The sequence below is a fragment of the Acipenser ruthenus genome, chromosome 4 (genome assembly GCF_902713425.1).
Source record: "Acipenser ruthenus chromosome 4, fAciRut3.2 maternal haplotype, whole genome shotgun sequence".
Taxonomy (NCBI): domain Eukaryota; kingdom Metazoa; phylum Chordata; class Actinopteri; order Acipenseriformes; family Acipenseridae; genus Acipenser; species Acipenser ruthenus.
This window is the reverse complement of record NC_081192.1, coordinates 107,223,123-107,284,735: the sequence shown is the minus strand read 5'-3', so window position 1 is coordinate 107,284,735 and position 61,613 is coordinate 107,223,123. Positions and strand designations below refer to the sequence as shown.

Below are 61,613 nucleotides of genomic sequence, written 5' to 3'. Positions count from 1 at the left end.
GACTGTGCTAACCCACCCGCAGGACATTCACACCACAGGTGCAACACGACCAAATCCATGGGAGGAGTTTATTATAGAGCAGGCTATCTGGTGTGTTGTGTTTGTCTGAATATCTCTCAAGGCTGATTATTGGCTGTTCTTTATTTTTGACAGTCGTTTCCCACATGGCTCTTACTCTTCTGTCATGTGTTCATATGTAAATTCACAAACACACAGATACCATGCATGTCTTTGATAATAATATCACATTCATCAGTACAAAAAGACAAGGCCATCTCGTCAGTCAGTGAGTTGGCTTCTTTCCTCCAACCGAAGGTTCAAATTCCTTCACAGTGTGAATATGTGTTGAGGTCAAAGTTCATTTAAGTAATGTCTGACAAAATGCTGAGTACGTGTTTTCAAAAGTTAAAGAGACATACTGTATATTAATGAAGTCATGCAGTATTTAAACATATTATCCATAATTTATCAAGAATATTGCTAGCATCTTTGCTGTTTCAGGTATGATTGCAAGAATAAAACTAGATTTATTATTAAAAACATAAAGCATATCCTCCTTACTATTCATCCAGTTTAATGTTTGCAATGTACAGTATGTGAAGTATTGGTGTAGTTATGTCAGTGCTGTGCACTCTTCATATTGTATCTGAAGTATTGGTGTAGTTACGAGAGGAGGCCATTCAGCCCATCTTGCTCGTTTGGTTGTTAGTAGCTTATTGATCCCAGAATCTCATCAAGCAGCTTCTTGAAGGATCCCAGGGTGTCAGCATCAACAACATTACTGGGGAGTTGGTTCCAGACCCTCATAATTCTCTGTGTAAAAAAGTGCCTCCTATTTTCTGTTCTGAATGCCCCTTTATCTAATCTCCATTTGTGACCCCTGGTCCTTGCTTCTTTTTTCAGGTCGAAAAAGTCCCCTGGGTCGACATTGTCTAGAATTTTGAATGCTTGAATCAGATCACTGCGTAGTCTTCTTTGTTCAAGACTGAATAGATTCAATTATTTAAGCCTGTCTGCATACGACATTCCTTTTAAACCCGGGATAATTCTGGTCGCTCTTCTTTGCACTCTTTCTAGAGCAGCAATATCCTTTTTGTAACGAGGTGACCAGAACTGACACAATATTCTAGATGGTGTCTTACTAATGCATTGTAAAGTTTTAACATTACTTCCCTTGATTTAAATTCAACACTTCTCACAATATATCCAAGCATCTTATTAGCCTTTTTTTATAGCTTCCCCACATTGTCTAGATGAAGACATTTCTGAGTCAACATAAACTCCTAGGTCTTTTTCATAGATTCCTTCTTCAATTTCAGTATCATCCATATGATATTTATAATGCACATTTGTATTGCCTGCGTGCAGTAACTTACACTTTTCTCTATTAAATGTCATTTGCCATGTGTCTGCCAGTTCTGAATGCTGTCTAGATCATTTTGAATGACCTTTGTTGCTGCAACAATGTTTGCCACTCCTCCTATTTTTGTGTCCTCTGCAAATTTAACAAATTTGCTTACTATACCAGAATCTAAATCATTAATGTAGATTAGGAATAGCAGAGGACCTTATACTGATCCCTGTGGTACACCACTGGTTACCTCGCTCCATTTTGAGGTTTCTCCTCTAATCAGTACTTTCTGTTTTCTACATGTTAACCACTCTCTAATCCATGTGCATGCTGAAGTATTGGTGTAGTTATGTCAGTGCTGTGCAGTCTTCATATTGTATGTGATGTATTGGTGTAGTTATGTCAGTGCTGTGCACTCTTCATATTGTATGTGATGTATTGGTGTAGTTATGTCAGTGCTGTGCACTCTTCCTATTGTATGTGATGTATTGGTGTAGTTATGTCAGTGCTGTGCAGTCTTCATATTGTATGTGATGTATTGGTGTAGTTATGTCAGTGCTGTGCAGTCTTCATATTGTATGTGATGTATTGGTGTAGTTATGTCAGTGCTTTGCAGTCTTCATATTGTATGTGATGTATTGGTGTAGTTATGTCAGTGCTGTGCACTCTTCATATTGTATGTGATGTATTGGTGTAGTTATGTCAGTGCTGTGCACTCTTCATATTGTATGTGATGTATTGGTGTAGTTATGTCAGTGCTGTGCACTCTTCATATTGTATGTGATGTATTGGTGTAGTTATGTCAGTGCTGTGCACTCTTCATATTGTATGTGATGTATTGGTGTAGTTATGTCAGTGCTGTGCACTCTTCATATTGTTGCATCAGTACCTTCATTCTATTCTTGTTACACTGAATTAAATAGCACATCTCTTTGGATAATGTGTCTATATGGCATTAAAATAAATCATACGGTATCAGTGATGGTTGTATTTATATCAATTGTGATTGTTAGATCAGATCAAGGTATTTACTAACATATTGTAATGTTTCGCAGGTGGCAGAAAACAGAAAGACGCTGGTTGCTTGTTCAAATCCTTTGACTTTATTTATTTCTCTGGACGCTCTCCCAGCACCCAGACCAGAGACCACAGCTCATGATGGCATACAGGAACACAGAGAGGTGCTGGTTGCTTGTTCAAATCCTTTGTCTTTATTTATTTCTCTGGACGCTCTCCCAGCACCCAGACCAGAGACCACAGCTCATGATGGCATACATGAACACAGAGAGGTGCTGGTTGCTTGTTCAAATCCTTTGTCTTTACAACCGATATATATTCTTTTAATGCCTTTATGTCACCACTAGAGGGCAGGCTAAATCTAATGCTGTAGAAGACACTGCAAACTAAATAAAGTGACAAACTATTTAACAGAAAAGTGACATTGGACGCCATAGGTTTCCAAACTATACTGCTCTAAAACACTTGTCTTTATTTCAGTAAAGTACATTGAAAAACATGTCAAGCACAAAGAGCTCTTTATGTTATATCTGATATGAATGAACATTCATCTGATCCAGTATGAATAAGTGTCTGCAGAAACGACTGACGTAATGGCTCTGTTAGAATGGCACGAATAGCAGTATATTCACAAAGCTTGCTCTTGTGAGTTCCTTAAAAACCCTTTAAAGTCTTTTAGAAAAGTGAAAGGCAGCTATTCCTGAAACAGTTCTTGAAGGACTCACCCAACAACAGTCCAGAGTTAAACAAACAGCAGACTTTATTTACTTTATGAGATACAAAAATAAATTTAAAAGCAACTATGTATTCATTCATCATCATAATTGAAAGTTTAGTGATAGGGCCCAAAAGCCATCTAATCACACCTGCTGTGCCGCATTTGAATGGAGCCGTGGTCCTGCCTTCCAGTCACCCAGAGCAATCTCTCCACCACATCCATAGAGGCATTGAAATGTGTGCTGTTCTTTCACTGTGTAAATATACTACTACTACTACTACTACTACTACTACTGATAATAATAATAATAATAATAATAATAATATATTTATTTATTTATTTTGTATAACATCGTTCGTTAAAAATACCAAAGTGCTTTACATTAAAAAAATATATCAAAATACAGAAATACAGAAATACATCTAAAATAATACAATACAAACAATGCAGTGCAGTAAGCTAGGATCCACCCATGGCACCCCGTCTTAAAAAACTTCTGAAAGGTCTCCTGCATTTTACCATGTGTGGTTTCGTGTTCCTTTTCTCTTACTGCTTTAAATGAATTGCACGTGTGGCCTATTAAAGTCATCAATTCAATTAGGCAATCACAAATTTGCTTGTTTAATACATGTTCACACTGCTGAACTACAGAAGCAATGGGGTGTTCTAATACATGCGCACACTGCTGAACTACAGAAGCAATGGGGTGTTCTAATACATGCGCACACTGCTGAACTACAGAAGCAATGGGGTGTTCTAATACATGCGCACACTGCTGAACTACAGAAGCAATGGGGTGTTCTAATACATGTGCACACTGCTGAACTACAGAAACAATGGGGTGTTCTAATACATGTGCACACTGCTGAACTACAGAAGCAATGGGGTGTTCTAATACATGCGCACACTGCTGAACTACAGAAGCAATGGGGTGTTCTAATACATGCGCACACTGCTGAACTACAGAAGCAATGGGGTGTTCTAATACATGTGCACACTGCTGAACTACAGAAGCAATGCCTATAAGTAGCTCCACTGTTTGTTAATCATAGTGAAACATTGGGAAGGTGGCACTTTTCTAACATGTTATTATTGTCATTTAAAACAGGGTGGCTCTTTAATGCCTCTTCTTCCTCATGTTTTTGCTGCGTGTTTGTTCGAGGTTGCAGCGATGTGTCTGAGTACAGCAGACATGACATTCAAGTATAATGACAGGCTGGATTGTAGGCCTCAGTCTAAACATATCATTATTATACCATCATTTAAAGAAGACCATAAGAAGAATCTTCAAATGACGTTTAACCTGTGGCTTTCTGCATATTCCAGTGGAACTGCAGTTACAATGACTGTAGATATTCCATTGAATTGAATGGTGCTTTCATTTGCAATACATGCTTTATACAGCCACATTCACAAAGATTTAATTCATGGCTCACTTAGACATTTCATTTTGTCTGTTTTGATAGGCTACATTTGTTAGATTATTATTCATGTAATTTACATCATATACAGTACTTAATAAAGAACTGAACTGTTTATAAACCAGGGATTTCTTTCAATTCCCTTTTACCCAAGAAAATGTCAATAATAAATCACTAAGACCCTGCATTTATTTATTTCCCTCAGTACTGGGGTAAGTCATCTTTCATATACAGCAGGTTCAAAATACATTCTAACTACATAACCTCATGTACTCGTTACACACTCATGAACTAACACGTTAGAGATTGTGTCAGTCTGCTGTTCTCCAAGAACACCCACCACGCTGAAACTATAAAAAATAAAAACTTCAGACGGAAGCTGAAACTATAAAATTAAAACTTCACACGGAAGTTCCAAAGGGTGTGTGTTTAGAGCTTCCTTCACCACGGCTGCTTTTCTTAGACCAAACTACAGCATTTTGAACCGACTCAATTAACATTTGTGACCATGCCCTTTAAGACGATTCCTCCAGTTTCCCGGCAGACAACGGGAGGGGAGGAAGGGAGTTCTGTGAGGCTCCGCTTAGATTGGAAACAGTTGCAGCCACAGCTACGGGAAGGGCAGGTAAGAGAAAGAGCGATGTTTGTTAAAGACGATTAGCAGTGTTTACTGGAGTCGTTATATAAGTAAATGTTCATTGTTCAAGGAGTGTTGCGGATGTGGTCTGTTGTGCTGAGACAGTATGTGGTCTGTGTTGAGGCAGTATGTAGTCTGTTGTGTTGAGGCAGTATGTAGCCTGTTGTGTTGAGGCAGTATGTAGTCTGTGTTGAGGCAGTATGTAGTCTGTTGTGTTGAGGCAATATGTAGCCTGTTGTGTTGAGGCAGTATGTAGTCTGTGTTGAGGCAGTATGTAGTCTGTTGTGTTGAGGCAATATGTAGCCTGTTGTGTTGAGGCAGTATGTAGTCTGTGTTGAGGCAGTATGTAGTCTGTGTTGAGGCAGTATGTAGCCTGTTGTGTTGAGGCAGTATGTAGCCTGTTGTGTTGAGGCAGTATGTAGCCTGTTGTGTTGAGGCAGTATGTAGTCTGTGTTGAGGCAGTATGTAGTCTGTGTTGAGGCAGTATGTAGCCTGTTGTGTTGAGGCAGTATGTAGTCTGTGTTGAGGCAGTATGTAGCCTGTTGTGTTGAGGCAGTATGTAGTCTGTGTTGAGGCAGTATGTAGTCTGTGTTGAGGCAGTATGTAGCCTGTTGTGTTGAGGAAGTATGTAGTCTGTGTTGAGGCAGTATGTAGCCTGTTGTGTTGAGGCAATATGTAGCCTGTTGTGTTGAGGCAGTATGTAGTCTGTGTTGAGGCAGTATGTAGCCTGTTGTGTTGAGGCAATATGTAGCCTGTTGTGTTGAGGCAGTATGTAGTCTGTGTTGAGGCAGTATGTAGTCTGTGTTGAGGCAGTATGTAGCCTGTTGTGTTGAGGCAGTATGTAGTCTGTGTTGAGGCAGTATGTGGTCTGTTGTGTTGAGGCAGTATGTAGTCTGTGTTGAGGCAGTATGTAGTCTGTGTTGAGGCAGTATGTGGTCTGTTGTGTTGAGGCAGTATGTAGTCTGTGTTGAGGCAGTATGTAGCCTGTTGTGTTGAGGCAGTATGTAGTCTGTTGTGTTCAGGCAGTATATAGTCTGTGTTGAGGCAGTATGTGGTCTGTTGTGTTGAGGCAGTATGTAGTCTGTGTTGAGGCAGTATGTAGTCTGTGTTGAGGCAGTATGTGGTCTGTTGTGTTGAGGCAGTATGTAGTCTGTGTTGAGGCAGTATGTAGTCTGTGTTGAGGCAGTATGTGGTCTGTTGTGTTGAGGCAGTATGTAGTCTGTGTTGAGGCAGTATGTAGCCTGTTGTGTTGAGGCAGTATGTAGTCTGTTGTGTTCAGGCAGTATATAGTCTGTGTTGAGGCAGTATGTAGTCTGTTGTGTTGAGGCAATATGTAGCCTGTGTTGAGGCAGTATGTAGCCTGTTGTGTTGAGGCAGTATGTAGCCTGTTGTGTTGAGGCAGCATGTAGTCTGTTGTGTTGAGGCAGCATGTAGTCTGTTGTGTTGAGGCAGCATGTAGCCTGTTGTGTTGAGGCAGTTTGTAGTCTGTTGTGTTGAGGCAGCATGTGGTCTGTTGTGTTGAGGCAGTATGTATTGGCTTCCCAGAGAACGCGATTTGATTAATAAAGTCTCCCGAGAGAGCGTGTTTTTTGTAGTCAGTCGTTCATGCGAAAGTTCATAGACGCATTTATAACGTCACTAATTTGTGTTTGTATCTAAAAAGATTTTAACAGATTAATATATTTTTATTATACATAGTTTTACGGTCAGGTGTTTTTTTTATTTTTTTCTTTCACGATGAAACTGCGTGCTACCTGACGGTGCTGCGTCTCTGAGTAAATAAATACGATTGTTTTGCTAGTTGTATATAATCTGGTAGCCAGTTCGCCATTGTTATACATACTGTACTCTGTGACTTATCATTGTCGAGGTACTTTTAAACTCCCTGTTCATCTTTGTACAATGTTTGTGCTTGTTTTAGTTGTTTCATAGTTGTGGGCAATTGGTACTACAAGGGGTTTACAGTAAGACGTAACGGAAGTGAAGATGTTAGACTTTAACTGTGACAAGATTTACTGTTAAATGCGCATTGATTTATTTTATTTATGTATTTATTTATTTATTTTGTGTATGTGTTTACCACTTCTAAAATATTAATAGCTGGCTGGAAATAAGACTAGTCTATTACATTCAACTCGCAGCAAAACCAGGAATTAATCATACTGCTATGCAATGGGGGTCTTGCACTGAGTGTACAAAACATTAGGAACAGCTGCTCTTTTCATGAAATAGACTGACAAGGTGAATCCAGGTGAAAGCTATGATCCATTATTGATGTAACCTGTTAAATCCACTTCAATCAGTGTAGATTAAGGGGAGACAAGTTAAAGAAGGATTTTTAAGCCTTGACACAATTGAGACATGGATTGTGTACTGTATGTGTGCCATTTCAGAGGGTAAATGGGCAAGACAAAAGATTTAAGTGCCTTTGAACGGGGTATAGTAGTCATGTGTTACATTGAGGGACAGAAAGGATGCCTTCTGAAAGTGGTGTGCTGAAGAAAGGGATCAGTCTTTGCTGCCAGGCTGTCACTCAGTCCTGCCTGCTTTCATTCTTCAGGTTAAGAAGGAACATCTTTGGAAATGGGTGTTCAAGACCGGCCCCAGTGCTACTATGACGTTGAAATCAATCGAGAGCCAGGTAAGAGACAGAGCTGGTATTTCTCTTATTATGAAGAATTCATTGATTGATCATTTTTATTATTGGTGTCCCCTTCTTCATGTTCATACTGTCCCACCCTGTGTAATGCTCCTAATTCTCTACTGCTGTTGCTGCGTTGTTCATTATTTACCAGCCTCACTAACTGCATGTCCTTCAGCCACCAGGGCTGCTTCTGAAAGGGGGATTTTCTGGATTGAGGTGTGCTTTTAGAAATTACCACTAGGGGTGTGTGTGACTGGACTCCTGTACAATATCTACCCTCCTCTGCAACTGTGAGCTGGTAGTGAATAGTAAATACACACATGTAAATGTACATGCCCCTGCTGTTACTATACTCTGCGTGTCCCCCCTGCTGTTACTATACTCTGCTTGTCCCCCCTGCTGTTACTATACTCTGCGTGTCCCTCCTGCTGTTACTATACTCTGCGTGTCCCTCCTGCTGTTACTATACTCTGCGTGTCCCCCCTGCTGTTACTATACTCTGCGTGTCCCCCCTGCTGTTACTATACTCTGTGTGTCCCTCCTGCTGTTACTATACTCTGCGTGTCCCCCCTGCTGTTACTATACTCTGCATGTCCCCCCTGCTGTTACTATACTCTGCGTGTCCCCCCTGCTGTTACTATACTCTGCGTGTCCCCCCTGCTGTTACTATACTCTGCGTGTCCCCCCTGCTGTTACTATATATCTGCGTGTCCCCCCTGCTGTTACTATACTCTGCGTGTCCCCCCTGCTGCTACTATACTCTGCGTGTCCCCCCTGCTGTTACTATACTCTGCGTGTCCCCCCTGCTGCTACTATACTCTGCGTGTCCCCCCTGCTGTTACTATACTCTGCGTGTCCCTCCTGCTGTTACTATACTCTGCGTGTCCCCCCTGCTGTTACTATACTCTGCGTGTCCCCCCTGCTGCTACTATACTCTGCGTGTCCCCCCTGCTGCTACTATACTCTGCGTGTCCCCCCTGCTGTTACTATACTCTGCGTGTCCCCCCTGCTGTTACTATACTCTGCGTGTCCCTCCTGCTGTTACTATACTCGGCGTGTCCCCCCTGCTGTTACTATACTCTGCGTGTCCCTCCTGCTGTTACTATACTCGGCGTGTCCCTGCTGCTATTTACTGTGCCCAATATGTGTATAAAGCATTGTTAAATATGTAATAGCATTATGGTAGGCTGTGTGGTCCAGTGGTTAAAGAAAAGTGCCTGTAACCAGAAGGTCCCCGATTCAAATCCCCCCTCAGCCACTGACTCATTGTGTGACCCTGAGCAAGTCACTTAACCTCCTTGTGCTCCGTCTTTCGGGTGAGACGTAATTGTAAGTGACTCTGCAGCTGGTCCTTAGTTCACACACCCTAGTCTCTGTAAGTCGCCTTGGATAAAGGCGTCTGCTAAATGAACAAATCATAATGGTAACAGTGTTTCTCACAGGCGGAATGGCGTGGTGGTAACAGTGTTTCTCACAGGAGGAATGGTGTGGTGGTAACAGTGTTTCTCTCAGGAGGAATGGCGTGGTGGTAACAGTGTTGCTCACAGGAGGAATGGCGTGGTGGTAACAGTGTTTCTCTCAGGAGGAATGGCGTGGTGGTAACAGTATTTCTCACAGGAGGAATGGTGTGGTGGTAACAGTGTTGCTCACAGGAGGAATGGCGTGGTGGTAACAGTGTTTCTCTCAGGAGGAATGGCGTGGTGGTAACAGTGTTTCTCTCAGGAGGAATGGCGTGGTGGTAACAGTGTTTCTCACAGGAGGAATGGCGTGGTGGTAACAGTGTTTCTCTCTTCAGGAGGAATGGCGTGGTGGTAACAGTGTTTCTCACAGGAGGAATGGCGTGGTGGTAACAGTGTTTCTCACAGGAGGAATGGCGTGGTGGTAACAGTGTTTCTCTCAGGAGGAATGGCGTGGTGGTAACAGTGTTTCTCACAGGAGGAATGGTGTGGTGGTAACAGTGTTGCTCACAGGAGGAATGGCGTGGTGGTAACAGTGTTTCTCTCAGGAGGAATGGCGTGGTGGTAACAGTGTTTCTCACAGGAGGAATGGCGTGGTGGTAACAGTGTTTCTCTCTTCAGGAGGAATGGCGTGGTGGTAACAGTGTTTCTCACAGGAGGAATGGCGTGGTGGTAACAGTGTTGCTCACAGGAGGAATGGCGTGGTGGTAACAGTGTTGCTCACAGGAGGAATGGCGTGGTGGTAACAGTGTTTCTCACAGGAGGAATGGCGTGGTGGTAACAGTGTTGCTCACAGGAGGAATGGCGTGGTGGTAACAGTGTTTCTCACAGGAGGAATGGCGTGGTGGTAACAGTGTTTCTCACAGGAGGAATGGCGTGGTGGTAACAGTGTTTCTCACAGGAGGAATGGCGTGGTGGTAACAGTGTTGCTCACAGGAGGAATGGCGTGGTGGTAACAGTGTTGCTCACAGGAGGAATGGCGTGGTGGTAACAGTGTTTCTCACAGGAGGAATGGCGTGGTGGTAACAGTGTTTCTCACAGGAGGAATGGCGTGGTGGTAACAGTGTTTCTCTCTTCAGGAGGAATGGCGTGGTGGTAACAGTGTTTCTCTCAGGAGGAATGGCGTGGTGGTAACAGTGTTTCTCACAGGAGGAATGGCGTGGTGGTAACAGTGTTTCTCACAGGAGGAATGGCGTGGTGGTAACAGTGTTTCTCACAGGAGGAATGGAGTGGTGGTAACAGTGTTTCTCACAGGAGGAATGGCGTGGTGGTAACAGTGTTTCTCACAGGAGGAATGGCGTGGTGGTAACAGTGTTTCTCACAGGAGGAATGGAATTTGCTTTAGAGTTGTTATTCCCCCCCTCTGTGTCTCCATATTTCAACACAACTGTGTTAGAATTCATCTTTCCTCAGAACTCAGATGGAAATATATTCTGAGCTAATTTGCATGAGAGTAGTTAGGAAGGTTCTTTATGCCAGGGCTGTTTAAGGACAGACTCACTTTTGAAGTATCTCGTTCAGGGATCTTAATAAGCTTGTCAAAATACAAATAAAGTGCTGTGATTGGTGGAGTCTAGGTAAACCATGTCTATTTTTGATCTCTGTCTTTTTTTTAAATGCCATTGGTACTATTCAAAGGTTTTAGTAAACAAGTGTAAAAGTGACATGGTTTTAAAAATGGCTCACGAGGGGTGTGCAACAGTAATTTCTGTTTATTATTAATGGAAAATCGTGATGCAAAACCTGTTTCAGCAGCACAGCCCTAGTGGTCAAATCACCTCACATCAGTAATTTAGCCCTTTAAGTGCTTGAAAAGGTACATTAGTTAGCTTGGTAAAAAAAAACAACAAATCTCTTGATCTCTGATGAAAGTTGCTAGACCTTCTTTAGGTCATTACTGAGAGTACAGAATCTGGGGGTAAATGAGGCAGTGGTCTGTCTGGACTGAATGCCCCACACATTTCACATGTGCATGTAGTGGATGCAAGTCATGGGCATACAAGAGTTTCACTTTGCCCATGGAAGCCAAACAATGAAATATATACTAATAGAAAAGATTATAGTGCCCTATTTAATATAGTAAATAAGCTGGATAGATCTACTCGCAACAGTTGTATCTAATTAATAGTAGTAATTGCATGTAGAGCTAATTGATCTATATAGTACAGTATAATACATTTAATTTACACTTGTGTCATTTTTGCTCTTGAACCTAAAATAATGGACGTACAATCGGGCTGTTCATTTGGGATATCAGCAATCTGCTGCTTTTCCTTTTTAATAGTTTGTGTTTTATTAATGTTTCATTGAAGATAAGATTGTTCCCTGAACTTATTTTCATAGCAAAGTGACTGCTGATGTTATCAGGTTTCCACAGAACATAGAGCGGTTAACATGGTAATGCAATATCACTGGACTGATAATGTAGCTGAAGAATGAGTATGTTCTTTTCTATTATGAAGTATGCAAGACCTAAAATGTTAACATTCTCCCTTTGCTGTTTTCAGAGATGTGTTAACCTGCTGAAACATGAGAACTGATAAATAACAGCTGCATTTTTCTCCCTCTGCCACATCAGTCAAGTGTTTCTGTTCAGTAAAGCGGATGATGAAAAGGTCTTCCCAAACACCCTTCCTTTACTCTGTAGTCCACTCGTTTCTCAATGGGAAGAGAGCATGCTGCGCTGGAATTCAGTGTTTCATATGTGCTTTTGGAGTTCTATGATTTCATTTGCACTCTTCAAATTATTTTAATCCCACAGAAACTAATTTAAGAAACCTATTGTCAACCCATCGTCTTTTTTTATTATTTTTTTATTCAGATGCATAATGCAGACAGAACCTTTTACATGTCAGCAGTGTGGAGTAGTGGTTAGGGCTCTGGACTCTTGACCGGAGGGTTGTGGGTTCAATCCCTGGTGGGGACACTGCTGTTGTACCCTTGAGCAAGGTACTTTACCTAGATTGCTCCAGTAAAAACCCAACTGTATAAATGGGTAATTGTATGTAAAAATAATGTAATTGTGTGTATGCGATATCTTGGATATGGGCGTCTGCTAAGAAATAAATAATAATAATTGAGAATTAATTTCATTTTTTGCTTTTTTTTTTTTTTTTCAGTTGGACGCATTGTCTTCCAGCTTTTTTCGGATGTCTGTCCCAAGACATGTACAAATTTTCTTGGCTTGTGCACAGGTAAGTGAAATCTTTATTAAGGATAGTGTATGTTCTGAAAACTAATGCTATCCATTCACTTTAAATCCTCATCTCATCTCATGATGCCAATAAGAGGGGCTATAATTAAACTAACAAAAACAGCTCAGAACAAAAAACAGTAATGCACAAAAGAGAAACGAGAGAGCTTTAGACTGCAGTGTTGAATGTATTTTAGTGGAGATTGAGAGATTGAGGTCTGATGCATGGCAGGTGCCTGCAGGGAATAAGGACCTGGGATATACTGTTGAGGTAGGCAATGATAATTTGAAAGTGATATACCATTTACTGTATAGTTTAAACAATCATGTATTTTAGGCAACATGTACTGATGATGAAACCAACAAAAGATTGGTATTCACTAGCTGACAGGGCCCCTGAGATTGAACATGTGGTTTTTATCTGGGGTCTCAAGCACAGCACCCAGGCATGATTCCATTGTGGAATCCAGTGGGGCCTAATCAAAGAGTCGTCTTGTACAATGAATGAAGAGCCTGCTGTCTAACAACATGACTCCAATGTTTCTTGACAGTTTTCTTTTTTATTATTTGTTTTAATATGCAAAACATCCTTTTCAGAAGCAGAGTGTTGTATCTCTAACTCCTAGAGAAGCACAGTGTTGTCACTCCTTTGCTCCTAGAGAAGCACAGTGTTGTCACTCCTTTGCTCCTAGAGAAGCACAGTGTTGTCACTCCTTTGCTCCTAGAGAAGCACAGTGTTGTCACTCCTTTGCTCCTAGAGAAGCACAGTGTTTGGATCTCCCTTGCTCCTAGAGAAGCACAGTGTTGTCACTCCTTTGCTCCTAGAGAAGCACAGTGTTGTCACTCTTTTGCTCCTAGAGAAGCACAGTGTTGTCACTCCTTTGCTCCTAGAGAAGCACAGTGTTGTCACTCTTTTGCTCCTAGAGAAGCACAGTGTTGTCACTCCTTCGCTCCTAGAGAAGCACAGTGTTTGGATCTCCTTCGCTCCTAGAGAAGCACAGTGTTGTCACTCCTTCGCTCCTAGAGAAGCACAGTGTTTGGATCTCCTTCGCTTCTAGAGAAGCACAGTGTTGTCACTCTTTTGCTCCTAGAGAAGCACAGTGTTGTCACTCTTTTGCTCCTAGAGAAGCACAGTGTTGTCACTCCTTCGCTCCTAGAGAAGCACAGTGTTTGGATCTCCTTCGCTCCTAGAGAAGCACAGTGTTGCACTCCTTCGCTCCCAGAGAAGCACAGTGTTGTCACTCCTTTGCTCCTAGAGAAGCACAGTGTTGTCACTCCTTTGCTCCTAGAGAAGCACAGTGTTGTCACTCCTGTGCTCCTAGAGAAGCACAGTGTTGTCACTCCTTCACTCCTAGAGAAGCACAGTGTTGTCACTCCTTTGCTCCTAGAGAAGCACAGTGTTGTCACTCCTTTGCTCCTAGAGAAGCACAGTGTTGTCACTCCTTTGCTCCTAGAGAAGCACAGTGTTGTCACTCCTTTGCTCCTAGAGAAGCACAGTGTTTGGATCTCCCTTGCTTCTAGAGAAGCACAGTGTTGTCACTCCTTTGCTCCTAGAGAAGCACAGTGTTGTCACTCCTTCGCTCCTAGAGAAGCACAGTGTTGTCACTCCTTCATTTCTAGAGAAGCACAGTGTTGTCACTCCTTCGCTCCTAGAGAAGCACAGTGTTGTCACTCTTTTGCTTCTAGAGAAGCACAGTGTTGTCACTCTTTTGCTCCTAGAGAAGCACAGTGTTGTCACTCCTTCGCTCCTAGAGAAGCACAGTGTTGTCACTCCTTCGCTCCTAGAGAAGCACAGTGTTGTCACTCCTTTGCTCCTAGAGAAGCACAGTGTTGTCACTCCTTTGCTCCTAGAGAAGCACAGTGTTGTCACTCCTTTGCTCCTAGAGAAGCACAGTGTTTGGATCTCCCTTGCTCCTAGAGAAGCACAGTGTTGTCACTCCTTTGCTCCTAGAGAAGCACAGTGTTGTCACTCTTTTGCTCCTAGAGAAGCACAGTGTTGTCACTCCTTTGCTCCTAGAGAAGCACAGTGTTGTCACTCTTTTGCTCCTAGAGAAGCACAGTGTTGTCACTCCTTCGCTCCTAGAGAAGCACAGTGTTTGGATCTCCTTCGCTCCTAGAGAAGCACAGTGTTGTCACTCCTTCGCTCCTAGAGAAGCACAGTGTTTGGATCTCCTTCGCTTCTAGAGAAGCACAGTGTTGTCACTCTTTTGCTCCTAGAGAAGCACAGTGTTGTCACTCTTTTGCTCCTAGAGAAGCACAGTGTTGTCACTCCTTCGCTCCTAGAGAAGCACAGTGTTTGGATCTCCTTCGCTCCTAGAGAAGCACAGTGTTGCACTCCTTCGCTCCCAGAGAAGCACAGTGTTGTCACTCCTTTGCTCCTAGAGAAGCACAGTGTTGTCACTCCTTTGCTCCTAGAGAAGCACAGTGTTGTCACTCCTGTGCTCCTAGAGAAGCACAGTGTTGTCACTCCTTCACTCCTAGAGAAGCACAGTGTTGTCACTCCTTTGCTCCTAGAGAAGCACAGTGTTGTCACTCCTTTGCTCCTAGAGAAGCACAGTGTTGTCACTCCTTTGCTCCTAGAGAAGCACAGTGTTGTCACTCCTTTGCTCCTAGAGAAGCACAGTGTTTGGATCTCCCTTGCTTCTAGAGAAGCACAGTGTTGTCACTCCTTTGCTCCTAGAGAAGCACAGTGTTGTCACTCCTTCGCTCCTAGAGAAGCACAGTGTTGTCACTCCTTCATTTCTAGAGAAGCACAGTGTTGTCACTCCTTCGCTCCTAGAGAAGCACAGTGTTGTCACTCTTTTGCTTCTAGAGAAGCACAGTGTTGTCACTCTTTTGCTCCTAGAGAAGCACAGTGTTGTCACTCCTTCGCTCCTAGAGAAGCACAGTGTTGTCACTCCTTCGCTCCTAGAGAAGCACAGTGTTTGGATCTCCTTTGCTCCTAGAGAAGCACAGTGTTGTCACTCCTAGAGGAAGAGGAGAGTTCTGCCATTGAGGATACTGAAGTGCTGCAGCATGTCTGCTGTAGTTCAGAATTTAATCAATACGTGTAAATGGATACCAATGTTTGTGCTGTTTACAGGTGAAAAAGGAAGAGGAAAAACAACAGGAAAGAAGCTGTGTTACAAAGGCTCCACCTTCCATCGCATTGTTAAAAACTTCATGATCCAGGGTGGGGATTTCATTGAAGGTAAACCTCAATTTCATTTACTAGTTAGATCTTTTTAAAGGAATAAAGAGCCATGGTTACAACAGCATTTTACAACATGGTGCGCTATTTTGAGGCAAATTAATAATTTAAATCTAGCATTTAACTAGTGCTAATTTAACTGTTGCTTTATGCCTTTACCTACTTACTTTAGACTTATGGAGTGTGAATGACAAACAAACAGACAGAAAGCATAATTTTCTCTGGAAAACCAGATGTTATCTGAGTGCCTAGCAACCAAGGTCATCATTTTGCATTAATAGACATATTGAGGTGTAATGTTGGTGTTTTGTGACGTTTGTTATATTTTGAACAATCATTTAAACCTGCCACTAGTGATGTACAACAGAACTTACCCCAAACCAAGGGAAACCGGTGCATACAAAGCAGGCTGATCAGATTCAAAGCAGGGTGTGCTTCAGCAAAGAACCTTTGCAGGTTTGATATTACTTACTCTGCTGTCCAGAATAGACTAGATATGTAGGACTAACCTGTAACTGAAATGTGTTTTGGGTTATCAATTGGTGAAAGTATTTAAACTGATTCTGGTGTAAGAGCCTTCAGATAGCTAGACTGTCTCGTTCACAGAGCTTGAATCCAAGTCTACTTTAAGAAAGAACACTTTGGTTTTGTTTTTTGTGCGGTTGCAGGTAATGGAAGAGGAGGTGAATCAATATATGGGGGCTATTTTGAAGGTAAGCATGAATATACAATAGAGTCATCTTTAAATGGCTGGAGAGGTCACAAAATATAATACAAAGCTAAGTCCCTACAGAAGTATTGACTTTCAGCTTCTCCTCTTGTGCATGAAGCTAATGCTGGATGAGAAGTGACTGCATGTGCATGCTCTGGGACACAGATACTGTTTCCTTTTTTATTTTGTTTTGTTTTTAAAAAAAAAAATTACTTTTATTATTTTTTTATTTATTTATTTAGTATTTTTTTTTCTGACTTTCAGCATGGAGGTTAGGCAATTCTTTTCATGAAAAATCCAATCTTCCTGCCTAAAATTTCAACATATTCTTTTATTTATAGAGAGTGTGGTCTTTTGCAAAATGAAAAGGTAAGAGATGCAAAGCTGAGTAACAATTCACACATCGTTCCCTTCCACCCTCCCCATCAAGAACATGGGTAACAAGAGTCTTCTACTGTCAATGAATGGATGGATTTCGAAATTGATTGGAGACTTGGGGAGATTTTTCCCCCCACCCACTATTTTTTAGTTTTTTTTGTTTAGTGTTTTATCAAAATGTATTGAACATTCCTTATGCTTTCTGTAATGTTTTTTTAAATACATTTCTATATACGGTAGTTTCTTTTGCTTTTAAGAATCATGTAAATACAGTAATCAAGAGGTTTGGATTTGTTATGTTGGTCACTGAAAAGTACATTTTGTTTCAGGTCTGGTTTGGACTGGCCATAAATCTGTAAATAAATATTTTAAAGTACAATTTCGGTGATTTTACTGAATTATTTATATTTGTAAAATACAAGGCATTCAGCATTAAGGCAAGTTAAAGGCTGGCTGTAAATATTGCATGAATGAATATAGTTAGTTCCCATCTACTTGAACCTACAGTATGAATGTACTCAGTGATGCCATCCTTTCAAAGGTGATAATCTTGAATTAAAATGAGCTCTTTACAGGTTTTTGAACTGACTAGTAGCTTACAAATCAAGTGCATTTACTGAACCTTTGTGCATTGAAACCTACGGCTTAGAAGTCAGATTGCACTGCATCTTTCAGACTGATAGATTGCTGATCTTTATTAAATCAATGTAAAATGGGCAGGTTTGTTTCCAGTGATTTTGAAAGTCCTAATACTGAATGTAAGATTTGGGACCAGCATAACAAGCCCAGCCTTCCTCTCGAGGGCTTGCTGTTTACACGTGCACTGTTTCTGTTATGGGATAGTAAAGAGGGGGCTGACTCGCTGTTTCTTTCTTCGAACAGATGAAAACTTTGTTCTCAAACATGACAGAGCATTCCTTTTATCAATGGCAAACCGAGGCAAAGACACGAACGGGTCACAGTTTTTCATGTGAGTAGCTTTCATTTTGGTGTTGAGGAATTGGAAGCAGGGAAGCACCATTCATAGGAAAGATGGATCTCAGTCCTACACGAACACATGCTGTACTGTGGGTGCGTTAAGTAAGTGAGCCTCATAGAGCTGCTTAATGACAACCCATTTAAGAGCTAACTCAGCTCCGCTCCTCCTGAGCAGCTCAGAGCTACAGAGCAGGTTTCATCAGTGAGCAGAAACATTCTCACTGAGCTACAGAGCAGGTTTCATCAGTGAGCAGAAACATTCTGACTGTGAGCTACAGAGCAGGTTTCATCAGTGAGCAGAAACATTCTCCCTGTGAGCTACAGAGCAGGTTTCATCAGTGAGCAGAAACATTCTCACTGTGAGCTACAGAGCAGGTTTCATCAGTGAGCAGAAACATTCTGACTGTGAGCTACAGAGCAGGTTTCATCAGTGAGCAGAAACATTCTCACTGAGCTACAGAGCAGGTTTCATCAGTGAGCAGAAACATTCTCACTGAGCTACAGAGCAGGTTTCATCAGTGAGCAGAAACATTCTCACTGAGCTACAGAGCAGGTTTCATCAGTGAGCAGAAACATTCTGACTGTGAGCTACAGAGCAGGTTTCATCAGTGAGCAGAAACATTCTGACTGTGAGCTACAGAGCAGGTTTCATCAGTGAGCAGAAACATTCTCACTGTGAGCTACAGAGCAGGTTTCATCAGTGAGCAGAAACATTCTGACTGTGAGCTACAGAGCAGGTTTCATCAGTGAGCAGAAACATTCTCACTGTGAGCTACAGAGCAGGTTTCAACAGTGAGCAGAAACATTCTCATTGAGCTACAGAGCAGGTTTCATCAGTGAGCAGAAACATTCTCACTGTGAGCTACAGAGCAGGTTTCATCAGTGAGCAGAAACATTCTCACTGAGCTACAGAGCAGGTTTCATCATTCATGGCAGCTGAGCAATCCTGATACTAGGTCTTTATAATGAACGGCTGCTATTTTTTCGCAACTACATTTTTATATCATCTTATTTCTCCATTGTACGGCTGATTCCTGTCATTTGTCTTTTCTTAACCTCATTAAACATTTTACTTTAACAGTGCGGTGATGCTTTTCTCCTACTGCATTAAATCCTGTTAAAATCCCATTCATTGAACCTCATTATAGCATGTAACTTGCCATGCTTTCGAGCGCAGTGTCTTTTTAAAATTGAGAAATAAAATGTTGTCATGAAAAGATAGCAGTGAATGTTACTGAAGGATGTCGTCATGGTATTGGTGTCCAGAGTTAATAATATACAAGGAGGTAGCTGCAGGTTTTATGCTGATTCATATTCAAAGCTTCTGAAAGTTTCGCAGCCATGCCTGCTGATTGTGTAACAACCTTTCTAATGCTTGTCGGTACTGCTGATTGTATAACAGCCTTTCTAATGCTTGTCGGTACTGCTGATTGTGTAACAACCTTTCTAATGCTTGTCGGTACTGCTGATTGTGTAACAACCTTTCTAATGCTTGTCGGTACTGTTTGTTGCGCCGGCCCCTCAGACCAGCCTGCTTGATTGCTCAGCCTGCCATTCAATATTCCAACACACAAAAAAGGTCTGTTTCAAGTTCAGTCACACATGAGTTAGGAGCTGTTTCTTTGTGTTTTTTTAAATACCATCTTTCATGCTAGTTTAGACTGAATGGTGCTACTCTGTAAATGTATGTGTTTGTCATTTTAAACATACAGGGATTTCTTCTGTCACTTTTTTGCCATTGCCATGATTTTATTTGATTTCTCAAATTATAAGAACTGGTCCCCACAGAGCAGCTGTTAATAGTTGGAATATCTCTGTGCTTGTGCTAGGGAGACCTTATAGCTGCTCTATCATACTAAACATGATTGCATTTGTATTTAGACATGTTTAATAAATACTGTGCACAAAAATAAAATGTCAAAAGCTTTTGCTAGGGAGTCCTTATCAACTGCTCTGATATAATTTGTATTATAGATATTTTAATATACATTAAATACTATACAATATCAAGTGCTGTATAAAAAAGAAACAAAACAGTATCTTCTACATGGTGAACATAACGTTCATGTCCTGTTTAGCTTGGTATTGTCGTTAGTTAAAGTGGGATGGATATTTTAAAATAAAATGAACCCCAGTGTTAGAATAACTCTCTTTTCCAGTACTGTGTTTTTGCTTGGTGTAACAATTTCTACCACATGTTAATGCAGGAAATTATATATAATCTCTGCTTCTTGATTTATGCAATGTGAAAAACTTGGACTCCCTTTTTGTCTAAAAATGTATTACAATTTCTTTTGCCATTTTTGTGTAAAATTTACAGAAACACTGTAGCATCCTGCGCTTCCAAGGTAAAGTGCCATTCTGAGGCTGTGCTTCTCTCTCTGCTCACTGTTCTAATGACTAGCCATGTGTTCTCATCTCTAAGAACACTCTATTGAATCTGTTTTATTTGTCTTTCTGTAGTCAGTGGTTGGCATGGCTCCTGTACTGTTTTCTTCACTATAGGTTTATTATTATTATTATTATTATTTATTTCTTAGCAGACGCCCTTATCCATGGCGACTTACAATCTTAAGCAAAAAAATTTCAAGCGTTACAATACAAGTAATATAAAAAGAGCAAGAAATACAATAACTTTTGTTCAAGTAAAGTACAAGTTTGACAAACCACAATTCAATAATACAGCAGGTAATAGTGATAGTTACATCAGGATATGATTAAATAGTGATAGTTACATCAGGATGTGATTAAATACAAAGTACTACAGGTTAAAAACTTGGCAGATTACAGTATTCTGAAGTACAGGATTAAATGCAGTAAAATAGGGGGCAGATAAGAGCAAAATAAAGCACATTTACATGAAGGGTGATAGTGTCCCAGGATACAAACAGAGTCGTTCTACAGGTGCTCTTTGAAGAGGTGAGTCTTAAGGAGGCGCCGGAATGTGGTCAGGGACTGGGCAGTCCTGACATCTGTAGGAAGGTCATTCCACCACTGCGGAGCAAGGGTGGAGAAGGAGCGGGCTTTGGAGGCAGGGGAACGTAGCGGTGGTAGAGCTAGTCTTCTAGTGCAGGCGGAGCGGAGAGGTCGAGTGGGGGTGTAGGGAGAGATGAGGGTCTGGAGGTAGCTGGGTGCAGACTGGTCAAGGCATCTGTAGGCTAGTACAAGAGTCTTGAACTGGATGCGAGCGGTGATCGGGAGCCAGTGGAGCGAGCGGAGTAGTGGAGTAGCGTGGGCGAAGCGAGGCAGAGAGAACACCAGGCGGGCAGCAGAGTTCTGGATGAGCTGGAGCGGACGGGTGGCGGACGCAGGGAGGCCAGCCAGGAGGGAGTTGCAGTAGTCTAGGCGGGAGAGTACCAGGGCCTGGACCAGGAGCTGGGTAGCATAGTTGGTGAGGAAGGGTCGGATTCTTCGGATGTTGCTCAGGAAGAATCGGCAAGTGCGTGCCAGAGTGGAGATGTGCTGGGAATAAGAGAGGCAGGGGTCCAGGGTGACTCCAAGGTTCTTAGCTGAGGAAGAGGGAGAGAGTGTGGTAGATTCCAGAGGAACAGAGATGGAGAGATCAGAGGAGGGGGAGGAGGAGGGAAAGAAAAGGAGGTCAGATTTAGAGAGGTTGAGTTTGAGGTGATGCGAGTGCATTCAGGAGGAAATAGCAGACAGACAGGTAGAGATACGGGAGGAGATGGTGGAGTCAGAGGTGGGGAAGGAGAGGAAAATCTGAGCATCATCAGCATAGAAATGGTATGAGAAACCATAGGATGCGATGAGGGGGCCCAGGGAGCGGGTGTAGAGAGAGAACAGGAGAGGACCCAAGACTGACCCTTGGGGGACTCCAGTTAAGAGAGGGTGAGGTGTGAAGGTTGCTCCACGCCAGGTTACCTGGTAAGTGCGGTTGGAGAGGTAGGAGGAGAACCAGGGGGGGGGGGGGGGGGTTGTATGTAGGCATCTTTTGAGTGTCTTCTTGGAGTAGTTTAAAATTATTAGTGACATTTATTTTTTCTCCTTTTCCCTTCACCTGTCCTTTTTTTCTCCATTACTCCTTTTCTGAATGTGAAATGACCTGCATTTCATTATGGCTGCAATGAAACAGAACTACAAAAACAGCACCTCATCTGGATGGGTAAGACCCTTTTTAAATTTTACAGTCCAAGTAAGCAATACACTTACCTTAAAACATGTGTTCCTAATAAAACAAACGAAATTATCCCTGAAGTGGATTTAGTATGAAGTCCAATGTATTCATGTTTGATTTGCAAATGTATTCTTAAATTTCAGTATAAGTGTGACTGATCCATTAAGCTAAAAACAGCCTCTGATTAGGAGAATAACATATCCTTCTAATTGTTAGCTTGGGATTTGCAGTTTCTTTTTCAATACAATAGATCTGTTTTCTAAGAACTGAGATGACAGAATTTCTCACTGTGATTGAACTCTAGCATGATGACCTGCCTTGTTCTCAATAAGAGCAATGCACAATACATCTAGTCCATGGGACTTGCCTTTTTATTGCATTATTCATAAAATAAAACCTAGTAGGTGTTGGGAACCAGTAAGATCACTGCACTTTCTATACAGCAGCATGGTTTAAACAACTAGATTGCAAGGTGTAAAGGTACTCTTTGTGACAAATCTGAAACAAAAACACATTCCAGAATGGGCTCCTCCTGTCACATGACCATGTCTTCCAGAATGGGCTCCTCCTGTCACATGACCATGCCTTCCAGAATGGGCTCCTCCTGTCACATGACCATGCCTTCCAGAATGGGCTCCTCCTGTCACATGACCATGCCTTCCAGAATGGGCTCCTCCTGTCACATGACCATGTCTTCCTCCTGCCCTGTCTGTCTGAACACCTGCCCCTTCTCTCTGCAGAGTTCATGTTGTCTTTGGGCTGGTTATCTCAGGCTTTGAGGTGATAAAGCACATTGAGAATCTGAAAACGGACGCTGCCAGCAGACCCTACGCAGATGTCCGGGTCATTGATTGCGGACAGTTAACAAAGCCGGCCAATGATGGTAAGCGTTTCTCAGATTGACAGGTCTGTCTTCATTTTAGTAATGCTAAAAGGAAATCTGTACAAGAACATAAGAAAGGTTACAAACAAGAGCTTAATCATAGAATCTCATCAAGCAGCTTCATGAAGGATCCCAAGGTGTCAGCTTCACATCATTACTGGGGAGTTGGTTCCAGACCCTCACAATTCTCTGTGTAAAAAAAGTGCCTCCTATTTTCTGTCCTGAATGCCCCTTTATCTAATCTCCATTTGTGAACCCTGGTCCTTGTTTCATTTTTCAGGTCGAAAAAGTCAACATTGTCAAGTATATTATACAGTATATTATCACTGCAAAACAACCATTATTTCTCCATACGCACATTTCTGGTGTTCTTAACTTACCAATGGTTTTGTCACCGGCAGATTTGCTTCCATACCCTACATGGTGGAAGTCTTTCTTCTAGCACATTCCTAAGAGGAACGTACACATTCTTATATATGTGTTAGAATTGTGCAGAATTAAACAGGCGAGAGATGGGGGCGAAATATGAGATGAGATCACTTTGTACCATTCAAATATAAGTAAAACCGACAATAGGACGAGAGGAACATGAGCAAAAAATAGAAGAGGAGAGTATAAACAATCTAAAAATCTAAAAACATAAAGCTTAACATAAATATTTCAGAATGACCTATACTTTCTTAGAATTGGTTCGAAAATAAAGCAAAAAATACCGTGACAAAAAGTCTCGTCTGCGCCATATTGAATATTGTAGCCAATCGGATGTGATGGTGGTCCTTCCTGATTGGGTGATTCAGCCCTGAGGCTTTTCAAAACGTAACCCCGGGATGTCTGGGAAATACAGGAAGGATTCGCTCAGATAATCCAACAGGGAGGCGGGTCTCTCTGGAATGGGAAATTTGAGAGAGTGAAACACAGAGGGGAAACCTTTACAGAACCGGTTACATTGTTTATAATTGAAAAGTAGAATCGCTAATGCATTCCATGTGATCTGTGCTTGAGTACAATTACCAGAAAGCAAGGAGCATGCCCTGCTAACAGCTCTTGCTAGCAGACACTCAGACAGTTTCCATACAGTATAATTATGAAAACAGATCAGTGTAAAATCTTCATTTATCCAAGTAAAAATCATGAGTATTGCATGCATCGTTTTCACAGCTGTGTCCTGTTCTGAACGTTGCATGCTGCTGTTCTACATGTGTGCAGCTGTGAATCATTTAACACAGCAGTCATATTGATTTGATGTGCCGTACAGTATTAAACAGAGGCATTTCATAAGTATTATGATGCAGTTATCATAAATGGTCTTGTATGCTGTGGTTCTAGATTACACTAATGAAAGAAGATCACGATTCTGCTGAATTTAAAGCAGTTGTACTTTCCAGATTACATTTTAAACTACTGTAGTAGGTGTGTAGGCCTGCTGGTATTTGTTTTAATTGATTGAGTTGAAGCACATTTCAAGCAGCTTACAATATGTTAATTAATGTACTACACTTGCAATCATTTCTTTATTGCACTCTTCATTTAGATGCTGTCTGCACGTTGTTTTGCAGTTCTTTTAAAATGGATATAGGGTATTTCTATCTGTTGGATTATACAAAGGTTAATGAACTCTGCCCTGTTGTGGAAACGGAGTATCTCTTGTATTGTATCGGATTACCTCAAATATGAGACACTCTGAGCTTTGGGTAAAATAAGGCAGCTGTTTAGTGTACAAAATAAAACAACATCAATGATTATAATATGCAATGAAAGAATGATATTTTGTGAAACCTGATTTATTTTCTTCTGTTTAGTTCCCGGTCATTAAGCATCCTTATCAGGGGATCTTCTATTAATTCACAAATCTGCCGCTGGATCTACAGCCACTACGATCTCCTAACCCATTTCAGCTCAGAATGTCATGTTTGCTCTGGAAACTCCCTGGGCAGAATCAACAGCAGCCTTACCTTTGAACTGTGACCTCAGTTACCAGCCCTATTGGGGTCCTGTGACTTTCAGATCTCCTAATGATGAACACCTAACGCTTCAAGATGTCATTCTCTGCACACAGTTGTAATCTGTGATTTTCATCCATCAAGTTCGATCGTGGGTATCGTACTAGAAAAATTCACCCTTTTGGCCATTTATGTTATAAAGTTGCCACCGCCAATTTCAAAGCCTCATATCGCAGAAAATATCTGAGGTAGTGACGTCATATTTTCTAAGTTATATTAAACCCGTTATGGTAAATGAGCTGGTGACCATGCCACTGACCTCGAACCTTAACCGGACGCTAGAGTTATTGTCGTAATGTTTGGTAAAACACATTGAAAATCTTGATGTGCTTATATAAATGTTGTAATAAATCTCATTCTTTTTTTCAGTTTTTAATTCAGACGGTAACATTGGGTAGGACCTATGCTCCCTCCTAATGTATATTTAAAGTAGTTGCCTCATTCCAGCTTTTGCTCTGTGTTTTAGCATTTTTAGAACCAATTACATATTGATATGGATCCTTCCACAGCAACACAAGATGAACATTGTGTGTTTCTGTGGTAAGATACTGAGATCCTCAAAGCAGTACAATATGAACGTCGTGTGTTCCTGTGATAAGATACAGGGAAGCTCAAAGCAGTACAATATGAACGTTGTGTGTTTCTGTGATAAGATACAGAGAAGCTCAAAGCAGTACAATATGAACGTTGTGTGTTTCTGTGATAAGATACAGAGAAGCTCAAAGCAGTACAATATGAACATTGTGTGTTCCTGTGATAAGATACAGAGAAGCTCAAAGCAGTACAAGATGAACGTTGTGTGTTTCTGTGATAAGATACAGAGAAGCTCAAAGCAGTACAAGATGAACATCGTGTGTTCCTGTGATAAGATACAGAGAAGCTCAAAGCAGTACAATATGAACATCGTGTGTTTCTGTGATAAGATACAGAGAAGCTCAAAGCAGTACAAGATGAACATCGTGTGTTCCTGTGATAAGATACAGAGAAGCTCAAAGCAGTACAATATGAACATCGTGTGTTCCTGTGATAAGATACAGAGAAGCTCAAAGCAGTACAATATGAACATCGTGTGTTTCTGTGATAAGATACAGAGAAGCTCAAAGCAGTACAAGATGAACGTCGTGTGTTTCTGTGATAAGATACAGAGAAGCTCAAAGCAGTACAATATGAACATCGTGTGTTACTGTGGTAAGATACAGAGAAGCTCAAAGCAGTACAAGATGAACGTCGTGTGTTTCTGTGGTAAGATACTGAGAAGCTCAAAGCAGTACAATATGAACGTCGTGTGTTTCTGTGATAAGATACAGAGAAGCTCAAAGCAGTACAATATGAACGTCGTGTGTTCCTGTGATAAGATACAGAGAAGCTCAAAGCAGTATAAGATGAACATCGTGTGTTTCTGTGGTAAGATACTGAGAAGCTCAAAGCAGTCCTGCACCAGTGTTGGTTTCCAGTATGTATTTGTAATGTATTGTCTTGTAGTGCTGGAGCGCAGTAAGAAGATCTCTCCGCATTCATGGGATTCTTCATCGTCTTCTCCCACCTCGGAGTCCCAGAGCGACACAGAGGAGAAACAGCCGCCGCGCAAGCGCAGAACCAGAAACAAGCATCTTAACAAGAGAAGGAAGGAGGGGAAGAGAAGAGGAAGGAGCAGCAAGAGGCCCCCGACTAGCCAAGCAAGGTGACTTTCCATAAACCACAAAGAAGCAGCTCCTACATTGTGCCCAATCCGTTAACCAGTATTGTTTTATTGTACAGTGTTTAACCAATTCTAACGCTTCTCTGTTGTCGTTCAGTACTAACAATGGCATATTCTAAACCGATGAATTGTATTTATAGTATTTGAGTAAGTAGCGGGGTTCCGAAAAATATAGCGTTTCACATCCCCAAGTGTGGCTACAACTGTTTAAATAATGTACCTTTCATTTTTCTTTTCATTGGTAACATCCTGACAGCTTTTTACACTTAACTTTGAAGTCTGTTTCAAAGCTGTTTTCAACATATCCACTGTACTGCACTGATGATAGTGTCAGGGTGATTGCCCATATTGTCACACAGGTAACACAGCAATAACGAACCATGATGTGGTTCGGAACAGAAAAGCCACAGCACTTATTGTCATGATTTCTTTTTTTTTTTTAATCGCTCATCCTGCAGTGATTTTAGAGGATAGATCTCAAACCTCAGTGCACTTGAGTGGACATTTTGAAAATAGCTTTAAAACAGACTTTTAAAGTTATAAGTGTAAAAAGTTGTCAGGATTTAACAATGAAAAATAACTGAAACAGTTGCAGGTCGAGTTCTACCAATCAAAAACAAAAAATATATATTTTGTCAACTCATGACAAGAACATTAGTAAAACATTGGAAAAGAATGAAAGAATCTGAAGACCTGCTAAAGTGAAAGGCCTTAGCTCTGAAGTAGTGTCATTGTGAAGGGTTCCAGAAGAATGCACTGTATTGTACTATGTTCTTAAACACTAACGTTACTAAGGGTTAAGTCCTTTGCAATAATGTCCCATTATTTGGTCACTCTAAACTCCCTTGCAGCACACACACTGTGGTAGTAAAATAGAGTTATTTTTTGGTTTATATATTCGATCTTAAGGGGCTCATGAAAAATATACAGTGGTGTGCAAATGTATTAGAACACCCTATGTATTAAAACACCCTATCACCCCAAGGTTTTCATGCAGGTAGATATATGAAGGATATAAATGACAAATCTGGAGGTGTTGTAATAAATGTGCACGCTGCTCTAGAGTAGTCTTCGAATCAGAACAGCCAGTCATGTCATGTATTAGCTCAGAGTTGGGTTACTTGTCATTAATTGGGTGTTCTCTGACAGCTTGTGTGAACAGGAGAATGCTGATGATGAAAAGGGGAAGGATTTGAATGTGAAGAGAGAGAAGCCTGTGGTGTGGCCCGAAGAAATCCCCCCCGTGCCAGAGAACAGGTTCTTACTGCGGAGGGACATGCAGATACACAAGACAGAGCAGTAACAGAGCAGCACTGTGTTAGAACAGGTTCTTACTGCGGAGGGACATGCAGATACACAAGACAGAGCAGTAACAGAGCAGCACTGTGTTAGAACAGGTTCTTACTGCGGAGGGACATGCAGATACACAAGACAGAGCAGTAACAGAGCAGCACTGTGTTAGAACAGGTTCTTACTGCGGAGGGACATGCAGATACACAAGACAGAGCAGTAAGTAACAGAGCAGCACTGTGTTAGAACAGGTTCTTACTGTGGAGGGTCATGCAGATACACAAGACAGAGCAGTAACAGAGCAGCACTGTGTTAGAACAGGTTCTTACTGCGGAGGGACATGCAGATACACAAGACAGAGCAGTAAGTAACAGAGCAGCACTGTGTTAGAACAGGTTCTTACTGCGGAGGGACATGCAGATACACAAGACAGAGCAGTAACAGAGCAGCACTGTGTTAGAACAGGTTCTTACTGCGGAGGGACATGCAGATACACAAGACAGAGCAGTAACAGAGCAGCACTGTGTTAGAACAGGTTCTTACTGCGGAGGGACATGCAGATACACAAGACAGAGCAGTAAGTAACAGAGCAGCACTGTGTTAGAACAGGTTCTTACTGCGGAGGGACATGCAGATACACAAGACAGAGCAGTACGTAACAGAGCAGCACTGTGTTAGAACAGGTTCTTACTGCGGAGGGACATGCAGATACACAAGACAGAGCAGTAACAGAGCAGCACTGTGTTAGAACAGGTTCTTACTGCGGAGGGACATGCAGATACACAAGACAGAGCAGTAACAGAGCAGCACTGTGTTAGAACAGGTTCTTACTGTGGAGGGACATGCAGATACACAAGACAGAGCAGTAACAGAGCAGCACTGTGTTAGAACAGGTTCTTACTGTGGAGGGACATGCAGATACACAAGACAGAGCAGTAAGTAACAGAGCAGCACTGTGTTAGAACAGGTTCTTACTGCGGAGGGACATGCAGATACACAAGACAGAGCAGTAACAGAGCAGCACTGTGTTAGAACAGGTTCTTACTGTGGAGGGACATGCAGATACACAAGACAGAGCAGTAACAGAGCAGCACTGTGTTAGAACAGGTTCTTACTGCGGAGGGACATGCAGATACACAAGACAGAGCAGTAACAGAGCAGCACTGTGTTAGAACAGGTTCTTACTGCGGAGGGACATGCAGATACACAAGACAGAGCAGTAACAGAGCAGCACTGTGTTAGAACAGGTTCTTACTGTGGAGGGACATGCAGATACACAAGACAGAGCAGTATCAGAGCAGCACTGTGTTAGAACAGGTTCTTACTGTGGAGGGACATGCAGATACACAAGAAAGAGCAGTAACAGAGCAGCACTGTGTTAGAACAGGTTCTTACTGCGGAGGGACATGCAGATACACAAGACAGAGCAGTAACAGAGCAGCACTGTGTTAGAACAGGTTCTTACTGCGGAGGGACATGCAGATACGCAAGCATTTTTTCAATAGGAACAGTGTCTGTTTCTGTGATGTTAAATACAATGGATTTAGAAACTCAGAGTAGCCCTCACCTTGTCTTGGGTTTCTGAATTTTAAATGATGAGGAGCCACGAGTTTGAACAATCAGGCCCATGTTATCTAAACTGTTCCTCCCTTATGCCCGATTGCTCAGATTCCTGGCATCCGGTCATTTCACCAAAATAAATGCATAAACAAAGCAACTGTTAAAACCACCAGGACTAATTGCAGTCCTTGTGTAACCCTGCAGATACGATTCTATGCCTCACGTACATATGATGAAACCAGCCTTTTAACAAAGTGTGTTACACATTTTAAAAGTGTGACGAAATAAAAAAGGTCATACTTACTGGCTTTCTTGTTAAAGCGGAATACTAGAAGCAATCTATCCGAAGTGCCTCATCATGAAAATGTCTGTGTTCATTCTGTAGGGCACATCTGGCTGTATCGGAAGTTCTAAGTGATCAAAAGCCAGCCATCACAAAATCTGGACGCAAAATCAAAGGCAGGGGTACAATGGTATGTTTCTTTGTCCTTTTTTTTCATACATTTTATTTTAAGTTTTCTTCCAACACATTGAAAGAAAGAAGGTCTATTGAGGCAGTGTGGTCTAGTGGTTAAAGTCCAGGGCTTGTAACCAGAAGGTCACCAGTTCAAATCCCACCCCTGCCACTGATTGACTGACTGTGATTCTGAGCAAGTCACTTCACTCCTTGTACTCCGTCCTGTGAATGAGATGTTAAATCAACGTGCTATTGTAAGTGACTCTGCATATAATGCACAGTTCACAGCCTACCTTTGTAAAGCACTTTGTGATGGTGGTCCACTATGAAAGGCGCTATATAAAAATAAAGATCTTATTATTATTGTTTGATCTGAAGCAAAGAATATTAACTGACATTGCTGCAGATGTTCTCGTTCTCTCTCTCTCTCTCTCTCTGCTTTACTGTCTGTTCACTATAAGCTTCTTCTCTTAAACAGAATTCAACAGTATAGCACATGGAGGATCTACAGGTATGATATGTATGGTAGCTCCACCTTCTGTTATGAAGGTAACCTCAGTTTAAAGCCACAATAGTTTTTTTTTTTTTTTTTTTAATGCTGCAGAGATATCACACTCCTCCTCGGTCAAGGTCTCGCTCACAATCTCAAGATGGTGATGAAGATGAGAAGATCAGTGAAACCCCGCCTCACTGGAAAGAGGAAATGCAGAGAACAAAAATCTACCAGCCTCCCAGTGAAGAGAAGTGGAGTAAAGGGGACAAGTACGATCCTGTGTTGGCTTTCTGTATAGCATGCATTATTTTACATTGTATACTCTAATCTGTAGGACCACTAGACATGCACAGTCATTAGGGGTTCAGGGCAGAACATAACCGCTTACCAGAGGGAGCAAACTGAGCTTCCAGATCTGAGCTGCTGGATATCATTTCACAAACAATAAACTACAGCTTTAGGGGTAATTTACATCCTTTTTTGTACAAAGTGTTAGTATTATCTGTGTTACCAGAAACTGCTGGGGAAATGTAAAGGTAAAAGAACCTTTTCACTGCTATATTGTTTTTGCCTCTTGAAATATCCTTGATGCAGATCATTTCCATCCCATCCAACATGACCCGCCCCTTCGATTATGCTTCCGGGGTTGCTTTGTTTTTGATCACAAAACTTTCACAAAAAATTTCCAATTTTGTCATTACTCTTTTTTATTCTTTAACTCGTAGGCTGAATGACCATTACTCAAGCAGATGGGATGGCAAAAGTGCATCCCCATGGTCAAGGTCCCGGTCACATGACGACTGCTCTGATCACAGCACCGAGAGATCCAGCCAAAACAGAAGACACAGAAAGGAAAAGAAGAGATCAAAACACAGAAAGAAGTCTAAAAAGCAAAAGCATTCAAAAAAGCTGAAAATTCCTAAAACCAAACCAAAAACAGATTCAACACCTCACAAGACTGTGTCGTCCCGTTCTTCAAGCAGGAAATCGAAGCTTTCTATTAAGCGTGAAAGAAGATCTAGATCTTGCACAATATCCTCAAGACATTCCTCCAGACGAGACTGGTCAGGGTCTGACAAGATCCGTCGTTCCTCACCATTATCCAGAAACTCTTCCTCCTATTCCAGATCAAAAAGCAGATCAAGATCCTATTCTAGAAGCAGAAGTAGATCAAGAACGAGGTCTAGATCCTTGTCAAGGTCTAGAAGCAGGTCCATATCAAGATCACATAAGAGGACACCATCGAGATCACCTAGAAACACACGCTCAAATGAGAACAATAAAAGCCAAGTTGATCCCCGTAGACAAAACACACAAACAAATGAGAATGTTTTACCAAATGCTGTCTCTGAGAGTGTTCCTGCGTTACCCATGAGTGATAGCCCCCCACCTTCAAGGTGGAAACCAGGTCAAAAGCCTTGGAAACCTTCCTATGTCAATGTTCAGGAAATCAAAGCCAAAACTCCAGCTCTACTTGCACAATCGAGTTACACAGTAAAGAACAGCAAGGAGAATTCCCGATCTTCATCGTACCACAACCAGCACAGACATTCAGACAGCGAGAGAAGTGTTTACTCAAGCGATAGGAGCTATAACTATAAGAGGAGGTCCAGGACCAGGTCTTGAAGAAGTAGATCATACAGGAGATCGTACAGTAGATCAAGAAGTAGAGATTGTTCTAGCTCAAGATCACGCACTCCAGTAAAGTATCATAGTCGTTCTTCATCCTACAGCAGATCCAACTCCTACAATTCCTATAATTATAAAACAAGGGCAAAATCTAATTCCAGAGAGAGAGGTGTCAAACATTACAACGCAATTCAAGAAAGTAGCCCTGAAGCTACATTTGGTGACAGGTATTTGGATAACAGAAAAGAACTAAAAGGAGAAAAGGAAAATCACAGATTGTACTCCTCTGAGTATTCTACCGACAGTGAAAGAAATAATGTGAAAAAAAATAAAAAGCATGATGCGGTCTCAAAGAAGCAAAACAATAAATCGCATTCTCAGTCGGAAGCCGACAGCATTAAAACATCTGAGCCAAAACAGAAGAAATATAATACGAGTTCTTTTAGGGAGGATCAGGTATCAAAGTCCGGGTGGGACAGTGATAGTGATAATTCAAAAAAAGAGCCAGGTGTTGAAGGCAGATCATCTGAATTCCAGCAGCTCGAATCCGGCAGGACCGATGAAAAGACCAGCCCAGGTGTTGAAGGCGAATCATCTGAATTCCAGCAGCTCAAATCCGACAGGACTGATGAAAAGACCAGCCCAGGTGTTGAAGGCAGATCATCTGAATTCCAGCAGCTCAAATCCGACAGGACTGATGAAAAGACCAGCCCAGGTGTTGAAGGCAGATCATCTGAATTCCAGCAGCTCAAATCCGACAGGACTGATGAAAAGACCAGCCCAGGTGTTGAAGGCAGATCATCTGAATTCCAGCAGCTCAAATCCGACAGGACTGATGAAAAGACCAGCCCAGGTGTTGAAGGCAGATCATCTGAATTCCAGCAGCTCAAATCCGACAGGACTGATGAAAAGACCAGCCCAGGTGTTGAAGGCAGATCATCTGAATTCCAGCAGCTCAAATCCGACAGGACTGATGAAAAGACCAGCCCAGGTGTTGAAGGCAGATCATCTGAATTCCAGCAGCTCAAATCCGACAGGACTGATGAAAAGACCAGCCCAGGTGTTGAAGGCAGATCATCTGAATTCCAGCAGCTCAAATCCGACAGGACTGATGAAAAGACCAGCCCAGGTGTTGAAGGCAGATCATCTGAATTCCAGCAGCTCAAATCCGACAGGACTGATGAAAAGACCAGCCCAGGTGTTGAAGGCAGATCATCTGAATTCCAGCAGCTCAAATCCGACAGGACTGATGAAAAGACCAGCCCAGGTGTTGAAGGCAGATCATCTGAATTCCAGCAGCTCAAATCCGACAGGACTGATGAAAAGACCAGCCCAGGTGTTGAAGGCAGATCATCTGAATTCCAGCAGCTCAAATCCGACAGGACTGATGAAAAGACCAGCCCAGGTGTTGAAGGCAGATCATCTGAATTCCAGCAGCTCAAATCCGACAGGACTGATGAAAAGACCAGCCCAGGTGTTGAAGGCAGATCATCTGAATTCCAGCAGCTCAAATCCGACAGGACTGATGAAAAGACCAGCCCAGGTGTTGAAGGCAGATCATCTGAATTCCAGCAGCTCAAATCCGGCAGGACCGATGAAAAGACCAGCCCAGGTGTTGAAGGCAGATCATCTGAATTCCAGCAGCTCAAATCCGGCAGGACCGATGAAAAGACCAGCCCAGGTGTTGAAGGCAGATCATCTGAATTCCAGCAGCTCGAATCCGACAGGACCGATGAAAAGACCAGCCCAGGTGTTGAAGGCAGATCATCTGAATTCCAGCAGCTCGAATCCGACAGGACTGATGAAAAGACCAGCCCATGTGTTGAAGGCAGATCATCTGAATTCCAGCAGCTCAAATCCGACAGGACTGATGAAAAGACCAGCCCAGGTGTTGAAGGCAGATCATCTGAATTCCAGCAGCTCAAATCCGACAGGACTGATGAAAAGACCAGCCCAGGTGTTGAAGGCAGATCATCTGAATTCCAGCAGCTCGAATCCGACAGGACTGATGAAAAGACCAGCCCAGGTGTTGAAGGCAGATCATCTGAATTCCAGCAGCTCAAATCCGACAGGACTGATGAAAAGACCAGCCCAGGTGTTGAAGGCAGATCATCTGAATTCCAGCAGCTCAAATCCGACAGGACTGATGAAAAGACCAGCCCAGGTGTTGAAGGCAGATCATCTGAATTCCAGCAGCTCAAATCCGACAGGACTGATGAAAAGACCAGCCCAGGTGTTGAAGGCAGATCATCTGAATTCCAGCAGCTCAAATCCGACAGGACTGATGAAAAGACCAGCCCAGGTGTTGAAGGCAGATCATCTGAATTCCAGCAGCTCAAATCCGGCAGGACCGATGAAAAGACCAGCCCAGGTGTTGAAGGCAGATCATCTGAATTCCAGCAGCTCGAATCCGACAGGACCGATGAAAAGACCAGCAGCAGAAAGGCGTTTCTCAGCAGCAAATGGGATTCGGAAGATCACTCAGAAACTGAAGAGAAAAAGATCATCAGAGGAGGTTCAACGTATTCAAGCAAAGAAGAAGGTGAAGCTAGCTCGGGATCTGATAGTGAAGGCGGTAACTCTAAAAGCAGCAAAATGAGCACGAGATTGGCTTGTCTGTCACCTGCAAATTCAGAGACTGATGTGAAAAAGACCTCAAAGAAACAGACTTCAATTGCTGCTGAAAGTTCAGTTTTGAGTTCAGGAAGTGAGAAGGTAATGCCCAAGAAGAAAGCAAAACGCAAACGCAAGCACAAGAAACGAAGCTCGACAAAGGCAGGGTACAGAAGAGGAAAGGCCAAATCTAAGGGTAAGAAGTCCAAAAAAAAAAACCAGAAACCCAAAGAGACATTCCACTGGCAGCCTCCTCTGGAATTTGGGGAAGAGGAGGAGGAGGAGAAAAGGCCAGAAGAGAACGTGACTGTAAAACAGGTCGTGAAGGAAGGTCTGTTAAAACTTATTGGGGAGACTGCTGTTAAACACAAAGAAAGTAAAAGCAGTGCTGAGGAAACTCACAAGACACCCAAAGAAAACTTCCAGTCGGGTGCAGCTTCTCAGAGGGCTCAAGAACAGTCAACCAAAAATGAACAAGAATCGAAGCAATCGCCAACGAATGTCAAGAGTCCAAGACGAGGTGAAAGTACAGAAGCAGAATTCAGCGAAACTGATGGTAAAGAACTAGCTGAGGAGTTCCCAGAGAAAACAGAGCAATCTGATGATAGTATGGAGATCTGTACCCCAGAGCAGAACACACCTGAAAGGGACTATGCAAAAACTACACCGCAACAGGGCTCCCCATTAAAAGAGCATGTCCGTCCTGCAAACAGAGACACCGAGAATGCTTTAAACACAACTGTAGTAGAAGCATTAAAGATGGAGCCACATCCGATGAATAGCAGAGCCTCTTCTAACGTGTTGATAAGCAACGATTCAGGGGATGAAAATGATAAAGCACAAAATGAATTGCAGTGTTTATCTATTGACCCAAAGTGGAAGCCTCTGAAAGATCTTTCTAATCAGCAGCCAGTCAGCACCATGAATGCTGTAGAAGGTAAAAGCACAGACGCCTCAGGTTGTGTGGAGACCAAGCCCCAGGGCCTCCGAATAGAGATTAAAAGCAAGAGTCGGGTCCGACCTGGATCTCTTTTTGATGAAGTTCGAAAGACAGCCATGAATCAAAGACAGAGGAACAAAGAGAGCTCAAGTGAGGAGAGATCTCCTTCCGTAGAGGATAAAAGCAAGTCCCGGAGCCGAACCAGATCACCCAGTAAATCTGGATCGAGCCAGCGAACACGCTCAAGAACGAGATCACTGTCCTCCAGCCGCTCGCGCACTCGATCAAGGAGTTCCACTTATTCCTACAGGTGGGTTAATAACATTTTGTTGTGCATATCTATTTAAATAACACATTTATTTTCACTATTAGACAACGTTTGTAGCTGAATGGGTTGTTGCTCCACTTAATTTATATTAATTCCCACATAGTCCATGCCTGTGAATATAATGCGTCTACATTTAGGCCCTGTCCACACTATGCCTTTAAACCGTATTAGTTGCATTTAATCCATCTTAAAAGTGCTAAATACGGTTTGCGTCCACACTACGCAGCATTTAATACCGGACTCAAGAACCGGACTCGAGACCACCGCAGGAGGTAGTCTCGAGTCCGGTTCTAATTAGATCTCATCAGGTAGTGCGGTTTATCACAAGTGTGGACGCTGTAATACCAAACTACATTGTTTTGTGTATCCTCCAATATCCCAAAATGCTTTGTGCTATGTTTGGCGAAATACTCGGAGCAGGCGCCTGAAGGACTTGCTATCAGTGTACACTCCGCACTAGGTGTTCATTTATGCTTCAAAAAACTCTGTCAGGACATCTCTGTTAAACTAGTGGGGAAAATAACAAAAACACAGCGTTAAATTAGGCGACTGCAAAAATGAAATGCGAGTTAAAAGTAGGATCGGGGATGAACAAATCACATAATTTGTAAGCTCTGTTTGAAATAAAATTAAGAGGACCAGAATTAGGCTCAGGCAAGACATGAAGGTAAAAACAAATACTGTTTTGTAATTAACAGCTTTTTCTGAGTTTAATTATAAAACAGAATCAGCTGAATTTGTTTAAAGGGACTTCATCTGATTAAAAATAAAACCTGAAAACGTCAAGCCCTACTTGTGTGTGTGTGTGTGTGTGTGTGTGTGTGTGTGTTCGGATTTACTTTTTCCACAACACTTGTTATATTTCATTTACGCAATATGGACCTCTGTTAATATGGGGCAGAACACATTATTTTAAAATAAAATACAGTGCATGGTGGGATACGATCGTATTAATTCCCACGGTTCGTTGGGCTGCTGGGAATTGTAACTGAACTATTCTAATGGTGTGTGGACACAATAAGCCTGACTAAACATGAAACGGTACTTCAGTGTGGACGCTTTGAGCTGGATTAATTAGAGCGGTTTCGAATACGGTTCTCGAGATCGGTTATGTAGTGCGGACAGGGCCGTAATGTTACATGGATAGATTCTGTGTTCTATAAAGTACAGTATCTGGTATGTTAAGTATAACTACAATTTTAAATGAAACATTCATTCATTTAACTGTTAAACTCAACCACATGTCTATCTGCCACACACAATAACTGCATGGATTTTGCAACATTGTTTACCAAACCTTTAGTTTTATTAACCACTCCTAGCCTCCTCTCGGAGTTTCAGATTGCATTTGACTGTAGTAGCCTTTGACTCGCTGCGTGTTTATTGTGGGGACTATGAGACGCTCTGTGTGCCTCCCCTGGTTTTGAGAGTGCATGCTCAGATGCTCTGTGTAATGTTCCCTATGTTGCCTGCAGGTCTAGAAGCTACACTAGAAGTCGCAGCAGGAGGAGGTACAGTCGGGGTCGATCAAGGACTCGGAGCAGCACTGACCGGAGTTACAGAAGACACAGCCATAGGTAACTTATTTAAAAACCCAGTTGAACACACACCATGCGGGATCATTCTGTGGAACACACACCATGCAGGATCAGTCTGTGGAACACACACACCATGCAGGATCATTCAGTGGAACACACACCATGCAGGATCATTCAGTGGAACACACACACCATGCAGGATCATTCTGTGGAACACACACCATGCAGGATCATTCAGTGGAACACACACACCATGCAGGATCATTCAGTGGAACACACACACCATGCAGGATCATTCAGTGGAACACACACACCATGCAGGATCAGTCAGTGGAACACACACCATGCAGGATCAGTCTGTGGATCACACACACCATGCAGGATCAGTCTGTGGATCACACACACCATGCAGGATCAGTCTGTGGATCACACACACCATGCAGGATCATTCAGTGGAACACACACCATGCAGGATCAGTCTGTGGATCACGCACACCATGCAGGATCATTCTGTGGATCACACACACCATGCAGGATCATTCAGTGGAACACACACCATGCAGGATCATTCTGTGGATCACACACACCATGCAGGATCATTCAGTGGAACACACACCATGCAGGATCATTCTGTGGAACACACACACCATGCAGGATCATTCAGTGGAACACACACCATGCAGGATCATTCAGTGGAACACACACACCATGCAGGATCATTCTGTGGAACACACACCATGCAGGATCATTCAGTGGAACACACACACCATGCAGGATCATTCAGTGGAACACACACCATGCAGGATCAGTCTGTGGATCACACACACCATGCAGGATCAGTCTGTGGATCACACACACCATGCAGGATCAGTCTGTGGATCACACACACCATGCAGGATCATTCAGTGGAACACACACCATGCAGGATCAGTCTGTGGATCACACACACCATGCAGGATCAGTCTGTGGATCACACACACCATGCAGGATCAGACTGTGGATCACACACACCATGCAGGATCATTCAGTGGAACACACACCATGCAGGATCAGTCTGTGGATCACGCACACCATGCAGGATCATTCTGTGGATCACACACACCATGCAGGATCATTCAGTGGAACACACACCATGCAGGATCATTCTGTGGAACACACACACCATGCAGGATCATTCTGTGGAACACACACCATGCAGGATCATTCTGTGGAACACACACCATGCAGGATCAGTCTGTGGAACACACACACCATGCAGGATCATTCTGTGGATCACACACACCATGCAGGATCATTCAGTGGAACACACACCATGCAGGATCAGTCTGTGGATCACACACACCATGCAGGATCAGTCTGTGGATCACACACACCATGCAGGATCATTCAGTGGAACACACACCATGCAGGATCAGTCTGTGGATCACGCACACCATGCAGGATCATTCTGTGGATCACACACACCATGCAGGATCATTCAGTGGAACACACACCATGCAGGATCATTCTGTGGATCACACACACCATGCAGGATCATTCAGTGGAACACACACCATGCAGGATCAGTCTGTGGATCACACACACCATGCAGGATCAGTCTGTGGATCACACACACCATGCAGGATCAGTCTGTGGATCACACACACCATGCAGGATCATTCAGTGGAACACACACCATGCAGGATCAGTCTGTGGATCACGCACACCATGCAGGATCATTCTGTGGATCACACACACCATGCAGGATCATTCAGTGGAACACACACCATGCAGGATCATTCTGTGGATCACACACACCATGCAGGATCATTCAGTGGAACACACACCATGCAGGATCATTCTGTGGAACACACACACCATGCAGGATCATTCAGTGGAACACACACCATGCAGGATCATTCAGTGGAACACACACACCATGCAGGATCATTCTGTGGAACACACACCATGCAGGATCATTCAGTGGAACACACACACCATGCAGGATCATTCAGTGGAACACACACCATGCAGGATCAGTCTGTGGATCACACACACCATGCAGGATCAGTCTGTGGATCACACACACCATGCAGGATCATTCAGTGGAACACACACCATGCAGGATCAGTCTGTGGATCACGCACACCATGCAGGATCATTCTGTGGATCACACACACCATGCAGGATCATTCAGTGGAACACACACCATGCAGGATCAGTCTGTGGATCACACACACCATGCAGGATCATTCAGTGGAACACACACCATGCAGGATCATTCTGTGGAACACACACACCATGCAGGATCATTCAGTGGAACACACACCATGCAGGATCATTCAGTGGAACACACACACCATGCAGGATCATTCTGTGGAACACACACCATGCAGGATCATTCAGTGGAACACACACACCATGCAGGATCATTCAGTGGAACACACACCATGCAGGATCAGTCTGTGGATCACACACACCATGCAGGATCAGTCTGTGGATCACACACACCATGCAGGATCAGTCTGTGGATCACACACACCATGCAGGATCATTCAGTGGAACACACACCATGCAGGATCAGTCTGTGGATCACGCACACCATGCAGGATCAGTCTGTGGATCACGCACACCATGCAGGATCATTCAGTGGAACACACACCATGCAGGATCATTCTGTGGATCACACACACCATGCAGGATCATTCAGTGGAACACACACCATGCAGGATCATTCTGTGGAACACACACACCATGCAGGATCATTCTGTGGAACACACACCATGCAGGATCATTCTGTGGAACACACACCATGCAGGATCAGTCTGTGGAACACACACACCATGCAGGATCATTCTGTGGATCACACACACCATGCAGGATCATTCAGTGGAACACACACCATGCAGGATCATTCAGTGGAACACACACCATGCAGGATCATTCAGTGGAACACACACCATGCAGGATCATTCAGTGGAACACACACACCATGCAGGATCATTCTGTGGAACACACACACCATGCAGGATCATTCAGTGGAACACACACACCATGCAGGATCATTCTGTGGAACACACACACCATGCAGGATCATTCTGTTGTGATTGTGGTATGTTCATGTTCACATCACCAGTTAACGGCAGCCCCAAGCTGGTTTTGCCTTTTTCCCTTTAAAGATGCAGCTGTCATTTTTTTAAGTCTTTTATCAGTGGAGCCAATTTAATAGATGTGCAGGCTGGCAGCACTGGATGTTTTTTTTGGGTCCACCACTGTTTCCATGGCACCAATTTGCCGAGCTTATCAAAGCTGTGTTTTATTAGCAGGTCGTGGGTATATAAGCAGTTGACACCAATTCAAAACACGTTTGCAGGTGCATGCATTGTGGTATGTCAGCCGGTTCTTCCGTGACAATGTCAACCCGGGGGACTTCTTTGACTTGAAAAAAGGACCAGGGGTCATAAATGGAGATTAGATAAAGGGGCATTCAGAACAGAAAATAGGAGGCACTTTTTTACACAGAGAATTGTGAGGGTCTGGAACCAACTCCCCAGTAATGTTGTTGAAGCTGACACCCTGGGATCCTTCAAGAAGCTGCTTGATGAGATTCTGGGATCAATAAGCTACTAACAACCAAACGAGCAAGATGGGCTGAATGGCCTCCTCTCGTTTGTAAACTTTCTTATGTTCTTATGTTCTTATGTGATCTCTTTTTCAGAATCATGTGCTTAAAGGGGAACTCTCATTTGGGCTTTGTAAGATTACTTCTAAATGTACAGCCAATGTGTTTGCAACCACAATAATAATCTCTGAAATGTGTGCTTGACTTTACTTGTCATCGCTGTCCTCCAGTTTTGACTGCTGTGCTGCAGAACCCTGAAATGCTGGCAGTGAGGCTCTATCACTGCACGCAAAGCACAATCGAAACCAGCCTAAACCTTCTCTCATTTCTAACAGCTGTGTGGATGCTTGAACTGTGATCAGAACACCTCCTTTCATCTAACATGAGGCAGCGTCTCATGAAATCAGCTTGTGTCGAGCCCCGAATCAGATGTATGTACATACATTTACACAAACAGAGAAATCATGAGAACAAGAAGACAATAGTCAATCAGGGGAGCTGAATTCAGAGAAGAAAAACTCAATCTGAATGAGACTTCCCCTTTCATAGGCTCCACGAATTGTGATAATGCAGCACTATGTTCTGGTTCTTTACAGTTAATACTGCATTTTCAATGTGTGTTTTGTTAGCAGTAGGACCTACAGTAGAAGTCGGTCCAGGAGCAGGTCTTCTGATCGGCGCAGAAGATCCAGGTATGCATTGCATTGTGGTGACTCCAAGGCAGGGATGTCCTGTTGAGATGTAAAGATGCATTACATTCACAATGCACACAGTGTCCGTACATGTGACGGTCCTGAGGGGAAGACATTCTCAAAAACAATCTCTTATCTTGTAGTCTGCAATGATCACACTCTATCTCTCTATTAAAAGTGCCTGTAGCTAACAAAACAATGATAGAAAACTTGCCTGTTGTGCATTTGCATTTGCTGTATAGGTCTCAAATATGCGTTTTCAGTTTTCATTTTAAACATGATGCATGGTAACAGAAACGTATAGCAGTTTGCAGACGATACTTTCAGGAAGTCTGTTGCTGTTTCACATCAAGGGCAGATCCCCTCAGTCGGGGTCAAAGCATCTTGCTGGTAGGGCTGTGTTTCATTCACTGTAAAAAAAATGAGCTTATTTCATTGTATTTCACAGTCTAAAAATGGGTCTTTCAGGATATTTCTCGATTGTTAAAGATTTATGAAAGCACAAAAAACAGCATTGTTTTCTTGATACTGTACAACAAATATTCCTAAATATTTCAGTGATTTCCTGAAAAAGTGAATGCTAAATGGTAGAATTTTTTTTTTTTATGTCCACCTTTTAAAGACTTTTTGGGGTAGATGTACTGAAGTGTACAGTGCGAAGTGTCGCAGTTGTTGCAAACCATTCGTCAGTGTAGCATGAAATGTACTCAACAAACGCATTTTAACTAATGCTTTGCAGCCACCGTTCATATTTAAATGAATATGTAATTCTGGGCGTTCCTGCAGAAATTCACAAAAACAGCGTGGAGAAAAATATTGTAATGATGTACTAAAGCTGCGGGCAATTGCAACTCTTTAAAATCGCATCAATTTGTTAAGAACCTTTGAAAGTATGTTTTTAAACAGTCGCAATTGTTGCTGGCATTTCCCAGTCCGCTTTTTCTCGGGTGTTGCCAGTTGTGCTCAATGCATTTTTGAGACAAACACCCAAGTACCTAATTTTCACTAAAGTCAGGGTGTACTTACAAGCCTTGAAAACAAATTTCTATGACATTTCTGGTCTTCCCAGCGTGTTGGGAGCAATAGGCTGCACACATGTGCCACTAACCCCTCCAGCTCATTCTGAGCATCTGTATAGGACCATGATCTATTATGTGTTAATTGTCTAGGCTACTAAGTGGACCAAGCTAAAAATAGTAATAAATAAAAGAGAATACCCTAAAATCATTTAGTTTCAATTTAAAATAATCTTTTATGCTCATTGTACACCAATGTGTACAATGCAGCAGCATGATTTATTTTGTGTTACCAGTAGGCTGAAGTACAAAAAAAGTGCGCTGGGTATTCATTTGATTTTACTACTGTACTGTATAGGCCTACTGTACAGATTTATATTTTTACATAATGTAATGTGTAGCCTACTCAAAACACATTAGTGTTATTTCAGCATAATGATTTATATTTAAGTACATAGAGAACTGATCATGTATCTGTGTGTGATTTTCTTGTATTATTTTTAAACCCGACACCACCTTATCTCGAACAAACATGTCCGGTTTAGCGAGGGGCTACTGTATGTTATGAAAACCTTTTTGGGGGTGAAGGTGGGGGCCCCACTATAGAATCTGATGGGATTAAACTGTCTTTCATTTTTGTTTATTGTTTATATTTTTATTTATTTTTATTGTTGTAATGAAAATGCAAACGGCGGTATGTTTGCACTGCGACTGGCCCACGTCGTACATCTATCTACCCCTTTGTTTATACCATCAGTGAATTATCAAACAAAATGAAAACAGAAATTCCTGTAAAGATATAAATATTTGCAAGACTTTTATTAAGCGTTTTTCATGTATGAAAAAACCGCAAACATTTTTGGCACGAATATCAGATTCCAACATACTTAGTGTAATGGAGCAGGGAGGCAACATTTCTGGAGCAAAATAGGTTTTATGGGCGTGATTCGCCAAATATTTTGGTCGCAAATATTAATGGTTTTACAGTATGTAAAAATAACAGCAGACATGTGAAATGTGCCCTTCTTGTACTTGACAGAGCGATATTTAGCAGAAATATTTCCAGTCTTTGATGCAGCTGCTGTCTTTTTAGTTGAAGACATTTTAATGAAATCGTGCAGCTCTCCATGCAGTGTGTGTTCAGTCATTTACCAGAAGCAAACTAAACCGGCTGCCAGGTTCCTAATGCAGTGTAACAGGGAGTGCTGCGTCAATAGGGAGAAGGATTACTGTATTTATTTTTAAGAGATACAAAAATATGTATATTTAAACTATTCTTTCAGAACTGTCAGTTTTCACAGGGAACTACATATTACATGGCAATGGGTAAAATTTCACGGAAATCATGAAATGCAGCCGTAGTTATTGGTTAAAAAGCATGCCAGTCAATAGGGGAAGAATCTGGGGAAGTGGCAGAGGCAGGACAAGCATACCGAGTGCAGTACCAGATATCATGATGTAAAATACTGAGGCAGGGCAAGCATACCGAGTGCAGTACCAGATATCATGATGTAAAATACTGAGGCAGGGCAAACATACCGAGTGCAGTACCAGATATCATGATGTAAAATACTGAGGCAGGGCAAGCATACCGAGTGCAGTACCAGATATCATGATGTAAAATACTGAGGCAGGGCAAACATACCGAGTGTAGTACCAGATATCATGATGTAAAATACTGAGGCAGGGCAAGCATACCGAGTGCAGTACCAGATATCATGATGTAAAATACTGAGGCAGGACAAGCATACCGAGTGCAGTACCAGATATCATGATGTAAAATACTGAGGCAGGACAAGCATACCGAGTGCAGTACCAGATATCATGATGTAAAATACTGAGGCAGGACAAGCATACCGAGTGCAGTACCAGATATCACGATGTAAAATACTGAGGCAGGACAAGCATACCGAGTGCAGTACCAGATATCACGATGTAAAATACTGAGGCAGGACAAGCATACCGAGTGCAGTACCAGATATCATGATGTAAAATACTGAGGCAGGACAAGCATACCGAGTGCAGTACCAGATATCATGATGTAAAATACTGAGGCAGGACAAGCATACCGAGTGCAGTACCAGATATCACGATGTAAAATACTGAGGCAGGACAAGCATACCGAGTGCAGTACCAGATATCACGATGTAAAATACTGAGGCAGGACAAGCATACCGAGTGCAGTACCAGATATCATGATGTAAAATACTGAGGCAGGACAAGCATACCGAGTGCAGTACCAGATATCATGATGTAAAATACTGAGGCAGGACAAGCATACCGAGTGCAGTACCAGATATCATGATGTAAAATACTGAGGCAGGACAAGCATACCGAGTGCAGTACCAGATATCATGATGTAAAATACTGAGGCAGGGCAAGCATACCGAGTGTAGTACCAGATATCACGATGTAAAATACTGAGGCAGGGCAAGCATACCGAGTGCAGTACCAGATATCACGATGTAAAATACTGAGGCAGGACAAGCATACCGAGTGCAGTACCAGATATCACGATGTAAAATACTGAGGCAGGACAAGCATACCGAGTGCAGTACCAGATATCATGATGTAAAATACTGAGGCAGGACAAGCATACCGAGTGCAGTACCAGATATCATGATGTAAAATACTGAGGCAGGACAAGCATACCGAGTGCAGTACCAGATATCATGATGTAAAATACTGAGGCAGGACAAGCATACCGAGTGCAGTACCAGATATCACGATGTAAAATACTGAGGCAGGGCAAGCATACCGAGTGTAGTACCAGATATCACGATGTAAAATACTGAGGCAGGACAAGCATACCGAGTGCAGTACCAGATATCATGATGTAAAATACTGAGGCAGGACAAGCATACCGAGTGCAGTACCAGATATCACGATGTAAAATACTGAGGCAGGGCAAGCATACCGAGTGTAGTACCAGATATCACGATGTAAAATACTGAGGCAGGACAAGCATACCGAGTGCAGTACCAGATATCATGATGTAAAATACTGAGGCAGGACAAGCATACCGAGTGCAGTACCAGATATCATGATGTAAAATACTGAGGCAGGACAAGCATACCGAGTGCAGTACCAGATATCATGATGTAAAATACTGAGGCAGGACAAGCATACCGAGTGCAGTACCAGATATCATGATGTAAAATACTGAGGCAGGGCAAGCATACCGAGTGCAGTACCAGATATCACGATGTAAAATACTGAGGCAGGGCAAGCATACCGAGTGTAGTACCAGATATCATGATGTAAAATACTGAGGCAGGACAAGCATACCGAGTGCAGTACCAGATATCATGATGTAAAATACTGAGGCAGGACAAGCATACCGAGTGCAGTACCAGATATCACTATGTAAAATACTGAGGCAGGGCAAGCATACCGAGTGCAGTACCAGATATCATGATGTAAAATACTGAGGCAGGACAAGCATACCGAGTGCAGTACCAGATATCACGATGTAAAATAATGAGGCAGGGCAAGCATACCGAGTGTAGTACCAGATATCATGATGTAAAATACTGAGGCAGGACAAGCATACCGAGTGCAGTACCAGATATCATGATGTAAAATACTGAGGCAGGACAAGCATACCGAGTGCAGTACCAGATATCACTATGTAAAATACTGAGGCAGGGCAAGCATACCGAGTGCAGTACCAGATATCACGATGTAAAATACTGAGGCAGGGCAAGCATACCGAGTACAGTACCAGATATCATGATGTAAAATACTGAGGCAGGACAAGCATACCGAGTGCAGTACCAGATATCATGATGTAAAATACTGAGGCAGGGCAAACATACCGAGTGTAGTACCAGATATCATGATGTAAAATACTGAGGCAGGGCAAGCATACCGAGTGCAGTACCAGATATCATGATGTAAAATACTGAGGCAGGACAAGCATACCGAGTGCAGTACCAGATATCATGATGTAAAATACTGAGGCAGGACAAGCATACCGAGTGCAGTACCAGATATCATGATGTAAAATACTGAGGCAGGACAAGCATACCGAGTGCAGTACCAGATATCATGATGTAAAATACTGAGGCAGGACAAGCATACCGAGTGCAGTACCAGATATCACGATGTAAAATACTGAGGCAGGACAAGCATACCGAGTGCAGTACCAGATATCACGATGTAAAATACTGAGGCAGGACAAGCATACCGAGTGCAGTACCAGATATCATGATGTAAAATACTGAGGCAGGACAAGCATACCGAGTGCAGTACCAGATATCATGATGTAAAATACTGAGGCAGGACAAGCATACCGAGTGCAGTACCAGATATCATGATGTAAAATACTGAGGCAGGACAAGCATACCGAGTGCAGTACCAGATATCATGATGTAAAATACTGAGGCAGGACAAGCATACCGAGTGCAGTACCAGATATCATGATGTAAAATACTGAGGCAGGGCAAGCATACCGAGTGTAGTACCAGATATCACGATGTAAAATACTGAGGCAGGGCAAGCATACCGAGTGCAGTACCAGATATCATGATGTAAAATACTGAGGCAGGACAAGCATACCGAGTGCAGTACCAGATATCATGATGTAAAATACTGAGGCAGGACAAGCATACCGAGTGCAGTACCAGATATCATGATGTAAAATACTGAGGCAGGACAAGCATACCGAGTGCAGTACCAGATATCATGATGTAAAATACTGAGGCAGGACAAGCATACCGAGTGCAGTACCAGATATCACGATGTAAAATACTGAGGCAGGACAAGCATACCGAGTGCAGTACCAGATATCATGATGTAAAATACTGAGGCAGGACAAGCATACCGAGTGCAGTACCAGATATCATGATGTAAAATACTGAGGCAGGACAAGCATACCGAGTGCAGTACCAGATATCATGATGTAAAATACTGAGGCAGGACAAGCATACCGAGTGCAGTACCAGATATCATGATGTAAAATACTGAGGCAGGGCAAGCATACCGAGTGCAGTACCAGATATCACGATGTAAAATACTGAGGCAGGGCAAGCATACCGAGTGTAGTACCAGATATCATGATGTAAAATACTGAGGCAGGACAAGCATACCGAGTGCAGTACCAGATATCATGATGTAAAATACTGAGGCAGGACAAGCATACCGAGTGCAGTACCAGATATCACTATGTAAAATACTGAGGCAGGGCAAGCATACCGAGTGCAGTACCAGATATCATGATGTAAAATACTGAGGCAGGACAAGCATACCGAGTGCAGTACCAGATATCACGATGTAAAATAATGAGGCAGGGCAAGCATACAGAGTGTAGTACCAGATATCATGATGTAAAATACTGAGGCAGGGCAAGCATACCGAGTGCAGTACCAGATATCACGATGTAAAATACTGAGGCAGGGCAAGCATACCGAGTACAGTACCAGATATCATGATGTAAAATACTGAGGCAGGGCAAGCATACCGAGTGCAGTACCAGATATCATGATGTAAAATACTGAGGCAGGACAAGCATACCGAGTGTAGTACCAGATATCACGATGTAAAATACTGAGGCAGGGCAAGCATACCGAGTGTAGTACCAGATATCACGATGTAAAATACTGAGGCAGGGCAAGCATACCGAGTGTAGTACCAGATATCACGATGTAAAATACTGAGGCAGGACAAGCATACCGAGTGCAGTACCAGATATCACGATGTAAAATACTGAGGCAGGACAAGCATACCGAGTGCAGTACCAGATATCACGATGTAAAATACTGAGGCAGGACAAGCATACCGAGTGCAGTACCAGATATCACGATGTAAAATACTGAGGCAGGACAAGCATACCGAGTGCAGTACCAGGTATCATGATGTAAAATACTGAGGCAGGACAAGCATACCGAGTGCAGTACCAGATATCATGATGTAAAATACTGAGGCAGGACAAGCATACCGAGTGTAGTACCAGATATCACGATGTAAAATACTGAGGCAGGACAAGCATACCGAGTGCAGTACCAGATATCACGATGTAAAATACTGAGGCAGGACAAGCATACCGAGTGCAGTACCAGATATCACGATGTAAAATACTGAGGCAGGACAAGCATACCGAGTGCAGTACCAGATATCATGATGTAAAATACTGAGGCAGGACAAGCATACCGAGTGCAGTACCAGATATCATGATGTAAAATACTGAGGCAGGACAAGCATACCGAGTGCAGTACCAGATATCATGATGTAAAATACTGAGGCAGGACAAGCATACCGAGTGCAGTACCAGATATCACGATGTAAAATACTGAGGCAGGACAAGCATACCGAGTGCAGTACCAGATATCACGATGTAAAATACTGAGGCAGGACAAGCATACCGAGTGCAGTACCAGATATCATGATGTAAAATACTGAGGCAGGACAAGCATACCGAGTGCAGTACCAGATATCATGATGTAAAATACTGAGGCAGGACAAGCATACCGAGTGCAGTACCAGATATCACGATGTAAAATACTGAGGCAGGACAAGCATACCGAGTGCAGTACCAGATATCACGATGTAAAATACTGAGGCAGGACAAGCATACCGAGTGCAGTACCAGATATCACGATGTAAAATACTGAGGCAGGACAAGCATACCGAGTGCAGTACCAGATATCATGATGTAAAATACTGAGGCAGGACAAGCATACCGAGTGCAGTACCAGATATCATGATGTAAAATACTGAGGCAGGACAAGCATACCGAGTGTAGTACCAGATATCATGATGTAAAATACTGAGGCAGGGCAAGCATACCGAGTGCAGTACCAGATATCATGATGTAAAATACTGAGGCAGGGCAAGCATACCGAGTGCAGTACCAGATATCATGATGTAAAATACTGAGGCAGGACAAGCATACCGAGTGCAGTACCAGATATCATGATGTAAAATACTGAGGCAGGACAAGCATACCGAGTGTAGTACCAGATATCATGATGTAAAATACTGAGGCAGGGCAAGCATACCGAGTGTAGTACCAGATATCATGATGTAAAATACTGAGGCAGGGCAAGCATACCGAGTGCAGTACCAGATATCACGATGTAAAATAATGAGGCAGGGCAAGCATACAGAGTGTAGTACCAGATATCATGATGTAAAATACTGAGGCAGGACAAGCATACCGAGTGCAGTACCAGATATCATGATGTAAAATACTGAGGCAGGACAAGCATACCGAGTGCAGTACCAGATATCACTATGTAAAATACTGAGGCAGGGCAAGCATACCGAGTGTAGTACCAGATATCATGATGTAAAATACTGAGGCAGGGCAAGCATACCGAGTGCAGTACCAGATATCACGATGTAAAATACTGAGGCAGGGCAAGCATACCGAGTGCAGTACCAGATATCACGATGTAAAATACTGAGGCAGGGCAAGCATACCGAGTGTAGTACCAGATATCATGATGTAAAATACTGAGGCAGGACAAGCATACCGAGTGCAGTACCAGATATCATGATGTAAAATACTGAGGCAGGACAAGCATACCGAGTGCAGTACCAGATATCATGATGTAAAATACTGAGGCAGGACAAGCATACCGAGTGCAGTACCAGATATCACTATGTAAAATACTGAGGCAGGGCAAGCATACCGAGTGCAGTACCAGATATCACGATGTAAAATACTGAGGCAGGGCAAGCATACCGAGTACAGTACCAGATATCATGATGTAAAATACTGAGGCAGGACAAGCATACCGAGTGCAGTACCAGATATCATGATGTAAAATACTGAGGCAGGGCAAGCATACCGAGTGCAGTACCAGATATCACGATGTAAAATACTGAGGCAGGGCAAGCATACCGAGTGTAGTACCAGATATCACGATGTAAAATACTGAGGCAGGGCAAGCATACCGAGTGCAGTACCAGATATCACGATGTAAAATACTGAGGCAGGACAAGCATACCGAGTGCAGTACCAGGTATCACGATGTAAAATACTGAGGCAGGACAAGCATACCGAGTGCAGTACCAGATATCATGATGTAAAATACTGAGGCAGGACAAGCATACCGAGTGTAGTACCAGATATCACGATGTAAAATACTGAGGCAGGACAAGCATACCGAGTGCAGTACCAGATATCATGATGTAAAATACTGAGGCAGGACAAGCATACCGAGTGTAGTACCAGATATCACGATGTAAAATACTGAGGCAGGACAAGCATACCGAGTGCAGTACCAGATATCATGATGTAAAATACTGAGGCAGGACAAGCATACCGAGTGTAGTACCAGATATCACGATGTAAAATACTGAGGCAGGACAAGCATACCGAGTGCAGTACCAGATATCACGATGTAAAATACTGAGGCAGGACAAGCATACCGAGTGCAGTACCAGATATCACGATGTAAAATACTGAGGCAGGACAAGCATACCGTGTGCAGTACCAGATATCATGATGTAAAATACTGAGGCAGGACAAGCATACCGAGTGCAGTACCAGATATCATGATGTAAAATACTGAGGCAGGACAAGCATACCGAGTGCAGTACCAGATATCATGATGTAAAATACTGAGGCAGGACAAGCATACCGAGTGTAGTACCAGATATCATGATGTAAAATACTGAGGCAGGGCAAGCATACCGAGTGTAGTACCAGATATCACGATGTAAAATACTGAGGCAGGGCAAGCATACCGAGTGCAGTACCAGATATCACGATGTAAAATACTGAGGCAGGGCAAGCATACCGAGTGTAGTACCAGATATCATGATGTAAAATACTGAGGCAGGACAAGCATACCGAGTGCAGTACCAGATATCATGATGTAAAATACTGAGGCAGGACAAGCATACCGAGTGCAGTACCAGATATCACGATGTAAAATACTGAGGCAGGGCAAGCATACCGAGTGCAGTACCAGATATCACTATGTAAAATACTGAGGCAGGGCAAGCATACCGAGTGCAGTACCAGATATCATGATGTAAAATACTGAGGCAGGGCAAGCATACCGAGTGCAGTACCAGATATCATGATGTAAAATACTGAGGCAGGACAAGCATACCGAGTGCAGTACCAGATATCATGATGTAAAATACTGAGGCAGGACAAGCATACCGAGTGTAGTACCAGATATCATGATGTAAAATACTGAGGCAGGGCAAGCATACCGAGTGTAGTACCAGATATCATGATGTAAAATACTGAGGCAGGGCAAGCATACCGAGTGCAGTACCAGATATCACGATGTAAAATAATGAGGCAGGGCAAGCATACAGAGTGTAGTACCAGATATCATGATGTAAAATACTGAGGCAGGACAAGCATACCGAGTGCAGTACCAGATATCATGATGTAAAATACTGAGGCAGGGCAAGCATACCGAGTGTAGTACCAGATATCATGATGTAAAATACTGAGGCAGGGCAAGCATACCGAGTGCAGTACCAGATATCACGATGTAAAATAATGAGGCAGGGCAAGCATACAGAGTGTAGTACCAGATATCATGATGTAAAATACTGAGGCAGGACAAGCATACCGAGTGCAGTACCAGATATCATGATGTAAAATACTGAGGCAGGACAAGCATACCGAGTGCAGTACCAGATATCACTATGTAAAATACTGAGGCAGGGCAAGCATACCGAGTGTAGTACCAGATATCATGATGTAAAATACTGAGGCAGGGCAAGCATACCGAGTGCAGTACCAGATATCACGATGTAAAATACTGAGGCAGGGCAAGCATACCGAGTGCAGTACCAGATATCACGATGTAAAATACTGAGGCAGGGCAAGCATACCGAGTGTAGTACCAGATATCATGATGTAAAATACTGAGGCAGGACAAGCATACCGAGTGCAGTACCAGATATCATGATGTAAAATACTGAGGCAGGACAAGCATACCGAGTGCAGTACCAGATATCATGATGTAAAATACTGAGGCAGGACAAGCATACCGAGTGCAGTACCAGATATCACTATGTAAAATACTGAGGCAGGGCAAGCATACCGAGTGCAGTACCAGATATCACGATGTAAAATACTGAGGCAGGGCAAGCATACCGAGTACAGTACCAGATATCATGATGTAAAATACTGAGGCAGGACAAGCATACCGAGTGCAGTACCAGATATCATGATGTAAAATACTGAGGCAGGGCAAGCATACCGAGTGCAGTACCAGATATCACGATGTAAAATACTGAGGCAGGGCAAGCATACCGAGTGTAGTACCAGATATCACGATGTAAAATACTGAGGCAGGGCAAGCATACCGAGTGCAGTACCAGATATCACGATGTAAAATACTGAGGCAGGACAAGCATACCGAGTGCAGTACCAGGTATCACGATGTAAAATACTGAGGCAGGACAAGCATACCGAGTGCAGTACCAGATATCATGATGTAAAATACTGAGGCAGGACAAGCATACCGAGTGTAGTACCAGATATCACGATGTAAAATACTGAGGCAGGACAAGCATACCGAGTGCAGTACCAGATATCATGATGTAAAATACTGAGGCAGGACAAGCATACCGAGTGTAGTACCAGATATCACGATGTAAAATACTGAGGCAGGACAAGCATACCGAGTGCAGTACCAGATATCATGATGTAAAATACTGAGGCAGGACAAGCATACCGAGTGTAGTACCAGATATCACGATGTAAAATACTGAGGCAGGACAAGCATACCGAGTGCAGTACCAGATATCACGATGTAAAATACTGAGGCAGGACAAGCATACCGAGTGCAGTACCAGATATCACGATGTAAAATACTGAGGCAGGACAAGCATACCGTGTGCAGTACCAGATATCATGATGTAAAATACTGAGGCAGGACAAGCATACCGAGTGCAGTACCAGATATCATGATGTAAAATACTGAGGCAGGACAAGCATACCGAGTGCAGTACCAGATATCATGATGTAAAATACTGAGGCAGGACAAGCATACCGAGTGTAGTACCAGATATCATGATGTAAAATACTGAGGCAGGGCAAGCATACCGAGTGTAGTACCAGATATCACGATGTAAAATACTGAGGCAGGGCAAGCATACCGAGTGCAGTACCAGATATCACGATGTAAAATACTGAGGCAGGGCAAGCATACCGAGTGTAGTACCAGATATCATGATGTAAAATACTGAGGCAGGACAAGCATACCGAGTGCAGTACCAGATATCATGATGTAAAATACTGAGGCAGGACAAGCATACCGAGTGCAGTACCAGATATCACGATGTAAAATACTGAGGCAGGGCAAGCATACCGAGTGCAGTACCAGATATCACTATGTAAAATACTGAGGCAGGGCAAGCATACCGAGTACAGTACCAGATATCATGATGTAAAATACTGAGGCAGGGCAAGCATACCGAGTGCAGTACCAGATATCATGATGTAAAATACTGAGGCAGGACAAGCATACCGAGTGCAGTACCAGATATCACGATGTAAAATACTGAGGCAGGGCAAGCATACCGAGTGTAGTACCAGATATCACGATGTAAAATACTGAGGCAGGGCAAGCATACCGAGTGCAGTACCAGATATCATGATGTAAAATACTGAGGCAGGGCAAGCATACCGAGTGTAGTACCAGATATCATGATGTAAAATACTGAGGCAGGACAAGCATACCGAGTGCAGTACCAGATATCACGATGTAAAATACTGAGGCAGGGCAAGCATACCGAGTGCAGTACCAGATATCATGATGTAAAATACTGAGGCAGGACAAGCATACCGAGTGCAGTACCAGATATGATGTAAAATACTGAGGCAGGGCAAGCATACCGAGTGTAGTACCAGATACATGTTTTAAAATAAACCCCACATTTGAGGTGTGTGTGTGTGTGTGTCATATAGCAAATGGGAATGCACAACAGGTACATTTAATAGAATTTTTACAACAGCTTGAAGACCATTTCATCTAAGTAGTCGTAATAGAGTAAATTTCAGTTTTTCACATTTATGAAAAAGTCTTAAGCTTTTGCATGATGCTGGTGAGCATGAACCTCAAGCCTGCTGTGAATCTATGGGGCACAGACAGCGCAGTTATACAGTGCAATTGTCTTAATTCCTAACTGTTGAAATTCATTTGAAAAAGGTCCGTCACATATGACAGCTACTACAACAGAAGTAGGAGTCGAAGCAGCAGGAGACGAAGAAGTGACAGCTACCGAACGTCCCGGAGCTACGATCGCAGTTCCAGGTTTGTATATCTGTGTTGTGGTAGGACCAGCTTGTTTTTGAACAATGTCTGTTAATACTATGCCTTTCTTTAGTTTCATTTTCTTATTAACATGCTGTTACAGGGAACAGATATTAAGCGCTGTACGTTTGGACAGTGTCGCTTCCACCCAGATCTTTACTGTATGTGTTAGAGAGACTTGACGCTGCTCCAGATCATTAATATTATCTGCATTCCGGGTCACTCTTCATGAAAACTTCTGCCTTGGCTGTGTTCTCTCTATACAAAAAGATGACACATGGTCTGATCACAGCACTAAAACACATGCGCTAATCTGGCACCAGGAAGCAGCTGCAAGATCTTTACAATATCCAAAAGATCTTCAATAGAATAGAATCTTCAGTGAATAGCAGAGCTAATGAACAAATAGGGTTCAGGTTTAAAGTCTTGGTCACCTTTACAGTTGAAAGAAGAATAACAATTGCTGATGTGTTGTCTGATTAAAAACCCCTGGTTACTAAGAGTGCTCCTCTTTGTGTTATTGCAGGTCGTATCGTTCTTATAGTAGAAGTGACCGCAGTTACTCCCGGCGGCGAAGTCACAGCTGATGGAAGAGAAGCCGAGCTCATGGCTGTGTATTGAGTACAAGGAAAGAAGTATGTTTGTGGATCTGCTTGTATAGATATCAGAAACGTGTGGAATGGTAGAGAATCAATACATTTTAATAAGATATCTATTATACAGTGAAAAACAGGGTAAACCATATAATCTGTTCACCAGTATAAAACAGATGTATGTAAATAATTTGATACAACATTTTCATTTGTTTCTTGGTTTGTGAATTTTACACTGAAAGAATGAATGTATTTACAGTATGTTCAACATGTTTAATCCTCTTTCAGATTTACTAACAGCATATATTTCATATCTCAGATTTTGGTGGGGGCAGTATTGGTTTTTAGCGCCTTGCACAGAGAGTTCTTGAAGATGCCTTTCAGCTGTCAGAGCAGTAGGGAATGCATCATGAATGCATGTGTTTTGGTTTGTTTGCATTTTTTTCTTCTTACAAGTCACAGGTTCTATATTCCCCTGGATCTGGTTGACTAATAATTCAAAACAGTTGTATAATCTATGAAGGACCCAACAACTTCTCAAAGTGCTTATATTGTGTATATATATCATGCAGAGGTGAGGCTTAATAAAGTTTTCACATTATTGTGTGTGTCATTTGTGTTTTACTGGATGTGCAGTGTGAAATCCTTGAATACAGTATAGATATTAAAATCAGTGTGAAATCCTTGAAGACAGTAAAGATATTAAAATCAGTGTGAAATCCTTGAAGACAGTATAGATATTAAAATCAGTGTGAAATCCTTGAAGACAGTATAGATATTAAAATCAGTGTGAAATCCTTGAAGACAGTATAGATATTAAAATCAGTGTGAAATCCTTGAAGACAGTATAGATATTAAAATCAGTGTGAAATCCTTGAAGACAGTATAGATATTAAAATCAGTGTGAAATCCTTGAAGACAGTATAGATATTAAAATCAATGTTAAAGTAGTATGCGCTGTTCCTAAAAGTCTACATTTGTAATGAAGCTGATCTTTAATAACCTATAGAAAGTGAGCTGTACTCCTAATTGGCATATCGCTGAGCATGTACGGAATCAATCCCACTTATACACGGGTCAAACACTGGAATAATATGCATTGAAATAGATGGAAACACCTTGCGTTTTATTTATTTCACTTTAATTATCCAACAACTGGACTGTGCTTGATCCAAGAACTGTTTCAAAGCTGTTTTAATTGGAGTGACTGGTGCAGTAAAAGTTGTGTTGTGTAAGCTGTGCTCCTATGACAACTGCTGGGCAGTCTCGTCCAAGTCTTTGATTCCCCCATGAGCTTTCAGATTAGTTCAAAGAAATGTAGCGTAAATATGTGCTCATCTACAAAACTAATACAAAAAAACCAAGCCAGGTTGTTTTGACAACCGTAGACCGAAATGTAGACTGGCTTCAAAAGCCTATTCTTCATTTGAATTCAGTGGCATCATCTCATATTACATGATGGATCCCAATGGCTTCATCTCATATCACATGATGGACCCCAATGGCTTCATCTCATATTACATGATGGATCCCAGTGGCTTCATCTCATATTACATGATGGATCCCAGTGGCTTCATCTCATATTACATGATGGATCCCAATGGCATCATCTCATATTACATGATAGGATCCCAATGGCTTCATCTCATATCACATGATGGATCCCAATGGCATCTCATATTACATGATAGGATCCCAATGGCTTCATCTCATATCACATGATGGATCCCAATGGCATCTCATATTGCATGATGGATCCCAATGGAATCATCTCATATTACATGATGGGTCCCAATGGCATCATCTCATATTACATGATGGGTCCCAGTGGCTTCATCTCATATTACATGAATGATCCCAATGGCTTCATCTCATATCACATGATGGATCCCAATGGCATCTCATATTGCATGATGGATCCCAATGGCATCATCTCATATTACATGATGGGTCCCAGTGGCATCATCTCATATTACATGATGGATCCCAATGGAATCATCTCATATCACATGATGGATCCCAATGGCATCTCATATTGCATGATGGATCCCAATGGCTTCATCTCATATCACATGATGGATCCCAATGGCATCTCATATTGCATGATGGATCCCAATGGCATCATCTCATATTACATGATAGGATCCCAATGGCATCATCTCATATTACATGATAGGATCCCAATGGCTTCATCTCATATCACATGATGGATCCCAATGGCATCTCATATTACATGATAGGACCCCAATGGCTTCATCTCATATCACATGATGGATCCCAATGGCATCTCATATTGCATGATGGATCCCAATGGCATCATCTCATATTACATGAATGATACTGTATCAGTATCAGCTCCCAGTCATTTGCATGGTTACCTGGCATTTGCATGCGTTTACTATGCTTATACTCTGCTTTACTACACTTTGTTATCTTTTACAACTTTTCACTCCAGTCAGCTATTAGAAGGGAATGCATGAAACTGTGTTTAAAATGTACTGACAGGTTGGATCTGGTCAGCCAAATTGTCAGTTTCCTCATGACATTTGAGTTACTCTCAAATTTATTTTAAGAAGAAACCATTTGAACAACGAGCGCTCAATTCCTTGTCTAACTTCAGGGGTTAAAAGAGAATTCAGAGAGCATGTGATAGAAGTGAGTCAGAAATTCAAAGTTTCACTTGTGATTGAAATAAGCGAAGAGTGAACTTGGTATTGAAGTTCATAAACGCTGCAGAGCGAACATCTATAGAAAGGGGCCCAGTGTATGGTGCTGGAAAAGTCCATTTGTTTACAAGTGCCCAGAACTAGTACAAAATCTACAGGCAGAAGCATTGATGGGATTTCTCATTACCAGCACAACTTCTGCTGCCAGTGAGAACCCCCTAAACAGCTGTCAGTCGTTTAACACCAGGGCTGAGGAAAGAGATACTGATATTGTATTGGTCCTGCATTTAGAGAAAGGGGAATGACTAGTTATATAATGAATTTGTTTCATGGAGCTGCTGGCAGTGAGTGACAGTAGAAGGGTGTTGTAAACGGGCTCGTGCACGGGAGCCTGGGACATTGTTTGAAGCACTTCCTTTTTGAAAATAATTCTGCCTCTGAATGCTTCAGGTGTTGCTCAAGTACAAGATGTATGTCAATACAGAAACAAGAACTGTATTCTCACATCATCATTATTCTTTATTCTTCAATGAATAGCTTCCCTGGGTGAAGAAAGACTTGAGACAAACAGTAAGAGAAACCTGACATCAGACTTGGATGTGTGTGAAACTCATGTTTGACACGTGATGCAAAAGCATTCCCATCCAGTATTGTTTTCTAATGAGGCCAAGCGCTTCACATAAGTGTGATTAAATGCTGGCAGTCAATTCTGAACATGCATTCGGTGCTGCGGGAAGACACCAAGCAGAAAATTAATAGCAAAAGCTTTCATAATGTCCTTGTTTGTCTCAGACACAAATACAAACAAGGCTAGTTCCTGATTGTCAGAAGCCAAGTTTAAAATCAGTGCTTCAGCTTTGATGCCTCTACGCCAGCGATGGAAATTAGCAGACTTGCTGTTTCCAGTTCATTCCAGATCTGATTCAAAAGCAGAGTTTTCTCAAGTTTCTTATACATTATACAGTATCATTTCAACTAGAACTTCAAAATGCGTAATCACAGACCACACAAGTGACTCGCATTTCGCAGGTCAGACCAGCAAATTGACATTAAAACCTGCAACAGTCATTTTACAACACCCAAAATAAAACTGATATGTGAGATTGGATGTAAGGTGACTCTTGTCTGGTTCAGACCTCAGTGCAGCACAAGACTAGGGTCTGCGCAGCTATCAGTTATCAGAGCAAGACTAGAGTCCTCCACGTCTGCGCAGCTATCAGTTATCAGAGCAAGACTAGAGTCTTCCTCGTCTGCGCAGCTATCAGTTATCAGAGCAAGACTAGAGTCTTCCGCGTCTGCGCAGCTATCAGTTATCAGAGCAAGACTAGAGTCCTTCTCGTCTACGCAGCTATCAGCACAAGACTAGAATTCTCTGTGTCTGCGCAGCTATCAGTTAGCAGCGCAAGACGCTCTTCTTTGCAGAGTTCTCATTTTAAATTCACCAATGCTGTTGCTTTCTTTTTCTTTTATTGATATGAAATGTCATTTCAATCATTTGTATAATTTAGGTCTCATTGATCATTGTCTGTCCCGTCCCATCCCGTCCCCGCTCATCCACATCAAATAATCAGGACCAGCATTCCACTTGATGAAACTTGGGACCAATGAAGAAGAACTGTGAGTGTCCAGCAGACTCTCTTTTGGGCCAGTGCCTTCTGTGTATCTTGTCTTTTTGCATCAGGTTTTAAAGTTATGGATGACTTGCTGTGTAACAGCAGCAGACAGAGGAAATGTTCTATTCATGTTTCAGTGTAACTCTGATGACCTCATTAACCAAAGCATTTACCTAATTATAGTTTGAATGTTCTTCTGGTTCATTTAAAACTGTGTATATGTACAGTACATGCAACCCAGTTTTTATATTAACTTAAATGAGCTCTAAAGCTCTAGTGGGTTTGTTTTAAAGAAATCCTGTAATTGAAATGGTTTCATTTTGGATTAAAAAAAATAAAAATGGAAGAAAGATGATGTATTACAATTACTTTCCCGGTGGCTCTCTGCTTCTTTAGAAAAGGAAAATGTAATTATTAACAATGCTCCAAACTAATTGCATTTTAGAAGGCTCCCTGGACAATATTGACATATACTGTAGCGCCTTGCTGGTATTAAATAACACAAATACTAATTCCCAGCTAAGCCAGGGATTCCTGCATTTAAAAGTACTATCTCTTCATGGTGAAACTAACACCTGCCTGCTAATATCTGACTGCCTGCTGTACACATGTCCACACACTGAACAGTTGACTTAAAGCTCCTCATGGATGGATCAATGCAGATTTAATCACACACTCCCATTCTGAAATCGATCTGTCAGGGTTGGATGAATTGACTGATTCGGCTCTGTAAACCAGTGCTGTGCTGGGAGGGAGTTCACTATCCTGCGCGGGGAGGAAGTTCACTATCCTGCGCTGGGAGGGAGTTCACTATCCTGAGCTGGGAGGGAGTTCACTATCCTGCGCTGGGAGGGAGTTCACTATCCTGCGCTGGGAGGGAGTTCACTATCCTGCGCTGGGAGGGAGTTCACTTCCTGCGCGGGGAGGGAGTTCACTATCCTGCGCGGGGAGGGAGTTCACTATCCTGCGCTGGGAGGGAGTTCACTATCCTGCGCGGGGAGGGAGTTCACTATCCTGCACTGGGAGGGAGTTCACTATCCTGCGCGGGGAGGGAGTTCACTATCCTGCGCGGGGAGGGAGTTCACTATCCTGCGCGGGGAGGGAGTTCACTATCCTGCGCTGGGAGGGAGTTCACTATCCTGCGCTGGGAGGGAGTTCACTATCCTGCGCTGGGAGGGAGTTCACTATCCTGCGCTGGGAGGGAGTTCACTATCCTGCGCGGGGAGGGAGTTCACTATCCTGCGCGGGGAGGGAGTTCACTATCCTGCGCTGGGAGGGAGTTCACTATCCTGCGCTGGGAGGGAGTTCACTATCCTGAGCTGGGAGGGAGTTCACTATCCTGCGCTGGGAGGGAGTTCACTATCCTGCGCTGGGAGGGAGTTCACTATCCTGAGCTGGGAGGGAGTTCACTATCCTGCGCTGGGAGGGAGTTCACTATCCTGAGCTGGGAGGGAGTTCACTATCCTGCGCTGGGAGGGAGTTCACTATCCTGAGCTGGGAGGGAGTTCACTATCCTGCGCTGGGAGGAAGTTCACTATCCTGCGCTGGGAGGGAGTTCACTATCCTGCGCTGGGAGGGAGTTCACTATCCTGCGCTGGGAGGGAGTTCACTATCCTGCGCTGGGAGGGAGTTCACTATCCTGCGCTGGGAGGGAGTTCACTATCCTGAGCTGGGAGGGAGTTCACTATCCTGAGCTGGGAGGGAGTTCACTATCCTGAGCTGGGAGGGAGTTCACTATCCTGAGCTGGGAGGGAGTTCACTATCCTGCGCTGGGAGGGAGTTCACTATCCTGTGCTGGCTTTTTCTTGTAGAGCTCTTAAATTATGGAATGCTCTGCCTTTGTTTGTCAGGGAAGCTGGGACCGGTACAGTTTTCAAGTCAAGACTAAAAACGCACTTTTAAAAAATGGCTTTCTTATCTTAGTGGGTTTTAATGTAA

At 42.6% G+C, this 61,613-nt stretch overlaps 1 protein-coding gene across 6 annotated transcripts; it reads left to right on the top strand.

Moving 5' to 3' along the window:
• Positions 1-5,029: 5,029 nt before the first annotated feature.
• LOC117400401 (NK-tumor recognition protein-like) lies at positions 5,030-56,016 on the top strand. Of its 6 annotated transcripts, XM_059023396.1 has the most exons (15): positions 5,030-5,132; positions 7,705-7,785; positions 12,365-12,439; positions 15,521-15,628; positions 16,297-16,341; positions 17,601-17,688; positions 21,787-21,816; positions 22,569-22,711; positions 26,194-26,392; positions 27,560-27,709; positions 29,646-29,733; positions 30,322-30,479; positions 41,489-41,551; positions 54,699-54,803; positions 55,330-56,016. In XM_059023396.1, the coding sequence occupies exons 2-15, from the start codon at positions 7,728-7,730 to the stop codon at positions 55,388-55,390; spliced, it is 1,371 nt and encodes a 456-aa protein (XP_058879379.1). In that variant the 5' UTR covers positions 5,030-5,132; positions 7,705-7,727; the 3' UTR covers positions 55,391-56,016. The 6 variants fall into 6 exon arrangements, 3 of the variants coding, with proteins under 3 accessions (XP_058879379.1, XP_058879380.1, XP_058879377.1); XR_009328596.1 differs by lacking the exons at positions 5,030-5,132; positions 7,705-7,785; positions 12,365-12,439; ... (6 more) ...; positions 27,560-27,709; positions 55,330-56,016 and adding exons at positions 28,528-29,129; positions 30,936-35,702; positions 37,196-37,297 and having other exon boundaries at positions 41,492-41,551; positions 54,699-54,772; XR_009328594.1 differs by lacking the exons at positions 5,030-5,132; positions 7,705-7,785; positions 12,365-12,439; ... (6 more) ...; positions 27,560-27,709; positions 55,330-56,016 and adding exons at positions 28,528-29,129; positions 30,936-35,702; positions 37,196-37,297 and having other exon boundaries at positions 54,699-54,772.
• The last annotated feature ends 5,597 nt before the right edge of the window (positions 56,017-61,613 follow it).

Excerpts from the sequence above, each read along its gene's own strand:
- LOC117400401 (XM_059023394.1), top strand. The coding sequence starts at position 34,558 with ATGCCCAAGAAGAAAGCAAAACGCAAACGCAAGCACAAGAAACGAAGC. Across the intron at positions 35,703-41,488 it reads AGTTCCACTTATTCCTACAG|CAGTAGGACCTACAGTAGAA; the intron begins GTGGGTTAATAA and ends GTGTTTTGTTAG. Across the intron at positions 54,804-55,329 it reads AGCTACGATCGCAGTTCCAG|GTCGTATCGTTCTTATAGTA; the intron begins GTTTGTATATCT and ends GTGTTATTGCAG.